Source organism: Bufo bufo, chromosome 7, assembly GCF_905171765.1.
Source record: "Bufo bufo chromosome 7, aBufBuf1.1, whole genome shotgun sequence".
NCBI classification, from domain to species: domain Eukaryota; kingdom Metazoa; phylum Chordata; class Amphibia; order Anura; family Bufonidae; genus Bufo; species Bufo bufo.
The window spans coordinates 231,278,749-231,350,837 of record NC_053395.1 but is presented as its reverse complement, the minus strand read 5'-3'; the positions used below and the strand labels follow the sequence as shown (position 1 = coordinate 231,350,837).

The window sequence follows — 72,089 nt, the reverse complement described above, 5'->3', positions numbered from 1 at the left end:
AATGACCGGCGTCACGCACAGGGAGGAAAAAGAGAAAGCCCTGCCCAAGGGAGAGGGAAAGGTGGTGACCCCTAACTCACCTTGCGGCTGGCACCTGACTGCCCTGACGTCCCTATACGGGTTCCTCACCCGTGCGGCGATCACGTGCCTAAACCCTGGCTTTCCCTAAAATGAGCCCTAGGTAGTGAACGGGCCGGTGGGATCGCTAGTCCGCACCACTGTCACTAAGAGGGAAACACCAGGAAAAGGACAGACAAAACAGACAAACACATACACCCAGGTGGGCGACCACAATAGACCACAAAGGTCCAACAGGGATCCGGAGGGTAGCGTTCTGGACCAACTACCAGAGAACGCAGCAACACAGCTCCAGAGGGTCAGAATAGATGTCCAGGCAGGAAGCTCTATATCTGGCAACCAGAGAAGTGTGAGAGGGGAATATAAGGAGGTTTGGGAGTGCTGGACAAGGATCAGCTGAGGAGAAGGAGCTACGGATCCCTGAGTGAGCCAAAAGGGTTTGCAAAGCAAACCCAGAAAGCTACCATAAGGAAACAGCCCTATCTTACCTAGAGCGTGCAGCCAACCGCTGCGACTTTCTGACCCCAGGTATAACAGAGTCAGGCGTGGTTCTTGACACCCTCGTGACAGTCTGAGTGTCATTTAACTCCAATTCCCACTTTGATATAGTTTTCCTATCATTTTATATGGTTTATTATAAAACTTATATCAAATGATAAGCTTTTTATATCACTTTATAAGTCCTTATCAAATGATAAGCTTTTAACACTTCATATCCCATTTATAACATTTTGATACGGCTTTATACCACTTTTATGTCATTCTTTGATTTGATATCACTTTGATATCATTTTGATATGCCTTTTATATATTGGCATATCCTTTTGATACAGTTTTATACCAATTTTATGTCATTTGGTGATTTGAGATCACTTTGATATCATTTTGATATGCCTTTTATATATTGGCATACCCTTTTGATACAGTTTTATACCACTTTTATGTCATTCTGTGATTTAATATCACTTTGATATCATTTTGATATGCCTTTCATATATTGGCATTTTCTTTATCACTTTATAAGGCCTTATCAAATGATAAGCTTTTATTAACACTTTTTATCCAATTTATAACATTTTGAAACTTTTTATACCACTATTATGTTATTTTGTGAATTGATATCACTTTGATATCATTTTGATATGCCTTTTATATATTGGCATACCCTTTTGATACATTTTTATTCCACTTTGATATCATTTTGTGATTTGATATAACTTTGATATCATTTTGATATGCCTTTTATATATTGGCATGCCAGGACATGTTCAAAAGACGTTTGCTACACCCAGTTCAATCTACCCCCATTGTGAGTGTCTGAGTGTAATTTAACTCCCATTCCCAATTTGATATGATTTTCCTATCATTTTATATGGTTTAATATAACATTTATATCCAATGATAAGGTTTTTATATTACTTTATAAGTCCTTATCAAATGATAAGTTTTTATTAACACTTTATATCCCATTTATAACATTTTGATATGGTTTTATACCACCTTTATGTCATTTTGTGAATTGATATCACTTTGATATCATTTTGATATGCCTTTTATATATTGGCATATCTTTTTGATACAGTTTTTTACCACTTTTATGTCATTTTGTGATTTGATATCACTTTGATATCATTTTGATATGCCTTTTATATATTGGCAGGCCAGGACATGTCCAAAAGACGTATGCTACACCCAGTTTAATCTAGCCCCATTGTGAGTGTCTGTGTAATGGCCGGCGTCACGCACAGGGAGGAAAAAGGGAAAGCCCTGCCCAAGGGAGAGGGAAAGGTGGTGACCCCTAACTCACCTTGCGGCTGGCACCTGACTGCCCTGACGTCCCTATACGGGTTCCTCACCCGTGCGGCGATCACGTGCCTAAACCCTGGCTTTCCCTAAAATGAGCCCTAGATAGTGAACGGGCCGGTGGGATCGCTAGTCCGCACCACTGTCACTAAGAGGGAAACACCAGGAAAAGGACAGACAAAACAGACAAACACATACACCCAGGTGGGCGACCACAATAGACCACAAAGGTCCAACAGGGATCCGGAGGGTAGCGTTCTGGACCAACTACCAGAGAACGCAGCAACACAGCTCCAGAGGGTCAGAATAGATGTCCAGGCAGGAAGCTCTATATCTGGCAACCAGAGAAGTGTGAGAGGGGAATATAAGGAGGTTTGGGAGTGCTGGACAAGGAACAGCTGAGGAGAAGGAGCTACGGATCCCTGAGTGAGCCAAAAGGGTTTGCAAAGCAAACCCAGAAAGCTACCATAAGGAAACAGCCCTATCTTACCTAGAGCGTGCAGCCAACCGCTGCGACTTTCTGACCCCGGGTATAACAGAGTCAGGCGTGGTTCTTGACACCCTCGTGACACTCTGAGTGTCATTTAACTCCAATTCCCACTTTGATATAATTTTCCTATCATTTTATATGGTTTATTATAAAAACTTATATCAAATGATAAGCTTTTTATATCACTTTATAAGTCCTTATCAAATGATAAGCTTTTAACACTTCATATCCCATTTATAACATTTTGATACAGCTTTATACCACTTTTATGTCATTCTTTGATTTGATATCACTTTGATATCATTTTGATATGCCTTTTATATATTGGCATGCCAGGACATGTCGAAAAGACGTATGCTACACCCAGTTCAATCTAGCCCCATTGTGAGTGTCTGAGTGTAATTTAACTCCCATTCCCACTTTGATATTTTTTTTTTATTATTTTATATGGTTTATTATAAAACTTATATCAAATGATAAGCTTTTTATATCACTTTATCAGTCCTTATCAAATGATAAGCTTTTATTAACACTTTATATCCCATTGATAACATTTTGATACGGTTTTATACCACCTTTATGTCATTTTGTTATTTGATATTACTTTGATATCATTTTGATATGCCTTTCATATATTGGCATATCCTTTTGATACAGTTTTATACCAATCTTATGTCATTTGGTGATTTGAGATCACTTTGATATCATTTTGATATGCCTTTTATATATTGGCATACCCTTTTGATACAGTTTTATACCACTTTTATGTCATTCTTTGATTTAATATCACTTTGATATCATTTTGATATGCCTTTTATATATTGGCATTTTCTATATCACTTTATAAGGCCTTATCAAATGATAAGCTTTAATTAACACTTTATATCCCATTTATAACATTTTGATACAGTTTTATACCACCTTTATGTCATTTTGTGATTTGATATTACTTTGATATCATTTTGATATACCTTTCATATATTAGCATATCCTTTTGATACAGTTTTATACCACTTTTATGTCATTTTGTGATTTGATATCACTTTGATATCATTTTGATATGCCTTTTATATATTGGCAGTCCAGGACATGTCCAAAAGATGTATGCTACACCCAGTTCAATCTACCCCCATTGTGAGTGTCTGAGTATAATTTAACTCCCATTCCCACTTTGATATGATTTTCCTATTATTTTATCTGGTTTAATATAAAATTTATATCAATTGATAAGCTTTTTATATCACTTTATAAGTCCTTATCAAATTATAAGCTTTTCTTAACACTTTTTATCCCATTTAAAACATTTTGATACGGTTTTATACCACCTTTATGTCATTTTGCGATTTAATATCACTTTGATATCATTTTGATATGCCTTTTATATATTGGCATACCCTTTTGATACAGTTTTATACCACTTTTATGTCATTTTGTGATTTGATATCACTTTGATATCATTTTGATATGCCTTTTATATATTGGCATGCCAGGACATGTCCAAAAGACGTATGCTACACCCAGTTCAATCTACCACATTGTGAGTGTCTGAGTATAATTTAACTCCCATTCCCACTTTGATATGATTTTCCTATCATTTTATATGGTTTAATATAAAATTTAAATCAATTGATAAGTTTTTTATATGAATTTATAAGTCCTTATCAAATGATAAGCTTTTCTTAACACTTTATATCCCATTTAAAACATTTTGATACGGTTTTATACCAATTTTATGTCATATTATATGTCAGTATGTGATTTGATATCACTTTGATATCATTTTGACATGCCTTTTATATGTTGGCTTTTTATATCACTTTATAAGGCCTTATCAAATGATAAGCTTTTATTAACACTTCAAATCCCATTTATAACAATTTGATACGTATTTATACCAATTTTATGTCATTTTGTGATTTGATATCACTTTGATATCATTTTGATATGCCTTTTATATATTGGCATACCCTTTTGATACAGTTTTATACCACTTTTATGTCATTTTGTGATTTGATATCACTTTGATATCATTTTGATATGCCTTTTATATATTAGCATGCCAGGACATGTCCAAAAGACGTATGCTACACCCAGTTCAATCTAGCCCCATTGTGAGTGTCTGAGTGTAATTTAACCCCCATTCCCACTTTGATATGATTTTCCTATAATTTTATGTGGTTTATTATAAAACTTATATCAAATGATAAGCTTTTTATATCACTTTATAAGTCCTTATCAAATGATAAGCTTTTAACACTTCATATCCCATTTATAACATTTTGATACGGTTTTATACCACTTTTATGTCATTCTGTGATTTGATATCACTTTGATATCATTTTGATATGCCTTTTATATATTGGCATACCCTTTTGATACAGTTTTATATCACTTTTATGTCATTCTGTGATTTAATATCACTTTGATATCATTTTGATATGCCTTTTATATATTGGCATTTTCTATATCACTTTATAAGGCCTTATCAAATGATATGCTTTTATTAACACTTTATATCCAATTTATAACATTTTGATATGTTTTAATACCACCTTTATGTCATTTTGTGAATTGATATCACTTTGATATCATTTTGATATGCCTTTTATATATTCGCATACCCTTTTGATACATTTTTATTCCACTTTTATATCATTTTGTGATTTGATATAACTTTGATATCATTTTGATATGCCTTTTATATATTAGCATGCCAGGACATGTTCAAAAGACGTTTGCTACACCCAGTTCAATCTACCCCCATTGTGAGTGTCTGAGTGTAATTTAACTCCCATTCCCACTTTGATATGATTTTACTACCAATTTATATGGTTTAATATAACATTTATATCCAATGATAAGCTTTTTATATCACTTTATAAGTCCTTATCAAATGATAAGCTTTTATTAACACTTTATATCCCATTTATAACATTTTGATACGGTTTTATACCACCTTTATGTCATTTTGTGATTTGATATCACTTTGATATCATTTTGATATGCCTTTTATATATTGGCATACCCTTTTGGTACAGTTTTATACCACTTTTATGTGATTTTTTGATTTGATATCACTTTGATATCATTTTGACATGCCTTTTATATATTGGCATGCCAGGACATGTCCAAAAGACGTATGCTACACCCATTTCAATCTACCCCCATTGTGAGTGTCTGAGTGTAATTTAACTCTCATTCCCACTTTGATATGATTTTCCTATCATTTTATATAGTTCAATATAAAATTTATATCAACTGATAAGCTTTTTATATCACTGTATAAGTCCTTATCAAATTATAAGCTTTTATTAACACTTTATATCCCATTTATAACATTTTGATACGGTTTTATACCACTTTTATGTCATTTTGTGATTTGATATCATTTTGATATGCCTTTTATATATTGGCATACCCTTTTGATACAGTTTTATACCACTTTTATGTCATTTTGTGATTTGTTATCACTTTGATATCATTTTGACATGCCTTTTATATATTGGCATTTTTTATATTACTTTATAAGGCTTTATCAAATGATAAACTTTTATTAACACTTTATATCCCATTTATAACATTTTGATACGTTTTTATACCACTTTTATGTCATTTTGTGATTTGATATCACTTTGATATCATTTTGATATGCCTTTTATATATTGGCATACCCTTTTGATACAGTTTTATACCACTTTTATGTCATTTTGTGATTTGATATCACTTTGATATAATTTTGATATGCCTTTTATATATTGGCATGCCAGGACATGTCCAAAAGACATATGCTACACCCCGTTCAATCTACCCCCATTGTGAGTGCCTGAGCGTAATTTAACTCCCACCACGACAGACAGCACACTGAATTAAAAACCTGAAATGTCACACTCCTGCTATAAATGTATATTTTCCCACAGGTCCACAAGCTTACAGTAGATTGAAACATTCATTTCCTACAAGACCACACACATGAGTATCAGGCCAGCAGCGGTGTCAACCTTAGAGGTGTTTTTCTCATGATCTGTCTATAGCATAGTTAACACAGAAACTACTGGTATCGTTTCAACAGCTGAGACAAACACTATACAGTATCTATCTATATTATTATAGCATCTCTTTTCAGGAAACAAAATGATTGAGATTGGTTGTATTACAGCCACCACCTATTGCAGATGCTAATGTTAAGAAAACCCAAGAAGTATCTGTATATATACATGTGGGTAGATCAACACAGGGTATAATCATTTGACATTGAGGCTCTGATATAAAACTGTATCAAAAGGGTATGCCAATATATAAAAGGCATATCAAAATGATATCAAAGTGATATCAAATCAAGGTAAGAGTATCGCTATATTACCCTTCTTTTTTTACTAATTTTAACATGCCTGTTTTAAATTCTTTATTGATGCAATATAACACGCAACATTTGACTAATTTCTCTGCGATTATTACGCCTGGTCGTTTCATGCATTTATCTATGTATTCATCTATCCTATCTATAGAACTTTCCATCTACCGTATTTATCTATCTATAGAACTTTCCATTCACTTTATTTATCTAACACAGTGTGAAAAATTGTTGTAATATGTAATAGCTATAAGGTTGTATTAACGGCTTATAACGCCCAACTATTTTTACATATATGTATAATTTTGTTATTTTACAACGATTATTGCACCACTACATACCACGCATTTATTTGGACCATATATTATTTTTGTTATTTATACAATAAATTACAATATTCAAATTGTTTTTAGATGTCAGCTTGCCAAGATACTTTATGGGGCGATTATATCATCCCCGGTTTATCACCATATTACCCTTCTTTTTTACTATTTTTAACATGCCTGTTTTTTCTATGTATCTATGCATTTATCTATGTATCTATCTATCCTAGCTATAGAATTTTCCATCTACTGTATCTATCTATCTATCTATCTATGTATCTATCTAATTATCTATATAACTTAATTACGATGTTTGAAATTCTTAATAGTGAGAGCTTAATGTTATCGCTTTTACATTTTAGCCAAAAGAAAAGAAAGCACAAAATTTTGTTCTGTTAAAGAGAAACGACGAACAAGAATAGAGTTGTTGAATTGTATACCGATGAAGCTCAGTAAGATGCCCGAAGCTATGGGCTTTTCAGACGCCAAGGGTCACTTCCCCGCATTTTTTAAATGCGGAACAAAATCAAAATTACATAGGGGGTGGCCCGGATGCGCGGTATTATGGCTGCGATTACATGATGCCCCGGCAAGAAAAAAGAATTCACGATGTGGCACGAAGAACATAAAAATGACAGTTAATTTTCAGGAAGAGCTAAGAGCTTACTGTATAGCGGGTGTTGAGAATCGTTTCTGGGTCTTGTGAATGTTACAGGGACACAATTATGGCCGTGACTGAAAAAAAAAAAAAAGTGACGCAGTACTTTAAACGTGAAAAGAAATACAGAACAGTCACTAAATGTATCGACCCATTTCAACTTATCACGTTGGCGTCAGTATGAGGTCTTGAGAAGGGCTTGTGAATGTTACAGGGTCACGATTATGGCCGTGACTGAAAAAAAGTGACGCAATACTTTAAACAATTCTCAACACCCGCTATACAGTAAGCTCTTAGTTCTTCCTGAAAATTAACTGTCATTTGTATGTTCTTCGTACCACACCGCAAATTCCTTTTTCTCGCCGGGCATCATGTAATCGCAGCCGTAATACCTCGCATCCGGGCCGACGCCTATGTAATTTTGATTTTCTTCCGTATTGAAAAAATGTGGGATGTGACCCTTGGCGCCTGAAAAGCCCATAGCTTCGGGCATCTTACTGAGCTTCCTCGGTATGAAATTCAACGACTCTATGAATCAAATTTTTAAAATCAGTCAGGGTACCGGACATTAACCGTCTGCCTTGGTTTATAATGTCAATTTTACATTTTTAGTTTATCAGCTCCTGTATAACAAAATAAGCGTCGTAACGACCGGCATTCTGTGCTATGAGCATGTAGCCGTAAAACTTTCCGTCGATAAAAAAGCGTACAAAATCGCGCGTACAGGATTTACCGCTAAATTGCCAGGAATTAGGGCCGTATAATGTGGTCGCGTAAATGTAATTGGGTATATGTATGCCTGTTTCTTGCATGCACTCAAAGTTGTAAAAGATGTACTTGTCAGTCACTTGTTTGGGGTTGTAAGGCTGCATGTAACCAACCAGCCCGCTGCAGATGCTGAATTTTAGACCGCTACACTTGTGCTCAGTGCCCCAGTCTATATATCTGTAACAAAAACCGCAAAAATTGCATATTGAGAGAAAACTCAACGCGTCGTACGTATTCTCGTCCCAACAAATGCAAGAACAAGAATGAGGTGCGTGTGCCTGTTGGTCGTCGTGCGTCTGCCCTAGGTCCGTCTGTTGTACGTCATAGGGCGAATCTGGCATCTCAAATGTGATACGCCTTTTAAAAGACGTTGCACCTTGTGTGTCGAATGCTGGCGATATGTCGCAAAAATCTGTAACATCATTTATTACGCGTGTTGGCTCACCACTCTGCGGAACCGGCTGTGGGGTTGTTAGAATTTCGGAAATCGGCGTTAACAGTTCCGGCTGCTTTGCGCTTGTTCGTTGTTTCTCTTTAACAGAACAAAATTTTGCGCTTTCTTTTCTTTTGGCTAAAATTTAAAAGCGATAACATTAAGCTCTAACTATTAAGAATTTCAAACATCGTAATTAAGTTATATAGATAGTTAGATAGATACATAGATAGATAGATACAGTAGATGGAAAGTTCTATAGCTAGGATAGATAGATAGATAGATACATAGATAGATATATACTGTACAGTAGTTGGAAAGTTCTATAGATAGGATAGATAGATAGATAGATAAATGCATAAACACGCCCAGGCGTAATAATCACAGAGAAATTAGTCAAATGTCGCGTGTTATATTGCATCAATAAAGAATTTTAAACAGGCATGTTAAAAATAGTAAAAAAAGAAGGATAATATGGCGATAAACCGGGGATGATATAATCGCCCCATAAAGTATCTTGGCAAGCTGACATCTAAAAACAATTTGAATATTGTAAATTATTGTATAAATAACAAAAATAATATACGGTCCAAATAAATGCTTGGTATGTAGTGGTGCGATAATCGTTGTGAAATAACAAAATTATACATGTATGTAAAAATAGTCGGGCATTATAAGCCGTTAATACAACCACATAGCTATTACATATTACAACCATTTTTCACACTGTGTTAGATAGATAAAGTGGATGCAAAGTTCTATAGATAGATAAATACAGTAGATGGAAAGTTCTATAGATAGGATAGATAGATACATAGATAAATGCATGACACGCCCAGGCGTAATAAACGCAGAGAAATTAGTCAAATCTTGCGTGTTATATTGCATCAATAAAGAATTTTAAACAGGCATGTTAAAAATAGTAAAAAGAAGGGTAATTCGGCGATAAACCGGGGATGATATAATCGCCCCATAAAGTATCTTGGTAAGCTGACATTTAAAAACAATTTGAATATTGTAAATTATTGTATAAATAACAAAATAATATACGGTCCAAATAAATGCGTGGTATATAGTGGTGCGATAATCGTTGTGGAATAACAAAATTATGTAAAAATGTATGTATACATGTATGTAAAAATAGTCGGGCGTTATAAGCCGTTAATACAACCATATAGCTATTACATATTTGTCACGAGGGTGTCAAGAACCACGCCTGACTCCGTTATACCCGGGGTCAGGAGGTCGCAGCGGTTGGCTGCGCGCTCTATGTAAGATAGGGCTGTTTCCTTATGGTAGCTTTCTGGGTTTGCTTTGCAACCCTTTTTGGCTCACTCAAGGATCCGTAGCTCCTTCTCCTCAGCTGTTCCTTGTCCAGCACTCCCAACCTCCTTATATTCCCCTCTCACACTTCTCTGGTTGCCAGATATAGAGCTTCCTGCCTGGACTTCTATACTGACCCTCTGGAGCTGTGTTGCTGCGTTCTCTGGTAGTTGGTCCAGAACGTTACCCTCCGGATCCCTGTTGGACCTTTGTGGTCTGCTGTGGTTGCCCACCTGGGTGTATGTGTTTGTCTGTATTGTCTGTCCTCTCCCTGGTGTTTCCCTCTTAGTGTCAGTGGTGCGGACTAGCGATCCCACCGGCCCGTTCACTACCTAGGGCTCATTCTAGGGAAAGCCAGGGTTTAGGCACGTGATCGCCGTACGGGTGAGGAACCCATCTAGGGATGTCAGGGCAGTCAGGTGCCAGCCGCAAGGTGAGTCAGGGGTCACCACCTTTCCCTCTCCCTTGGGCAGGGCTGTCCCTTTTCCCTCCCTGTGCGTGACGCCGGTCATTACATTATATCTGGCCCTTATTTTTTGTAGGTAAAAAAAAAAAAAATAATAATTTTGGATTGAAGGCGTCGGTCCTCCAGCAACAGCAGCAATTACAACTGACCGCAAGCCCAGCGGTTGCTACTGGTAACCAGGTTGTTGCGGAACCCAAGGTCCCTCTCCCTGACAGATTTTCTGGGGGAAGGGACAAGTTTTTGACATTCCGTGAGGCCTGCTTTGCAACCCTTTTTGGCTCACTCAGGGATCCGTAGCTCCTTCTCCTCAGCTGTTCCTTGTCCAGCACTCCCAAACCTCCTTATATTCCCCTCTCACACTTCTCTGGTTGCCAGATATAGAGCTTCCTGCCTGGACATCTATTCTGACCCTCTGGAGCTGTGTTGCTGCGTTCTCTGGTAGTTGGTCCAGAACGCTACCCTCCGGATCCCTGTTGGACCTTTGTGGTCTATTGTGGTCGCCCACCTGGGTGTATGTGTTTGTCTGTTTTGTCTGTCCTTTTCCTGGTGTTTCCCTCTTAGTGACAGTGGTGCGGACTAGCGATCCCACCGGCCCGTTCACTATCTAGGGCTCATTTTAGGGAAAGCCAGGGTTTAGGCACGTGATCGCCGCACGGGTGAGGAACCCGTATAGGGACGTCAGGGCAGTCAGGTGCCAGCCGCAAGGTGAGTTAGGGGTCACCACCTTTCCCTCTCCCTTGGGCAGGGCTTTCCCTTTTCCCTCCCTGTGCGTGACGCCGGTCATTACAATATTACAACCTTTTACGCTTGTGGACCTGTGGGAAAATGTACATTTATAGCAGGAGTGTGACATTTCAGGTTTTTAATTCAAATTCAGTGTGTTGACTCAGCTGTCCATCGTGGTGGGAGTTAAATTACACTCAGGCACTTACAATGGGGGTAGATTGAACTGGGTGTAGCATATGTCTTTTGGACATGTCCTGGCATGCAAATATATAAAAGGCATATTAAAATGATATCAAAGTGATATCAAATCACAAAATGACATAAAAGTGGTATAAAACTGTATCAAAAGGGTATGCCAATATATAAAAGGCATATCAAAATGATATAAAAGTGATATCAAATCACAAAATTACATAAAAGTGGTATAAAAACGTATCAAAATGTTAAAAATGGAATATAAAGTGTTAATAAAAGCTTATTATTTGATAAGGCCTTATAAAGTGATATAAAAAATGCCAATATATAAAAGGCATATTAAAATTATTTCAAAGTGATATCAAATCACAAAATGACATAAAAGTGGTATAAAACTGTATCAAAAGGGTATGCCAATATATAAAAAGCATATCAAAATGATATCAAATCACAAAATTACATAAAAGTGGTATAAAACCGTATCAAAATGTTATAAAGTGTTAATAAAAGCTTATCATTTGATAAGGACTTTTAAAGTAATATAAAAAGCTTATCAGTTGATATAAATTTTATATTAAACCATATAAAATGATAGGAAAATCATATCAAAGTGGGAATGGGAGTTAAATTACACTCAGACACTCACAATGGGGGTAGATTGAACTGGGTGTAGCATACGTCTTTTAAACATGTCCCGGCATGCCAATATATAAAAGGCATATCAAAATGATATCAAAGTGATATCAAATCACAAAATGACAGAAAAGTGGTATAAAACTGTATCAAAAGGGTATGCCAATATATAAAAGGCATATCAAAGTGATATCAAATCACAAAATTACATAAAAGTGGTATAAAACCCGTATCAAAATGTTATAAATGGGATATAAAGTGTTAATAAAAGCTTATCATTTGATAAGGACTTATAAAGTGATATAAAAAGCTTATCATTTGATATAAATTTTATTTTAAACCATATAAAATTATAGGAAAATCATATCAAAGTGGGAATGGGAGTTAAATTACACTCAGACACTCACAATCCCCCGTCTTGAATAAACCCAAAATGATAATAGGTGAAATTCGATAACACGCGGTCATCACTGGTGTTGAATTCCTCTGAATAAGGAGGTCACCGTATAACAATTTTACTGCAGGCCAGTGGAGTACAGGCCCCCAAAATTATGCATTCACTGTACAGAAAAGATCAAGTGATTATGTGTCGCACACCACTTTACGTCGAATAGGTTCTGGGGAGCTTGGGGGGTGCAGCGGAAGAGGCGGTAGCAGTGGAAAAGGAGGAGTCAGCCGAAGAGGAGACGGAGGATGGAGTAGGAGGAGGAGAAGAAGAGGCAGGCCTGCATGCAATCCATGGCGGTAACACCAAATCCACACGGGTGCCTTGATTTGCATGCTTGACGGCCGTCAGAAGGTTCACCCGATGGGCAGTAAAAGTTATGTACCTTCCCTGCCCATGTTTGCTAGACCACGTGTCTGTGGTCAGATGTATCTTGGCACCGACACTGTGTGCCAGAGATATATTCACTTGTCGCTGAATGTGGCTATATAGCTCTGGGATGCCCTTCTGGGTGAAATATTTCCTTCCGGGGACCTTCTATTGCAGTGTGCCAAGGGCCACAAATTTTCGAATGGCCTCCGAGTCCACCAGTTTATATGGCAGTAGTCGGTGGGCTAGCAGTTCTGACAAGCCAGCGGTCAGTCATTGGGCAAGAGGGTTATGCGGCATCATCAACTTTTTACGTTCGAACATTTGGGCCACGGAAGCCTGCCTTCTGCCAGATGAACGCGATGACGGCACCATGGAAGGTGGAGTGAAGGACAAATGGGAGGAGAAGGAGAAGAGGCAGGACGTAGAGCGCCGGGAGTGTGGCTTTGTGGGTTCTGACGGCATTGCTCCCACTGGGCTCGGTGATGGGAGGCCAGGTACCTTCTTAAGGCGGTTGTCCCTAGGTGAGTGTTGGGCTAACCGCGACTTATGCATTGACAGCACAGGCTGCAGATGGCAACACTATTGTCAGCAGCTGAAACGTTAAAAAAAGCCCACACTACGGAGCCTGGGAGCGCCAGATGTGACCGTGCATGGTGGATGGCTCGCTCCAGATACATTAGCAGTCTGCTTTTTGCCTCCTGTGCCCTGCGAGCTCTGCCTGCTTCTCCTCCCTATCTGCTGCTCCATCTCTCCCTCTGAACTCCCCTCCTCTTCCTCTCTTGTGGGCACCGACGTGATGTCCATCGACACGTCATCATCGACGTCACCTTCCCCACCTCTGACATTAGAGATCTCAGAGTAGGCAGCAACAGCGGGGACCAACCTCCTTGGGCTGATCTGGGTACTGTCGTCAGACTGCTGGGTGGCGGCTGTTGATACCTCCTCTACCTGATCAGATGTCAAGAATGGCTGCACATCGGTAAGGTCTTGGAATGGATGGGAAAATAATTCCTCTGACTCGAGCGGAGGGGATATGGTGGTGGTGGTGGTGTCTTTGGGGGTGCACACAGCAGAGAGTGAGGAGGGTACAGATACAGAAGATGAGAAGGCGCAGAAGCGGAAGGCTGAGTGAGCCACTCAAACAACTCTGGTGCGTCCTTTGACGTAATCGCACACACCTTCTGCAACTTCCCACTTAGGGTCCAGCCTGGTGCTCCTGCCCGACCCCTACCACCCCTGCGGAACGGCCTGCCTCTTCCTCTGCCTGTCATTTTCAAAATGACCCTGTGACAAAGTCCCTATAGAAGAGCAGTATTTGGGGGAAGCAGGTATATCGCAGCCCTCAATCAGTATTTGGTAGAAGCAGGTATATCGAACCCCTTAATGAGTATTTGCTGGAAGCCGGTATATTGCACCCCTTAATCAGTTTTTTTGGGGGCAACAGGTATATCTCACCAGTTGCAATTAGTTGTTCCAATAGTGTTTGTCCCTCTGTGTAGCTGCAGTATCTCAGCAGAACCGCACACAACTGCCGCACAATACAATTGCACTATAATATACTTTCTATGTTAGAAGGTATATTATAGGTATATCACCCCCTCAATAATTTTTTTTTTTGGGGGGGGGGGGCAACAGGTATATCACACCAGGTGCAATTAGTTACTTCAAATAGCATTTGTCCCTCTATCTAGCTGCCCTATTAGCTAGCGTTTGGTGTCCCTAACAGTCTGTCCCTGCTCCACACAGCAACCTCTCCCTACACGGGCAAAATACTGAATAAGATCAGGTTTATTTATAGGGTGGGGGTATGTCCATGTGCTGAAACATCTCAATTGGCTGTCCTGTCCCACCTGATGGATGTGTCATCGGTCAAATTTCTGCGCTATGCAAAAAAAATATGGCGCATGCGTATATCGCTATATGTTTGCATGTTCGGCGAATCGCGAACAAGCAAAGTTTGCCGTAAAACAACCGCCGGGCAAACTGCAAGGCCATCTCTACTAGGGGCTCTCCGTATTGTTGAGAAAAACTGATTAGTACAACAGTCTCTCTCTCTCTTATATTCTAGTTTCTTCTAAATGACCATCTGTCTCCAGTTAAAACAAAGCTCAGAAGAGCAGGTCTTCTTCATCGTAATGACTCCCATGACCAGGAAAACAAGCGCAGATTTTACAAAGATGAACTTATTGTGCAGACAATTAATTCATCCATCAACGAGCGAAGCTTCATTATGGAAATACCAGCTGCGCTCCCATAGAGAGGGACACACTGCCCCCTGCTGGCAGCAACTGGTACTGCGTGTGCGCTGGAATCTGGCCTCACATGTGGTGGATTAGGGTATGCCCACGCTGTGTATTTCCCACAGCGCAATAAAAGTAGCGGCAATCTTCAATTCACTTTGAATTTCACAGTTTGCAATGAAAAGGTAAAACTTGCAGCATTTACACAAAAGAAAAAAACTGCGCATTTGGGGCGGATTTCACTGCTCTGGACTTCGGGGTGATACGCTGCAGATTTTTCAGACCAGATGATGAGGTTTAGTTTGTGCAGATCATGCATTAAAAAATCTGCAACTAAAACATAATGCATGGGAGCCTGCCCTTGTCACAGCTGAGGGTGCGTCTAGTGGAGACAATCCTATGTGCAATTCTCGGTGACACCAACCAAACCTATAAGCAGCTTCGTAACTCCGGTTGTCAGAATACCCTGTCACATTTGGTATTGTCAGGGGGTTTTCTCTTTACCTTGGCTCAACCATCAAACTATGTGATAACAAGACCATTCAGTTTCACTACAGGCTGTAAAGCGAGATGCTGCTCCCGTAGCTGTGGTGCTGACATCAAGTGGTCAATGTGCAAATGACAAGTATTTTACGGAAAAGATATACTGTATATGAACATTGTAGAAAAGAGCGAATAAAGGCGTATTCAGACATGTCTGATAAAATCCTCTCAGACTGAGCTGCCCTGATCTTATTATGGTGGCGTCTTCAGGTAATCGCAGCACACGTCCAGGGGCTTCACCAGTCACCGTACGCACAGAAGTGGAGCAGATATTTCATAAAGAATAAAAGTATTTTTCTCTGGAACGCCGCAACCGATTTTCACATGACAGGTATCTTTTTCATCAGCCGGATCAACCCAATCAGGCAGTATGCCTGCTTTACTAGGGTTGATTCTTCTGCAAATGCTCTTTAAATACTGGGTCAGAATCCTCCGCCTGTGATGGATGAAAGGGTTAACCAATTCTGGTTCCCAATCTTTGGATGTCATCAATTAAAAGGTTCAGTCACCGAGGAAGGAGAAGTGGCTGAAAGCCAAGAAAGCACTTAACAAATCCCCCTCATTCGCTCGTGTATTTGGAGGCTGCAAAATTGATCGGCGCCGTCACTTCAGGGGCAACAAAAGACCCAAAGATTTATCAGAGGGAAGTTGTCATTGATTCTGCGGGCAGAGGGGGACTTGCTGCGGCTGTGCCGCCGAGAGCTTGGGACTGACGCATAGTGGTCTACGGGGAGATCCAGAGAACATATGGATTATATACTCTAATGACTGCTCAGGAAACAATGTATCACCTCACAGCAATAACTCCCGGCAGCTGGTAATGACAGGGTTAATTCTGAATATTTGCAGGTTAACCCTGGTAGGATGGAAAGTTCTACAACAGGAGAGTTATTAGGAACAGCATTTCATGTGCTTCTAATCTAAAGGACCCTGGTGTGAAATGTGCCAAAGCCCTCGCCAATCCCAAGATCTCTGCTTGCTGTCAATAGAGGGGAACATCTTCTATACCAGGGGTTGGCCTTAACATGTTATGATTGTATCCAATGAAGACAATGTTCTGTGGACTCCAGACTGATACATTGTTACAAACCATCAGAACGGTGGGGCAGATGTGCTCATCATCACGGTTTGGTTTCTACATGGCAGCACTTTGTTTCAGGTTTTTCTACTCAGTGTGACCCATATTTGCGCTCCACAGAAGGGTTACAGAACATGTGAAGCCCCCACAATGCATTGCTCTCTGGTGACAGAATTGTGAATACAGCTCTGGATGAGACTGAAATATAATACCTGAAGTTACTCAACAATATATGGAGACTTAAAGGGGTATTTCGGTTGGTTAAAGTTATCCCCTATCCACAGGATAGGGGATAACTAAGAGATTGGTGGGGGTCCTACCGCAGGAACCACCACCGATCACAGGAACCCTGAATCCCCTGCAACTCCCCTGAAAAGAATCGAGCGGACGGTTGCACATGCACGCGGCTGCTCCAATCATTTCGATGGACTCCATGGGCACCGGATATTTTAATCCGCGCACGGGGAGAAGCAGCTGTGGCCGTGCGGGGACCAGGAGCAGCGCAGGGACCCAGGTAAGTATATTCAATGTGAGGGGCCCGGACATATGGGGGACATTTTTTAGTCTTGGATAACCCCTTTAAGGATAAAGCATCAGTTTTGGTGTCCGGGAGACGTCTGAACTTTCCCCTGATTGAAGTCTTCGGGGGGAGATGTATCAGGAAAGCTGCTTTCTGCTCTGGTCTTGATATCCCCTGCACTGTTGGAGCATGCGCCTAATTTATGACGAGGCTCCGGCACATCCTCTGGCAGTCCGTGCGCCGAAACAGAAATCTACAGGGGAAAAAAAAGGAAAAACTGAGATAAGAGATGCCGCCCATGCTGCTGTAGTTTATAAGCTGTGACCTTGTGGTTATAAAGATCCCGCTCCATAGTACTCATTATACAGCCGCCATATGAGTTCACTCCATGTATGATGGACGTCTCGTGCAAGGAATTAGAGAAACTGCAGAAACGTTTCTACCTTTCCATCAGACGTGTAATTAGTGGATTGTGCACGGTTCCTGCGCACCGCAGGATCGGGGTCATTGTTAATTGCAGGACGATCTTCTCACAGATTCCGCCCCCTGGAGCTAATTAGAATAAAAAACAAACAAAAGCTTTTGAGATAATGAATTAAAAGTGACAGTAACCCAAGTCCCAAGTCTTCTCAGCACGGGGGGGGGGGGATCGTCCTGCAGTTCTGACTCATTACATATCTGGTCTGATTAGACACTGAGTATTGCCACAACAAGGCATAAAAGTGCTTACCTTGCTGCTCTATAAAAAAAAAAGGCTCAGAGGCTACTTTTGGGTAGTGTGCCTCTTGGTGAGAGATCAGTGATTGCTAGACATATCTCTACGATGCACTGGAAGACATTTTGCCCAGTTGACAAACTCAGAGAGAGGGCGCATCATTGGACTTATTAAAGCAGGATGGAACGTGTTGATAAATTGCTGTCATCTAGGGCGTTCTGAGTTAGCTGTAAGGAGATGTTGGGAGCTGTGGTTAGGTGAGAGCACTACAGGGATCAGGCTCAAGATGGCCCAGACAGACACCGGTAGAGAGGGTCGTTTGGTCCACTGACATGCAGGAGCAGCTTCCACGGTTTCGTTGTCCACCATCCAGACACAAGCGGCCCCTTCATTACATCCCTGTCTGGACAACTTCCAGGCACTTAGTAGAAGAAAATTTGGTGTCCTGACACCTATTACGTATCCTGCTGTTGACAGTCGGCCACCATCACCTTCGTGGTGCCATGAATGAGGAACCTGGACTGCTATGGACCAGAACACTGCCCCAATTGGTGCCATCACATATAACAGTCGGTCACCCCTAGTAACTATACGAGGACACTAACAGCTCAGTGATACATGTAGGACAGCCTGCCGCCACATGTGTCCTCTCATGGCAGTACTCAAATTGTTTTCAAATGAAAAGGTATTTTATTACATCCTTAAATTGCACATATATCAGTTGCGGCCAACGTTTTGGTCCATCTCGGAGCTTGTTCACGGCCGATGCCGTCATCCTGTACTTCCGTTCTTCTTTGCTGCATCAGCCATGAACAAGGTCCGGGATGGACCGAAACGTTGGGCAACTGATATACAGTGGATATAAAAAGTCTACACACCCCTGTTAAAATGTCAGGTTTCCACCTTTAATGTGACCTATAAACTGTACCACTCAATTGAAATACAAACTGAAATCTTTTAGGTAGAGGGAAGAAAAATATAAAAAAATAAATAATCTGGTTGCATAAGTGTGCACACCCTTAAACTAATACTTTGTTGAAGCACCTTTTGATTTTATTACAGCACTCAGTCTTTTTGGGTATGAGTCTATCAGCATGGCACATTTTGACTTGGCAAGATTTGCCCACTCTTCTTTGCAAAAACACTCCAAATCTGTCCGATTGCGAGGGCATCTCCTGGGCACAGCCCTCTTCAGATCACCCCACAGATCGCGAGGGCATCTCCTGGGCACAGCCCTCTTCAGATCACCCCACAGATTGTCAATCGGATTCAGGTCTGGGCTCTGGCTGGGCCATTCCAAAACTTTAATCTTCTTCTGGTGAAGCCATTCCTTTGTTGATTTGGATGTCTGCTTTGGGTCGTTGTCATGCTGAAAGATGAAGTCCCTCTTCATGTTCAGCTTTCTAGCAGAAGCCGGAAGGTTTTGTGCCAATATTGACTGGTATTTGGAACTGTTCATAATTTCCTCTAGCTTAACTAAGGCCCCAGTTCCAGCTGAAGAAAAACAGCCCCTTGGCATGATGCTGCCACCACCAGGCTTCACTGTGGGGATGGGGTTCTTTTGGGAATGTGCAGGGTTGTTTTTGCTCCAAATATATCTTTTGGAATTATGGCCAAAAAGTTCCACCTTGGTTTCATCAGACCATAACACTTTTTCCCACATGCTTTTGGGAGACTTCAGATGTGTTTTTGCAAAATGTAGTACGATTTGGATGTTTTTCTTGGTAAGAAAAGGCTTTCGTCTTGCCCCTCTACCCCATAGCCCAGACATATGAAGAATACGGGAGATTGTTGTCACATGGACCACACAGCCAGGACTTGCCAGATATCCCTGCAGCTCCTTTAATGTTGCTGTCGGCCTCTTGGTCGCCTCCCAGACCAGTTTTCTTCTCGTCTTCTCATCAGTTTTGGAGGGACGTCCAGTTCTTGGAAATGTCACTGTTGTGCCATATTTCCTCCACTTGATGATGACGGTCTTCACTGTGTTCCATGGTAGACCTAATGCCTTGGAAATTCTTTTGTACCCTTCTCCTGACTGATACCTTCTAACAATGAGATCCCTCTGATCAGTGGCGACTCTAGGATCAATATATAGGGGGGGCACAGAAGATACACAGTCAAAAATGGGGGGGCACTAATCATTTTCACCAGCTAATCATACTACTGAAAAATACTAAATAAGTATATATAAATAAGATAACAAAATACTCTGTACAAGCTGTAACACATAAGAAAGGATGTTACACGTCTAGATCCATCCGCTCACTTACATCTATATTCGCTTCATGGAAAACTAGGGAAACAATATAGTCTAGGTTTCTACACAAATTGCAGATGCTGAGGCAGACAGCCCGGTGAATGTCTGCTGCCCCATAACAACCAGATGCCTGTCCAGCCAAACCGAGGGACGGACTGAAATGCCCCAGTCCCCATGGCCAGTTAATCCCATTACATATAATCTAGTAGACTGTCTGAAGTACTGGTAGGGTCTTCTCTAAAGATGGTTCTGCACCCTTGTGAGTCCCTGGTAATAGTCTTTGACGTTTGACCGCTCAGGGCAGTAAATGATTTGTTGTCATTGGGGCCCTCAGATCTGTTACACACACTGGTGCTGTGGCTGACTGGCACCTGTAGCAGGCTATGCCATCCTGCAGTGTGCCACCAGGACTCCTGATACCCATACCCTGCGAGGAACAGGAGACGGCCTACCCCCTAGTCCTCTGCTGCTCCCTATTTGCAGTGCCCTCGCCTGTTACTATCGCACACACTGCACACATACTTATGTCACATGTTACTCCTGTATAATGCACGCTGATACCCCTTAGTTATATTATATAACTAAAGGATATCAGGGTACATTACACAGGGGTAATATAACTGAGGGGTATCAGGGTACATTATACAAGGGTAATATAATTGAGGAGGGCTATCATGGGACATTATACAGGGGTAATGTAAGCTATATTACCACCATATAATGCCTGAGAGGTCTCTTGAGTTATATTACCCCTGTATAATAATGTACCCTGATACCCCTTTGTTATATGACCCCGCCGGGATCATATAACTAAGGGGTATCCGGGTACATAATTATACAAGGTAATATAACTGAGGAGGACTCAGTGCTATCAGGGGACATTATACAGGGGTCCTCAGTTATATTACCCCTGTATAATGTACCCTGATACCCCTAAGTTATAGGGGTATCAGGGTTGAAGGGGGGCTGGGCGCAAGCAAAGCAGGCCATGAGGCGAGGTAGTGGGGGTACATACTTTTTTAAAACCTTTAATTCTTATTTTTCTTAGCTTGCCTAGGGGCCGGCCAGGGCAGGGCCAGGCAGAGTTCTTGGGAAAGTGCCTCGCCCTCTGGTGCAGGCGCAGCAGTGCCAGTGCAGTGCTGCCACACACAGTCCTCCTCTCCTGTCCGAAGCTGGGGCCTGGGCACAGACAGGCTCACTAGCAGTAGCAGAGCTGCAGAAGCAAGCGTTAGCGCGGGCGGGCAGGCACGCAGCTTTACGTGGTGACATCAACTCTGTGGCTGCCGCACTCCCAGCCTGCGCCCGCCCTGCCTCCGGGCGCAGCAGCGAATCAGCGGGGTGGGCACCGGGGGGGGGGGGGGGGGGCAAGAAATGACCTGGGGGGGGCAATTGCCCCCCTGTAGCGACGCCACTGCCTTTGATGCTTTGGAAGCTCTCTGTGGACCATGGCTTTTGCTGTGGGATGCGACTAAGAAAATTTCAGGAAAGACCAACTAGAGCAGCTGTACTTTATTTGGGGTCAATCAGAGGCCCTTTACATGATGGCCGGTGTATGCTGACTCCTATTTAACAGGATTGTGAATGTGATTGCTTAATTCTGAACACAGCTACAGTCCCAGTTATAAGAGGGTGTCCACACTTATGCAACCACATTATTTTATTTTATTTTTGTTTTCTTCCCTCCACCTAAAAGATTTCTGTGGAATAAAATAGCTTTTCACTTGAAAAAAATGAGTGCCGTGATTTTACAGAATCTGATTCAGCTGGATGTCCACCCCATCACTGAGCACCACACTATCACTAAAGTGGAGGGCCAACCATTCTTTATTATAATTTCCTCTCAGGGCAGCGCTTCCAGTTATCAGTAGGATAATGCTCGCTCATACACAGAAGGGTTTCTCAGGAATGTCTCCTCCAGATTACAGCACTTCCTTGGCTGCCCGGTCACCAGATTTATCACTGATCCAGTATTTATGGGACCAGCTGTGATGCCAACTTCACCAACCTACAAGTGTGCAGGAGCTATAGGCCCAACTGTGACATCTGTGGGCAAATGTGCTGCAGGATATAGAACCTGTATGCCTCCATCCTAACCGTATCTTTAGTTGTATCCAAGCTGGAGGCCGTATCTCCAGGCTGTATCTCATTATCACGCCAGTGGTCCATGCCCACCGCTGTCTTGCTATCCCAGGCAGCCTCCATACTTAGCTGGGCAGTAGGTCCACCTCCTCACCTGAGTTTGAGTTTTTCCAGAATACCCGTGTACCGAACCTTGTCTGTCTACCAATTCTGCTCCTGCCCCCCACCTTGAAATTGTTCTTTGGAATACGCAAGCACTCAGGCTGCCTGACTTTAGACTGTGTTCAGACTACGCCTATGCCCGATTCTTTGGGGTTTCGTCTCATGGGTCAGTAACCAATTACACTAGGACTACTCCAGGAGGTAGCGGCCTGGCTGATTCTGTGTGACGCAGTCCAGATCCCGTATAGGGGTTAAAGGGTGAATACCAGGGAACCGCCAGGACAACGCCCTTAGCTTTAGTCCAAATTCAAATATAACCCCTGCAGAGAAAGCAGTGGGTCTAGTGGATGCTGCTGATGCCAATTACAAGCAGGGACTCACAGCAGTGAGATGATGTGGACTGCAAATCCCATGAGCACTTGCTCCTCCCTGCAGCCAATAGCAGGGAACCAGGGAGAGATGCTAAGAAAGGAAAGGGAACCGTAGCCATCTTAGAAACAGCAGCATGGCCAGGAGAGAGACAGACTTTCTCCACAGGCAGAAGTTGAACCCAGCCCAGACAACTCCTGTATGAGAAGGAAAGCTCCACTGCTGCATTAACCCTACAGCACAACCCAGACAGCCCCTGTGTGCAAGGAGTTTGTCCAGCTGCTGCATTACCCCTACAGCACAGTCCAGACTGCTCCTGTATGAGAAGGAAAGCTCCACTGCTGCATTAACCCTACAGCAAAGCCCAGACAGCCCCTGTGTGCAAGGAGTGATTCCAGCTGCTGCATTACCCTTACAGCACAACCCAGACAGCCCCTGTGTGAAAGGAGTGATTCCAGCTGCTGCAGAGGTACTACAGCACAGCCCAGACTACTCCTGTATGAGAAGGAAAGCTCCACTGCTGCATTAACCCTACAGCACAGCCCAGACAGTCCCTGTGTGCAAGGAGTGAGTCCAGCTGCTACATTACCCCTACAGCACAACCCAGACAGCCCCTGTGTGCAAGGAGTGATTCCAGCTGCTGCATTACCCCTACAGCACAGCCCAGACAGCCCCTGTGTGCAAGGAGTGATTCCAACTGCTGCATTGCCCCTACAGCACAGCCCAGACAGCTCGTATGCAAGGAGTGATTCCAGCTGCTGCATTACCCTTACAGCACAACCCAGACAGCCCCTGTGTGAAAGGAGTGATTCCAGCTGCTGCAGAGGTACTACAGCACAGCCCAGACTACTCCTGTATGAGAAGGAAAGCTCCACTGCTGCATTAACCCTACAGCACAGCCCAGACAGTCCCTGTGTGCAAGGAGTGAGTCCAGCTGCTACATTACCCCTACAGCACAACCCAGACAGCCCCTGTGTGCAAGGAGTGATTCCAGCTGCTGCATTACCCCTACAGCACAGCCCAGACAGCTCGTATGCAAGGAGTGATTCCAGCTGCTGCATTACCCCTACAGCACAGCCCAGACAGCCCCTGTGTGCAAGGAGTGAGTCCAGCTACTGCATTACCCCTACAGCACAGCCCAGACAACTCCTGTATGAGAAGGGAAAGCTCAACTGCTGCATTACCCCTACAGCACAGCCCCTGTGTGCAAGGAGTGATTCCAGCTGCTGCACTACCCCTACAGCACAGCCCAGACAGCCCCTGTGTGCAAGGAGTGAGTCCAGCTGCTGCATTAACACTACAGCACAACCCAGACAGCCCCTGTGCAAGTAGTGATTCCAGCTGCTGTATTACCCCTACAGCACAGCCCAGACAACTCCTGTATGAGAAGGGAAAGCTCCACTGCTGCATTAACACTACAGTACAACCCAGACAGCCTCTGTGTGCAAGGAGTGAGTCCAGCTGCTACATTACCCCTACAGCACAGCCCAGACAGCCCCTGTGTGCAAGGAGTGATTCCAGCTGCTGCATTACCCCTACAGCACAGCACAGACAGCCCCTGTGTGCAAGGAGTTTGTCCAGATGCAGCATTACCCCTACAGCACAACCCAGACTGCCCCTGTATGAGAAGCAAAGCTCAACTGCTGCATTAACACTACAGCACAGCCCAGACAGCCCCCGTGTGCAAGGAGTGAGTCCAGCTGCTGCATTAACACTACAGAACAACCCAGACAGCCCCTGTGTGCAAGTAGTGATTCCAGCTGCTGTATTACCCCTACAGCAGAGCCCAGACTGCTCCTGTATGAGAAGGGAAAGCTCCACTGCTGCATTAACCCTACAGCACAGCACAAACAGCCCCTGTGTGCAAGGAGTGATTTCAGCTGCTGCATTACCCCTACAGCACAGCCCAGACAACTCCTGTATGAGAAGGGAAAGCTCCACTGCTGCATTACCCCTACAGCACAGCCCAGACAGCCCCTGTGTGCAAGGAGTGATTTAACTTATGTTGCCTTCCCTTTGAGGCCAACCATTTGTTCGGCTCAGAGCTAGATAAAATTATGGAAGGCCTGTCGGATAAGAAGGGGAAGAGTCTTCCCCAGCAGTCTTTTTGAGGGCGGGGCAGACAGAACCGTTGTGGTAGGTCTGGCCAGCAGTCAAGAGCTCGAAGGGACTGGGGAGCGCAGCTAAGGGGTTCGAGGCGCTCTCGCGAAGAAGCCAAGGATAAAAGATCCACCTTCTGACTATGGGCCTCCTCGAGGCTCTTGGATGACTCCCATTACTCCTGCCGTCCTGCCAGAAAACTTCCCCATACCTCTACCTCATCTTCCCGTCGGGGGTCGACTCTCCCACTTAAAGGAGAATTGGATCCGAGAGGTTTCGGATCCCTGGGTCCTGAACATCATCTCCGAGGGGTATTTAATCAATCTTTTAATAAACAGCAAACTAAGCTGCAAAAAACAGTGTCAGGCAGCTGCTGCCAAGGACAATAAGATAATGGGTTGCATCAAAAGGGGCATAGATGCCCGTGATGAGAACATATTCCTACTACTTTACAAATCATTAGTCAGACCACACATGGAGTACTGTGTACAGTTCTGGGCTCCAGTGAACAAGGCAGACATAGCAGAGCTGGAGAGGGTCCAGAGGAGGGCAACTAAAGTAATAACTGGAATGGGGCAACTACAGTACCCTGAAAGATTATCAAAATTAGGGTTATTCACGTTAGAAAAAAGACGATTGAGGGGAGATCTAATTACTATGTATAAATATATCAGGGGTCAGTACAGAGATCTATCCCATCATCTATTTATCCCCAGGACTGTGACTGTGACGAGGGGACATCCTCTGCGTTTGGAGTAAAGAAGGTTTGTACACAAATATAGAAAAGGATTCTTTACGGTAAGAGCAGTGAGACTATGGAACTCTCTGCCTGAGGAGGTGGTGATGGTGAGTACAATAAAGGAATTCAAGAGGGGCCTCGATGTATTTCTGGAGTGTAATAATATTACAGGATATAGCTACTAGAGAGGGGTCGTTGATCCAGGGAGTTATTCTGATTGCCTGATTGGAGTCGGGAAGGAATTTTTTATTCCCCTAAAGTGAGGAAAATTGGCTTCTACCTCACAGGGTTTTTATTTGCCTTCCTCTGGATCAACTTGCAGGATGACAGGCCGAACTGGATGGACAAATGTCTTTTTTCGGCCTTATGTACTATGTTACTATGTTACTATGTTATCTCTCTTCCTCCAGACAGGTTAATCAAGACCAATCTCTTACAGGCGTCCAAGCAGTCGGTTCTGAAGGCTTACATTCAGGACTACATCCTCAAGGGAGCTCTGGAGGAGGTTCCGGCAGGGGAACGGGGCTTAGGGATCTACTCACCAGTTTTTCTGGTTCCCAAGACGTCAGGAAATCTCTGGATGATTATCGATCTGAGGTATTTCAATTGATATATAAGGAAGGTGAAGTTTCGTATGGAGACCCATCAGGTCAGTGGTTCACGTTCTCAATCCTGGAGACGTGATGGCAACCCTGGACCTCAAAAAAGCATATCTGAACATCCCGATTCATCCTGCTTCCAGGAGATATCTCAGAATCGCGGTCCAGGATTCGGGTGTCATCAAACACCTTCAGTTTGTTGCCCTTCCTTTTGGCATTTCTTCTGCCCCTCACACTTTTACCAAAGTGGTGGTGTCTGTGGTAGCGGCTTTAAGACTTCAAGGACTGACCATCATTCCTTATCTAGACGATTGGCTTTTAAAAGCCTCATCTCTAGCAGTCCTAACCCACCATCTTCATGTAGCAATCTCCTTTCTGTTCCGCCTGGGTTGGATTATCAACTGGCAGAAGTCGAACGTGAGCCCGTCGACTTCAGTAAGATATCTAGGCTTCATAATCGACTCCGTCGGGATGTCTCTCCAGTTGACTCCAGAAAGAAGATCCCAAATATAGAACATGGCAGAGTTCCTATCTCTTCCTCGCGAGTCCCAATTTGGACCCACATGAAGATGTTGGGGCTCATGTCAGCGTCTGCGGAAGCAGTCCCCTGGGCTCTATGGCACCTCCGCCCACTAGTCAGAGGTCCTCTCCAAATGCAATGGCAGCCCCGCCGGGCTAAACTTCCTGTGCTCCCTGTCTTGGCGAACTCTGTATTCCCTCAGATGGTGGTTCCATCTTTCAGACGGGAAGTCTATGACCTAGCCATCCTGGATAATGTGGACAACAGATGCGTCCCCGGTAGGCTGGGGCGCTCCCCTAGACAACTCTCCAGTCTACGGAACCTGGTCTCCTCAGGAGCGGCTTCTCTCATCCAATCTCCGTGAGATTCAAGCTATCTGGCTAGCCCTCCTTCACTTCGCCCCTCAGATCCGGGGCAAAGCTGTAAAAGTTCAGTCAGACAGTATAACTACAGTACTTTACATCAACAAGCAGGGAGGCACAAGATCACTTCCCCTCCTATCAGAGATCGGGGTGATTCTGGATTGGGCATAGTCAAACCTTTCCCACTTATCTGTGATCCACATTCGAGGCTCCCTCAATATGATAGCGGATCGGCTGAGCCGCGGTCTTCCAACAGTGGAGTAGTCTTTACATCCGGAGATATACAAGCAGATAGTCCTCAAGTGGGGGTTCAACGCCAAGGTAGAGAGGTTTTGCTCCCTTTACAGGGAGGACAACCCCCTGGCGATAGATGTTCTACCAATATCCTGGAGGTTCAGGTTGGCTTACATCTTCCCTCCGTTTTCCATGATTCCGAGGGTATTGATGAAAATCCATCAGGATCAGACCTCGGTGATAGCCATCATATAGTTTTGGCCGAAGAGATCCTGGTTTACCCAGCTCATCCAAATGAGTTGAGGGCAATATTGGAGGCTCCCCCCTCAGCAGACCCTGGTGTCGTGGGACATTCACCTCTGCTCAGATCTGCACAGGTTCAACCTGACAGCCTGGAGGTTAATCAGTCTCTTCCCAGAATAGAAGGGTTTTCAGAGTTGGTCCTGAGAACGCTGAATGATTCAAGAGCGGACTCTTCAAAGAGAGCTTACTCACGGATTTTGAGGATATTCTCATCATGGTGTACCTCAAAGGAGGTTGCATCTGCAGATCCGCCCCTGTCCGCCATCCTTTAGTTCCTGCAAGACAGCCTTGACAAGTGCCTTGCTGCATCTACTCTGAGGGTTCAAGTTTCAGCCATCTCAGCTTGCCTTAACAGGTCTTTTTCTCAGGACACGCTCATCAAACCGTTCCTTAAAGGAGCTGGTAGATTGAGGCCTACAGTACTGAGACCCATTCCTCAATAGGATTTATCAGTAGTTCACAAGGGGTTAGCATCTCCCCCCTTTGAGCCTTCGGAGCAGCCGGATTTCAATTTTTTCACTTGGAAACTTGTTTTTCTCCTTGCGGTGACTTCGGCCAAGAGGGTCTCTGAGCTTCAAGCTCTCTCAGCACACGAACCCTATATCATCTTTTTGCAAGACCGGGTCCTTCTAAGATTTCTCTCGTACTTTAGGCCTAAAGTTCCTTCGTTCCAGAATATCAACCAGGTGATATCCCTCCCGGTTCTTTCTACACCTTCTACCTCCTCCGAGGAACCTGTTAGACATCTTCTGGACGTCTTGAGATGCCTCCGGATCTATGTGGATAGATCAAGGGAGTTCAGGAAAGATGAAAATCTTCTAATCCTGTTTGCCGGTAAATTTAAAGGCTGTAAAGCATCTAAACCATCCATCAGTCATTGGATTAAGGAGGCTATTAGAGAATCCTTTGTTTCCCAATCTCTAGACCCTCCGGGGTTTGTGAAGGCCCATTCTACTAGGGCCGTAGCTACTTCTTTTGCCGACAGGAGTCTTCTTCCTCTCGACATGATTTGCAAGTCTGCCTCCTGGAGCTCTGAATCAACATTCATCTCCCATTATAGATTGTATGCTAGATTAGCTGAATACTCGGCCTTTGGGCAGCCTATACTTGATTCTGCCAAACATGATGGCCCTCCCTAGGGGTTCTTCTTGCTATCTCTCCATCTGTGCTGCTGGTAGGACGAAAGGGAATCGTTAATTTCTAACGATAATTTGTTTTCCCTTAGTCCTAACAGCAGCACACAAATATCCCACCCTAGTAAGGCTGGTTCTCTTCTTGCTATAACACAGAGGGCTGGGGGTGATTCACTCCTTTATAGGGGATACTTAATTGTTTTATTACTTGTGCTCATTAAAAATTCCACCGGTCCTACCAGTCCACAGGGGGTGGTTAACCCCATCTGAGCTGCTGTTAGGACTAAGGGAAAATAAATTATCGTTTGAAATTAACGACTTTTGTGCTGCATTAATGATCTAATAACGCCAGATCATCGCTAACAAGCGTTACTATGAATGCTTATTAGCAATGATCTTTTCAATTCTTGCCCCATTTAAAGAGCCCTTAGTAGATAGTCCACCATCCTGACTGGGGTTTTCCTCTTTGTGTTCTTCAGCATTGTGCACCCAAATAAGGCCTCTTGCAGCCAAATTAATTTTCATTCCGTTTCCTTTGCGGACCGTATACGGAGCCATTCATTTCAATGGGTCCGCAAAAAAACGGAAGGAACTCAGTGTGCATTCCATTGCCGCATTTCTGTTCTGGAAAAAATAGAACATGTCGTATTATTGTCCGCATTACGGACAAGTATAGTACTGTTCTATTAGGGGCCAGCTGTTCCGTAAAATACGGAACGCACACGGGCATCATCCGTATTTTTTGCAGACCGCAAAATACATATGGTTGTGTGCAAGAGGCCTAAATCTGTTGATCAGTTAACTCTTCCTGGTGTAAGTGTTTTTGATTAGCCCAGACGCACTACTTCTGCTGCCTCTTCTTTACTATGGCTACATCAGGGCAGTTTATCGTTGGGTCAATACACCATCCAGTTTCGAACTCTTGGGGTAAGAACTGGGCTGAAATAATAAATCTCTGGTGGCCGCTTTTTGGGGAGGATTGGCTGTTCGGATTAAAGATAAATTGGCGGGTCATGATCTACCAACCTCATTAGTTTCTCTTGCATTCAAATTGATCTGCATTTCCAAGAACATGCTAAGGAGGTAGCACATGAGGGAAGACCTCTGCACCTTGGACCTACTTTCCAGAGACCATTAAACCCCTCCACCTTCTACTCCCTCAACTACTAGTCCAGAACTCACGCAAGAAGACCGGCTTAGGTTGTCTGCTGAGGAACGTCAGCAAAGGTATCCCAATGACCTTCGCCCATATTGTAGAGCAGGCATGCTCAACCTGCGGCCCTCCAGCTGCTGCAAAACTACAACTCCCAGCATGCCCGAACAGCCTACAGCTATCAGCCTACAGAAGGGAATTGTAGTTTTAAGAACAGCTGGAGGGCCACAGGTTGAGCATGCCTGTTGTAGAGAAAAAGGACACTATCTCCATGCTTGTCCCAACAAGCCGGGAAACTCCTGAGCCTAGGATCCATGGTAAGACTCAATCTCTCCAAAATTGCCTATTTCTGTGGATTTGTGCTATGAGGGTAATTGGTTCACCGTGCAGGCCCTTATAGACTAGTAATTTCATGCACCAGCCCTTGGTGGATCGATACTGCATTCCAGTACAGCGCTTAAAGAAGCCCTTGACAGTGACTTCTGTGGATGGAAGGTCTCTCTACAAGAACATACCATCACTGAACCCTTGGAGCTTCATGTGGGAACTCTGCTTTCTGAGAAAGTTGCCTTGCATGTCCTGCCCATCTCTACTGGTCCGCTCCTTCTGGGTCTTCCTAGGCCAGCACGGTCTGGAACTCAAGACAAATTCCACACTGGGGTGCTGCTTGTCACATCCACTCCTTGCCTACAATTTTTCCTGTTGAGACTCCACCGATTCCTTCTAGCCTGCATGAATTACCAGCGGTCTCCTCGTTGTGCCTATGACTGCCCTATCAACCTTATTCCAGGTGCCACCCCTCCTAGAGGTCATGTTTATCCTCTTTCAGTACCCGAGACCCAAACCATGACTGAATATATTAAAGAGAACCTACAGAGAGGGTTCATCTATGAATCCTCATTTATTATTCCTATAAATAAAAAAAAAACACTATAATACACTAACATTTAAAAAAAAAAAAATTTATTTATAGGAATAATAAATGTTACGTTTTAGTTTGAAACTATCACACGTGTCAGCCAAGAGACAACTATTGGTCTTAATGACCATTTGAAAAATAAAATATTTAAATTGTGTCTCAACACGGTGTGAAGGGTCACCCAAATAGCGATACATCTATGAATCCTCATCACCGGCATCTCTGAGACCGGGGCTTGAACAAGATTACTATTAAGAACAGGTGTCCATTGCCATTGATTACTGTACTTTTTGAAAGACTTTGTGGGTCAAAGATCTTTACTAAACTTGACTTGTGAGGAGCCTATAACTTGATTCAGATCCATCAAGGAGATGAGTAGAAAACCGCCTCCAATACTTGGGATATCCATCTGCTCATGCCTTTCAAAATTGGCAATACTCCAGCAGTGTTCCAAGAATTTGTAAACAATGTGTTCTGGGACCTTCTCTATATCTGTGTCCTTGTCTACCTAGACGATATCTTGAAACTAATCCCACCTTCTCATCGCTGTCATGTTCACGTTGTACTTCAGCGATTGAGAGAAAACCGTCTATATGCGAAATTTGAGAAATGTGTCTTTGAAAAAAAAACTCCCTCGCGTTCTTGGGCTTTATTATTTCTGACCAGGGGATACAGATGGATCCAGAAGTTATCGGCAATGCTGAATTGACTTAGACCCTCTGACCTATTCAATGGTTTTTAGGGTTTGCGAACTACTATAGGAAATTCATTCCACATTTTTCTTCGTTAACAGAACCAATCTCTTCCTTGACTAGGAAAGGTATAACTGCTTAGTGAGTGGTCACCAGAGGCTTAGTCCACTTTTAAAACACTAAATCGAGCCTTTTCTACGGCTCCAGCTTCACATTGGCCGGATGTGAGTAAACCGTTCTTCCCGGAGTTGGACGCTTCCTCCATTAGAGCTGGAGTTATCCTTGTACAGAAAAACATCACAGACAAAATGGTCAATTTGGGGTATTTCTCAAAGGTCGTCTCTAATGCTGAAGGCAACTACTCCATTCATCCCATCATTATTTATACAGATCACAAAAACTTAACACATCTGCAATCATCTCAGAGACTTAATCCTCGTCAGGCACATTGGTCCCTGTTTTTGCTAATTTTACTTTTTAGTTGCATTTTGAGAAGAACATAAAGTGGATGCCTTACCTAGTTGCTTTGACTCCTCTGATCAGGAGGAACTTCCTCAACATATTATAGACCCGACTTACAGCTTTGTTGCTCGAGTCAGGTCGGTAGCAAGGGGGCGGAAGACGGGACACGTGCCCCTTATGCAGAGGCTTGGGAGACTACCTGGGCAGTTCAATAATTGACATGGTGAAGCACGGAGACGTTCCCTCCCTGCTTCATCGTTCTGCAGAGCTCCGGTAATCGGCCTTCTACACCGCCAGCAGCATGATGTCTGTGCGTTAACGTGTCTGCTGCGACTGGGAACGCTGGATGTGCCAATCATCAGGGAAACAGGTGAGTATTCAGGGGGGCATAAGTGAGGGGCCACAAGATGGACATAACAAGGAGGACATGACTACTGTGATGGGCATAATGTAGGCATCAGTACTCTGTGGTATCACTAAGGAGATAGCAATGCCCTCGATTACCCTGTTATACATTGGGATGGCTCGGTCTTCCTGGCCAGCACAGGTAAATCCCCTGCTGGGGATTTACCAGGTACAGTTACCATCACACAATGGGGAAGAGGGAAACAAAAAAGATAGAGGGTTATATTTCCAATTTTTGGGAAAGACCTTCTCCCAAGGTTTGAGAAATATGTGGATTGGAGCCACGGGGGGGGGGGGGGATATGTGCTACAAAAAAATCTTTGGAGTAGGATGGATAGTCTAGGACTTTTTTATACTGGTGTAGCAAATATTGGAGGGAGAGACTGGAGCTGGTGTAGACTGCTCAGTTACATGGAACAGTCGTCTATGGGGGGTCTCAAGTAGCAAGTGAATGGACCTTTCAGGGAATTAATCCCTCTGTGGATAGCTCTCCGGAGAAGGAAAAGAGGTGGAATAGGAATTCGGGATAAAGAAAAATAACGAGCACCAATACCGTTGGATAGGTGAGGGTGATATACAGGGTGGGCCATTTATATAGATACACCTTAATAAAATGGGAATGGTTGGTGATATTAACTTCCTGTTTGTGGCACATTAGTATATGTGAGGGGGGAAACTTTTCAAGATGGGTGGTGACCATGGCGGCCATTTTAAAGTCGGCCATTTTGAATCCAACTTTTGTTTTTTCAATAGGAAGAGGGTCATGTGACACATCAAACTTATTGGGAATTTCACAAGAAAAACAATGGTGTGCTTGGTTTTAACATAACTTTATTCTTTCATGAGTTATTTACAAGTTTCTGACCACTTATAAAATGTGTTCAATGTGCTGCCCATTGTGTTGGATTGTCAATGCAACCCTCTTCTCCCACTCTTCACACACTGATAGCAACACCGTAGGAGAAATGCTAGCACAGGCTTCCAGCATCCGTAGTTTCAGGTGCTGCACATCTTGTATCTTCACAGCATAGACAATTGCCTTCAGATGACCCCAAAGATAAAAGTCTAAAGGGGTCACTGGATATGCAAAATTGCTCCATGATGATGTGTTTCCCTCTTTATACACTGAAGCTGGCATGTTACCTGAGTTTTTCCAGCAAGATGGTGCACCACCACATTATGGGTGTCAGGTCCGAGCATTCCTAGATGAACAGTTTCCTGGAATGTGGATTGGTCGTCGTGGGCCAGTTCAATGGCCCCCAAGGTCTCCAGATCTGACCCCCGTAGACTTTTATCTTTGGGGTCATCTGAAGGCAATTGTCTATGCTGTGAAGATATGAGATGTGCAGCACCTGAAACTACAGACACTGGAAGCCTGTGCTAGCATTTCTCCTGCGGTGTTGCTATCAGTGTGTGAAGAGTGGGAGAAGAGGGTTGCATTGACAATCCAACACAATGGGCAGCACATTCAACACATTTTATAAGTGGTCAGAAACTTGTAAATAACTCATGAAAGAATAAAGTTACGTTAAAACCAAGCACACCATTGTTTTTCTTGTGAAATTCCCAATAAGTTTGATGTGTCACATGACCCTCTTCCTATTGAAAAAACAAAAGTTGGATTCAAAATGGCCGCCATGGTCACCACCCATCTTGAATAGTTTCCCCCCTCACATATACTAATGTGCCACAAACAGGAAGTTAATATCACCAACCATTCCCATTTTATTAAGGTGTATCCATATAAATGGCCCACCCTGTACAATATATAGATGTAAAAAACTTAAATACGTCCTATATTTATCTACTTATAAGTAAATAGGTTAGGCTACTTTCACACTCGCATTTTGGCTTTCCGTTTGTGAGATCCGTTCAGGGCTCAGCGGTCTAAAACGGATCAGTTTGCATTCTAATGCATTCTGAATGGAAAAGGATCCGCTCAGAATGCATCAGTTTGCCTCCGTTCTCTCTCCATACCGCTCTGGAGGCTGCTTGCAGCGTTTTGGTGTCCATCTGATGAAACTGAGCCAAACAGATCCGTCCTGGCACACAATGTAAGTCAATAGGGACGGATCAGTTTTCGCTGGCACAATAGAAAACGGATCCGTCCTCCATTGACTTTCAATGGTGTTCAAGACGGATCCGTTTTGGCAATGTTACAGATAATACAAATGGATCCGTTCAGAGCGGATGCAGACGGTTGTATTATCTGAACGGATCCGTCCATGACGCACAAAACGCGAGTGTGAAAGTAGCCTAAGTGATTAGAGTATATTGATTCCACCAGAAGAAAACTTGGATATAGAACTAAAATTAAAATATTCCTTTGTTAAAATATTTGAAGAAATGTTAGAAGTATAGTTATATTGATAGTTTAGTTGTCAGCTCACTTCACCGGGGAGGGGTCCGAAGGATAAACTGAAGACACCAACAGGTCTCGCCTCCCCCTCTGAGATCGCTTGTAGAATGTAAGAGATCGATGTCAGCTTCAGGAGACAGTCTTCATCAATGAACTTAAATAATTATCTCAGCGCGTTTCGGGGGTTACAGGCAAATCCCCCTTCTTCGGGAGCAATATAACAATAATATAAAAGTACACAAGACAGACATGATAATAACATGCAGCTTTACCCCTTTAAATAGTGGTTGATTCCCGCCAATAATAGAGTATAGGTTCGGATATGAGTTCCAGCTTGGAACGCATGGAGCTTCCGATAAGGCATCTTTAGTAAAATCTATGTATATTCTTTAAATAATAATAAATGTCTTTGGTGGCAGTGGGGAGCGCTTGACAACACGATAATATATATATACTGTGGAACGCATCTCCATTGAAGTGAATGGATCCATATCCGACCTGCAAAAAATGCAGATCAGATGCAGACCCAAATCACGATTGTGTGCATGAGCCCTTAAAAAGATATTCCTCCCGGAAAAACTCATGTTCCCTTAATTAAGTGGAAGAAAATTCTACTCTGGGGTCATGGTTCCAGGTTGGCAGGGCATCCCAGGGTGTGGAAGACATTGCAGTTCATTTCTAGATACTATTGGTGGCTTTCCTGCCGCCTGCCCAGAACAAGTCCTGTAGGCAGAGGCCTGCTGGCCTACTCCTTCACTTACCTGTAGCAGATCCCCCATGGTAACACATTGGAATGGATTTTGTTGCCGATCTTCCCTCCTCATGTGGATGCTCCCTGATCTGGGCAGTGGTTGATCACTTCTCTAAGATGGCACATGTTGTCCCTGGACCCGGATTACCCTCTGCTGTACAACTGGCTCACTTATTTATTAAGCACGTTTTCTGTCTGCACGACCTTCCTAAACACATTGATTCTGATAGAGGAGTACAATCCACTTATAAATTCTGGAGGTCCCTCTCTAAGTTCTTACACGTAAAATTGGATTTCTCCTCTGCGTATCATCCACAGACTAATGGGCAGGTAGGAATAATTTACCAGGTTCTGGAGAACTGGGCATCTCTGCTCCCATGGGCTGAATTCTGCCATACCAGTCACTCCAGTGAATCTACTGACTTTGTGGTTTATGGTGAACGTCCTCGGGTGCCTGAACCTTATCCGCTGTCCACTGAGGTGCCAGCTGCAAATGCCACAGCCGGGGACTTTTTCCAGATGTGGCAGGAGACCAAGGTTTCTTGGTCCTAGATGTCCATGAGGAACAAGGCGGATAAGAAAACAAAGAGATGCCCCACAAGTCACACCCGGTGACATGGTCTGGTTGTCGTAAAAAAAACAAAAAACAACAACTTGCTCCTCAATTTTGGGACCTTTCAAGATTGTATCTCAAGTCAACCTTGTCTGTTATAAGCTCCGTCTGCCGCCTTCTCAATTCCTTTCATGTGTCTTCTCAGACCTCTGGTATAAAACCTCTACTCCAAGTCTTCTGTTGCGGCTCGTGTCCCTGTTGGTGCTGAAGATGAACTTGAAGTCAGCAATATTTTGGATATGAAGGTCAAGTGCAAGACATTTTATTTTGTGGATCGGAAGGGTTTTGGTCCTGAGGAGAGGTCTTGGGAGCCTGCAGAGAACATCGAGATTCCTGGCACAAACAGACCCTAAGAAGAGGGGGCACTGTCCCACACCGGTTGTCCATGCCCGCCGCTGTCTTATTCAGGCGCAGACATCGCTCTGGTCTCCCTGTGTGAACTGGGACAAGGGCTGAGTGTTAATCCTTTCCTTCTGTCCTTGTCCAGGTACTGGTTAAGTTGCTGATCAGCCTCCCTATTTAGCAGGGCAGTAGATCCCCCTCCTCACCTGAGCTTTGTGGTTCCATTCTCTAGTAACCAGCAAAGGTGATCTGTTGTCTGAATACCCATGTACTGAACCTTGCCTGTCTACCGATTCTGCTCCTTGCAGCCGGCCCTGACCTTGTACTGGTGACCTGGACCACATGCATACTCTCTCTGCCCCCACCTTGGAATTGTTCTCTGGAATACACAAGTACTCAGCCTGCCTGACTTTGGACTGTGTTCAGACTACGCTTCTGCCTTAGTCCTTCATGGTTCCCTGCAACGAAGCAGAGATCCCTGTATAGGGGTTAAAGGGTCAATAGCAGGGAACCGCCAGGACAAAGCCCTTAGGTTTAGCCCAAAGTCAAACTGGTTAGTTAGCAAAGTTGGTCCACACCCACTGCCCGTTACGCTCATCTATTATCCGAGCTAGAGGGCGTATCTCACCCGGTACCCGGGCTAGAGGGCGTATCTCACCCGGTACCCGGGCTAGAGGGCGTATCTCACCCGGTACCCGGGCTAGAGGGCGTATCTCACCCGGTACCCGGGCTAGAGGGCGTATCTCACCCGGTACCCGGGCTAGAGGGCGTATCTCACCCGGTACCCGGGCTAGAGGGCGTATCTCACCCGGTACCCGGGCTAGAAGGCGTATCTTGAGAAGGCGAGATTTTTTTTCCAGCAAGTGTATTCTCTACAGAAGGTGTAGTGCCCAGACTCCTCCAGCAGGGGGCAGACAATATACAAGAGATCATATCCTGGCTGGGGCAGACTGTGGCAGAGAACACTATCCACTAGCACAGTAAATATGATGGCACATTGCAGCCCTGTGGAAGCCTGAAAAGAGATTTGAGTAGGGTCCAGGGCCCGCAGGGTGATTGCTTGCTGGCTATTGCATATACATGCAGTGGAGGTTTTACATGGAGGACTCCGATATGACAATAGCATATCAATGGTCACACAAGATGGCCGAAAAAGGGGGTCCTGCTCACACAGCTGAAGGGCTTGTGCAATGTGTCAGTGAAGTCCAGCCGTCTGGACAAAAGGAGCTTGTGCTGCTCACCAAGGACTGTCTTCTACAATACACTGTAACAAACCCTCAGCTGTATGAGTCTGGTTTTAAACATTCACTGACAGCAATCAGAAAGCTAAGTAATTTATGTACGAAGTCTACAAGAACATCCACCCTGAGGATCAGGAGACGAGACGCCGGCCGCTATTTACACCCTCGGCTGGAACTTCCTTTATTGTTTTGCCGTCCCCTTGAGGACATCGAGTGAGAAGCATCAGAGAGAAGGAGATAATGAGACGCTGTAGATTTTATTGCACTTTGGTTCGTGTTCAGTTGAAAAAATAATAATAAAAGGAATAAGGAGGAATACTGAGAGGAGTCTCCAGGACGGGGGAAGGCCCTCTGCCCGCAGCTTCCGCGGTTTCTCGCTTTCCATCAGTCAATAAAACAGAAGAGGAAGAAAACTGCAGCAGAACTCTGTCCTGAAGTAATGAGAGGCAGTGACTGTAGGGGGCGGCGGCGGCGGTCCCCCCCCCAGACCGAGGTCACGAAATTCATCTCCGTCATAAAGATCTAGTGCAAAACACACAACGCTGTCACACGAGCCGGCGAACGAAGCGTCAGCTCTGGGGCTCAGTCATCGCTGTCACTGCCCGATTCACTCAGCTGCAGGTCATTCCCTGGAAAACAAAGCAAGAAATGAGGCGGCAGATCACAGGACAGCGCACAAGTCACCACAGGAGCCGGCGGCGGGTGGCCTTTCCTGCTGCTCCCCACAAGATTTTTCCAGCTTTGGAACAAACACCCGGCAGGAACAGAGAAAGATCTCGGCCTTTATTAAAGGGGTTCTCCGGGATGTTTATGTTGGTGGCCTGTCCTTAGGATAGGTGAGGTCTGACACCGATATAATATGGACAACTGATCCTAATGACAGGGCATCAATATAAAAGTCATGGTGTTAAAGTGACACGTGGATGCAGCACTTTCAACCCCACCCCTAAAAAAAAAACTAAAAAAAAAACGCTGCAGAACATTGTGTGGATCCGGCCTAGTGAAGATAGGAATTAGTCTACCACAAATGACCTGAAATCCTGCAGCGGCACAGAGACGACCGCTATCTGCAGGTCACTCAGGGTTGGTGGGATGAGCCTGGGTCTGCGGCGGCAGATTAACCTCTGGGTGCGGTTACTGCTGAGCTGGAGATAAGAGGATGATGGGCGCTAATGACAGACACCATCATCCTCAACTCAGGGCTGCGCAGGAACAGCGAGCAGCACAAAGCTACCCTATAGACAACCAGAGGGCGGTATATAAATATGCAGACCTATAGTACGAGCGCCACAGCGCAGTGGATATGGTGGAGGGGGGTCCTGCAATAACCGCTGCAGACACTGAGCCCCACCCCACCTGTATACACAATATACAAACAGGAAGTACATCAGATCCATGACCACTGGAGGAGCTCGTACCACTGACCCGCATAGTCGATTTACTTATGACCCCATCCCTCGGTAACACGTACTCAGGGTGCTCATCAGCTGCTTCCCGCCATCTTGAGGCTTCCCGCTCTCCGTGCTGGATGAGGACTGCTGCACCCGGGAGTTGGAGTGTGAAGACTTGTTCCCCTCGCCCTCGGAGTCGCTGGAGCTGTCGCTGCTGGAGGACGATGAACTCTTGGACTCTGATGAACTGCCCGAGCTGCTCATCCGGTCAATGACGCTAGCCTCCGCCATCAGCTCTGCGGAAAGACGGAAAATAACACGTGAGAAGCCGCAGCAGAACTGCTCTGCTGTTCTCCACGCAGCAGGGTCAAGTCAGGGAAGAAATCCACACAAAGCCAAGTATTTTGTCAGAAATGTTGCAATCTTTAAGTTACATTGTTGCATTTCATAATTAATATCCAGAACCGGTAAAGTGCGGACTATAGAGGACAATGCGAGCGCTACCGGGCCCACAGCACGAGGCAGCCTGCGCTGAACAGCTTCTAGTAAGTGTCTGCCCACTGCCACCACCAGGCGGGGGGCGCTAACTGCGCACAGGTCCTACCGGGTCCCTTAAAGGGGTGGTCAGACACTGGTGACATCCATAGCTCCAACCATGGTCTAAACATCAGAGAAAAACAAAGCAACTCACCTCTTCAGATCGTCCCCAGCTCCCTGTTCCCTCCGGACCAGAAGTGATGCCCTTCAGTGACCGATGCAGGAACAGCGTGTGACTGAGGATCAGCGATGAGGCCACTGAGCTGCCGGCAGCAGTAACATGCATGTAGATAGCATGTCACACTACCGGTCTTACACAATCCCTTTATAGGGCGTCTGCCACCACATATGTCCACATAAAACTGGACGATCTCTGAGATGTGCGCGCTCAGCTGAATGCCATGGTTGTTGTCCCATGGTCCTCAGTGCCCGCGGAGCCAAGAAAACTGTTTAATAATATGCAAAAGAACCCCTAGGAGCAACAAGGGCAGAGCCGTTAACCCTCGTTGCTCCCAGAAGCTCCGCTCGCTGCCCTTCATGACGTGGCCTATCAGAGGCCATGACAGATTTATATGGACAAATGGGTGAGAAATTTCTTTTCAGGGGGTATTTCAATGTCAGGCTTTTATGTCATATCCACAGGATTGACAACGGGGCCCCATCTGCAGCGTAACGTCTAAGAAGTGAATTAGACGGTGTATAAATCTGTATGTAGTGAGCTCCCTCTAGTGGTGACTGTATAATCTGTATGTAGTGAGCTCCCTCTAGTGGTGGCTGTATAATCTGTATGTAGTGAGCTCCCTCTAGTGGTGGCTGTATACTCTGTATGTAGCGAGCTCCCTCTAGTGGTGGCTGTATACTCTGTATGTAGCGAGCTCCCTCTAATGGTGACTGTATAATCTGTATGTAGTGAGCTCCCCTAGTGGTGGCTGTATAATCTGTATGTAGGGAGCTCCCTCTAGTGGTGGCTATATAATCTGTATGTAGTGAGCTCCCCCTAGTGGCAGCTGTATAATCCGTATGTAGTGAGCTCCCCTAGTGGTGGCTGTATAATCTGTATGTAGGGAGCTCCCTCTAGTGGTGGCTGTATAATCCGTATGCAGTCATCTCCTGAGCTCCCTCTAGTGGTGGCTGTATAATCTGTATGTAGAGAGCTCCCTCTAGTGGTGGCTGTATAATCTGTATGTAGAGAGCTCCCCCTAGTGGTGGCTGTATAATCTGTATGTAGCGAGCTCCCTCTAGTGGTGGCTGTATAATCTGTATGTAGCGAGCTCCCTCTAGTGGTGACTGTATAATCTGTATGTAGTGAGCTCCCCTAGTGGTGGCTGTATAATCTGTATGTAGGGAGCTCCCTCTAGTGGTGGCTGTATAATCCGTATGCAGTCATCTCCTGAGCTCCCTCTAGTGGTGGCTGTATAATCTGTATGTAGTGAGCTCCCTCTAGTGGTGGCTGTATAATCTGTATGTAGTGAGCTCCCCTAGTGGTGGCTGTATAATCTGTATGCAGTCATCTCCTGAGCTCCCTCTAGTGGTGGCTGTATAATCTGTATGTAGTGAGCTCCCTCTAGTGGTGGCTGTATAATCCGTATGCAGTCATCTCCTGAGCTCCCTCTAGTGGTGGCTGTATAATCTGTATGTAGCGAGCTCCCTCTAGTGATGGCTGTATAATCTGTATGTAGTGAGCTCCCTCTAGTGGTGGCTGTATAATCTGGATGCAGTGAGCTCCCTCTAGTGGTGGCTGTATAATCTGTATGTAGTGAGCTCCCTCTAGTGGTGGCTGTATAATCTGTATGTAGTGAGCTCCATCTAGTGGTGGCTGTATAATCTGTATGTAGTGAGCTCCCTCTAGTGGTGGCTGTATAACCTGTATGTAGTGAGCTCCCTCTAGTGGTGGCTGTATAACCTGTATGTAGTGAGCGTCCTCTAGTGGTGGCTGTATAATCTGTATGCAGTGAGCTCCCTCTAGTGGTGGCTGTATAATCTGTATGTAGTGAGCTCCCCCTAGTGGTGGCTGTATAATCTGTATGTAGTGAGCTCCCTCTAGTGGTGGCTGTATAATCTGTATGTAGTGAGCTCCCTCTAGTGGTGACTGTATAATCTGTCTTTAGTGAGCTCCCCCTAGTGGTGGCTGTATAATCTGTATGTAGTGAGCTCCCTCTAGTGGTGGCTGAGGTACAGAGATATTTCATGTAACTATGGCTGTGTGAAGAGAATCGGGGTCGGAACAGTTTTTTACGGTATTATACAATTATCAGCTGAGACTGTCAGACACTAACCTAATTCATACATTTGTTGGGTCTCTCTGCAGAGAATAAACCAACGATTTGAATTATTAGACCACAAACTTGACTATAAAAGATCCCCCAGATCAGAAGAAATAAAGAAGTTCCTGCGTTGAATGTGGAATGTTATAAGAAGAGGCACAGATGTGCTGAAGCTGGGGTCACACTACCTCGCTCTATGTCATCCATTGGAGACGTGGGGGAGGAGGTTTTGCCGCCGGTCGGAGTCTTGCTGGCATTTCTCATCTGTTGCTGCTGCTGCTCGATGCGGGACTGGACCTTGCTGCTTCCTTCAGCTCTGTAATGAAATACAAATTATAAATGACAGCTGCAAGTGCGTCTACGGGAGCCACAAGGAAAAACTAGCGCAAAGCTTTTCTGGAGATCAGTGGGATCCAGCTCGGACCCCGAGAAGAACGTCCGACACGTCAAGTTCTTCACAACCTGCAAACGCGACAAAATCTGGTATCTGATAATAAGGAAGGATAATTCTGTTCTATAAAGTCCCAATAGTCCAGAAAATAATAATAATAATGCAGTTTCTATCTGACGAGTCCATGAAATCATCTGAGCCTGTACCTGGTCCTCTTCACACTGATGTTACTGCTCAGCTTCTCCAGCCGGCACTCGCCCGTGTCATGGTTCACAATCAGGATGCATTCTCGCATGTACGGCCGCTTGGACCCTTTAAATACGGTGACCGGAGCAGTGGATCCCTGAGGACACGAAGCAAAGCATTAATTTTACTCACCTGTATAGCGCTGACATATTCCACAGCGCTGTACAGACATTCTCATCGCTCACTGTCTCCAGAGGAGCTCACAATCTAAATTCCCCATCAGGATGTCTTTGGAGTGTGGGAGGAAATCTGAGAACCCAGAGGAAACCCACGACAACACGGGGAGAACATACAAACTCCATGCAGATGTTGTCCTTGGACGGATTCAAACCTAGAACCCTAGGGCTGCAAGAAACCAGTGCTACCCACTGAGCCCCCACTGACCACTGAGCCGTGACCAAGAAAGGCCATCAGCACAGGATAAGAACTGCTATAATACTGCTCCTATGTACAAGAATATAACTACTATAATACTGCCTCCTATGTACAAGAATATAACTGCTATAATACTGCTCCTATGTACAAGAATATAACTACTATAATACTGCCTCCTATGTACAAGAATATAACTACTATAATACTGTTCCTATGTACAAGAATATAACTACTATAATACTGCTCCTATGTACAAGAATATAACTACTATAATACTGTTCCTATGTACAAGAATATAACTACTATAATACTGCCTCCTATGTACAAGAATATAACTACTATAATACTGCCTATGTACAAGAATATAACTACTATAATACTGCCTCCTATGTACAAGAATATAACTGCTATAATACTGCTCCTATGTACAAGAATATAACTACTATAATACTGCTCCTATGTACAAGAATATAACTACTATAATACTGCCTCCTATGTACAAGAATATAACTGCTATAATACTGCTCCTATGTACAAGAATATAACTACTATAATACTGCCTCCTATGTACAAGAATATAACTACTATAATACTGTTCCTATGTACAAGAATATAACTACTATAATACTGCTCCTATGTACAAGAATATAACTACTATAATACTGTTCCTATGTACAAGAATATAACTACTATAATACTGCCTCCTATGTACAAGAACTACTATAATACTGCCTATGTACAAGAATATAACTACTATAATACTGCCTCCTATGTACAAGAATATAACTACTATAATACTGCTCCTATGTACTAGAATATAACTACTATAATACTGCTCCTATGTACAAGAATATAACTACTATAATACTGCTCCTATGTACTAGAATATAACTACTATAATACTGCCTCCTATGTACAAGAATATAACTACTATAATACTGCTCCTATGTACAAGAATATAACTACTATAATACTGCTCCTATGTACAAGAATATAACTACTATAATACTGCCTCCTATGTACAAGAATATAACTGCTATAATACTGCCTCCTATGTACAAGAATATAACTACTATAATACTGCTCCTATGTACAAGAATATAACTACTATAATACTGCTCCTATGTACAAGGATATAACTACTATAATACTACTCCTATGTACAAGAATATAACTACTATAATACTGCTCCTATGTACAAGAATATAACTACTATAATACTGCTCCTATGTACAAGAATATAACTACTATAATACTGCTCCTATATACAGGAATATAACTGCTATAATACTGCCTCCTATGTACAGGAATATAACTACTATAATACTGCTCCTGTGTAAAAGAATATAACTACTATAATACTGCTCCTATGTACAAGAATGTAACTACTATAATACTGTTCCTATGTACAAGAATATAACTACTATAATACTGCTCCTATGTACAAGAATATAACTACTATAATACTGTTCCTATGTACAAGAATATAACTACTATAATACTGCCTCCTATGTACAAGAATATAACTACTATAATACTGCCTATGTACAAGAATATAACTACTATAATACTGCCTCCTATGTACAAGAATATAACTGCTATAATACTGCCTCCTATGTACAAGAATATAACTACTATAATACTGCTCCTATGTAAAAGAATATAACTGCTATAATACTGCTCCTATGTACAAGAATATAACTACTATAATACTGCCTCCTATGTACAAGAATATAACTACTATAATACTGTTCCTATGTACAAGAATATAACTACTATAATACTGCTCCTATGTACAAGAATATAACTACTATAATACTGTTCCTATGTACAAGAATATAACTACTATAATACTGCTCCTCTGTACAAGAATATAACTACTATAATACTGCTCCTATGTACAAGAATATAACTACTATAATACTGCCTATGTACAAGAATATAACTACTATAATACTGCCTCCTATGTACAAGAATATAACTACTATAATACTGCTCCTATGTACTAGAATATAACTACTATAATACTGCTCCTATGTACTAGAATATAACTACTATAATACTGCCTCCTATGTACAGGAATATATCTACTATAATACTGCTCCTATGTACAAGAATATAACTGCTATAATACTGCTCCTATGTACAAGAATATAACTACTATAATACTGCTCCTATGTACAAGAATATAACTACTATAATACTGCCTCCTATGTACAAGAATATAACTACTATAATACTGCCTATGTACAAGAATATAACTACTATAATACTGCCTCCTATGTACAAGAATATAACTACTATAATACTGCTCCTATGTACTAGAATATAACTACTATAATACTGCTCCTATGTACTAGAATATAACTACTATAATACTGCCTCCTATGTACAGGAATATATCTACTATAATACTGCTCCTATGTACAAGAATATAACTGCTATAATACTGCTCCTATGTACAAGAATATAACTACTATAATACTGCTCCTATGTACAAGAATATAACTACTAGAATACTGCTCCTATGTACAAGAATATAACTGCTATAATACTGCTCCTATGTACAAGAATATAACTACTATAATACTGCTCCTATGTACCAGACTATAACTACTATAATACTGCTCCTATATACAGGAATATAACTGCTATAATACTGCTCCTATGTACAAGAATATAACTACTATAATACTGCTCCTGTGTACAAGAATATAACTACTATAATACTGCTCCTATGTACAAGAATATAACTACTATAATACTGCCTCCTATGTACAGGAATATAACTACTATAATACTGCTCCTATGTACAAGAATATAACTACTATAATACTGCTCCTATATACAGGAATATAACTGCTATAATACTGCTCCTATGTACAAGAATATAACTACTATAATACTGCTCCTGTGTACAAGAATATAACTACTATAATACTGCTCCTATGTACAAGAATATAACTACTATAATACTGCCTCCTATGTACAGGAATATAACTACTATAATACTGCTCCTATGTACAGGAATATAACTACTATAATACTGCTCCTGTGTACAAGAATATAACTACTATAATACTGCTCCTATGTACTAGAATATAACTACTATAATACTGCTCCTATGTACAAGAATATAACTACTATAATACTGCCTCCTATGTACAAGAATATAACTGCTATAATACTGCCTCCTATGTACAAGAATATAACTACTATAATACTGCTCCTATGTACAAGAATATAACTACTATAATACTGCTCCTATGTACAAGGATATAACTACTATAATACTACTCCTATGTACAAGAATATAACTACTATAATACTGCTCCTATGTACAAGAATATAACTACTATAATACTGCTCCTATGTACAAGAATATAACTACTATAATGCTCCTATGTACCAGACTATAACTACTATAATACTGCTCCTATATACAGGAATATAACTGCTATAATACTGCCTCCTATGTACAGGAATATAACTACTATAATACTGCTCCTGTGTAAAAGAATATAACTACTATAATACTGCTCCTATGTACAAGAATGTAACTACTATAATACTGCCTCCTATGTACAAGAATATAACTACTATAATACTGCCTCCTATGTACAAGAATATAACTACTATAATACTGCTCCTATGTACAAGAATATAACTACTATAATACTGCTCCTATGTACAAGAATATAACTACTATAATACTGCTCCTACGTACAGGAATATAACTACTATAATACTGCTCCTATGTACAAGAATATAACCTACTATAATACTGCTCCTATGTACAAGAATATAACTACTATAATACTGCCTCCTATGTACAAGAATATAACTACTATAATACTCCTCCTATGTACAAGAATATAACTACTATAATACTGCTCCTATGTACAAGAATATAACTACTATAATACTGCCTCCTATGTACAAGAATATAACTACTATAATACTGCTCCTATGTACAAGAATGTAACTACTATAATACTGCCTCCTATGTACAAGAATATAACTACTATAATACTGCTCCTATGTACAAGAATGTAACTACTATAATACTGCCTCCTATGTACAAGAATATAACTACTATAATACTGCTCCTATGTACAAGAATATAACTACTATAATACTGCTCCTATGTACAAGAATATAACTACTATAATACTGCCTCTTATGTATAAGAATATAACCACTGAAAGTATTCGAAATACATCAAATAAGTATCGTGCATCTTTGAGAGAGAGATTAAGTGTAACTTGAAGGTACGAGTTCCTCCCATCTTGAATTACATATGTCAGATGTATAGCAGAATACCATTCCATTATGTACTGACTGTACGTTTACTTAAATTGCACTTTGTAAAATCATTTGCTGTAACTTTTGTACAAGTTGGATTAACATACAATGCATAATTTTGTATCTCTTTTATACTGGATGTCAATACCCTTGTATGTTTGTCTTTCATACTGAATAATAAAAAGAGATTTGACAAGAATATAACTACTATAATACTGTATCCTATGTACAAGAATATAACTACTATAATACTGCTCCTATGTACAAGAATAACTGCTATAATACTGCTCCTATGTACAAGAATATAACTGCTATAATACTGCTCCTATGTACAAGACTATAACTGCTATAATACTGCTCCTATGTACAAGAATATAACTGCTATAATACTGCTCCTATGTACAAGAATATAACTACTATAATACTGCTCCTATGTACAAGAATATAACTGCTATAATACTGCTCCTATGTACAAGAATATAACTACTATAATACTGCTCCTATGTACAAGAATATAACTACTATAATACTGCTCCTATGTACCAGACTATAACTACTATAATACTGCTCCTATATGCAAGGATATAACTACTATAATACTGCTCCTATGTACAAGAATATATCTACTATAATACTGTATCCTATGTACAAGAATATAACTACTATAATACTGCTCCTATGTACAAGACTATAACTGCTATAATACTGCTCCTATGTACCAGACTATAACTACTATAATACTGCTCCTATATGCAAGGATATAACTACTATAATACTGCTCCTATGTACAAGAATATAACTACTATAATACTGCTCCTATGTACAAGAATATAACTACTATAATACTGCCTCCTATGTACAAGAATATAACTACTATAATACTGCTCCTATGTATGTAATTAGTAAGACTTACCTCTAGATTCGGGAGGGTGATTGTCACCTGCTCTCCTTTCCCCACCTCCAGGTCTCCTTCACAGGACGTGTCTATGGACGCCGGCTTAAAATCATCTAGTAAAAAGAGAAGAAATCTTTACTTTGCTGCTGAGGATGATGGGAAAGTGGTTCAGTAATTAGTCTGCAGGCATGGCCATAATACACGGGGAGAGGCCACGATTTAGCCTTCACCCCTCCACTGGTGCTAGAGACCACAATCTGCAGAGATCAGGTTCTGTTCACACTGACGTCAGCAGTAACGTGCTCGGGATCTCGGGGAGGCACTGACTGCCAAAAAATCTGCATCAAAGATGAAAGATCAGAAAGCAGACATCTCACTGCTTCCTGACACAACATAGCTTATAAAAACAAGTAAAAATTTAAGAAAACTTTTCCTTAACATAAAATCACAAAGACTTTGAATATCGCACCATCTACAGAACAGAATATCAAAAGGTCCAGGAAAAAAACAAACATGTGCGCGGGGACGAGGCCGGCCGCCAGTACTGGAAGCTCCTGATCTCCAGGCCGATTCTGTGCTGGAAATGCCTGCTTGGCTCAGGAACCACCGTCTGCACACAGCGCACCGTCACATAGAAGCCAAATGTGAACACGATCCAGAAAAGCTGCGTCTTGTTTGAGCCAAAGCTCATGTAAAATGGACGGAGGCAAAATGACAAATCGTCCTGTGCGCCACCCAGCTCGCCAGCAGCGCACAGTTCTGCCCTCTGATGGTACGGCCTCCAGGCCGGGCACAGGATGGGGTACAGTTGGGCATGGCAGGGGTTCTGTATGGTATCCTGCGGCACATTTGCCCACAGATGTTACAGCTGGGCCGGTAGATCCTGCACACTCATAGGTTGTGAAGTTGGCATCACAGCAGGTCCCATAACTGCTGGATCGGTGATAAATCTGGTGACCGGGCAGCCAAGTGCTGTAATCTGGAGGGGACGTTCTGTGTGTGAGCGAGCATTCTCCTGCCACGAGAGGACACATGTGGCGGCAGGATGTCCTCGTGTCACTACTAGGGGTGACCGACGGCTTCCCCGATCATCACCAGCAGTTGGGGCAGTGCGTCCCCCCACGTAGTGGGCGCCGGGCACCTAGTGACCTTCTGCTAAGTGCCTGGAAGTGGTCCGGACAGAGACAGGGGTGTAATGAAGGGGCCGCATGTGTCTGAATGGTGGGCAACGAATGAATAAAGCATGCTGGGAGTTGTAGTCTCACAACAGCTGCCAGAGGTTACTGCCCCCCCCCCCCCCCCAAAGTGTCTAGCCCTGTGCTTGGCCGCCCCTCAGCTGGGGATCCATTACTAAAAGCACCCCGACCCTTCAGGACAACACAACTGTGGGCAATGTATCAGTGCAGGTAACAACTATCAGAAGAGACTGGTTACATTGTAACAACCCCTCAGCTGTGAGCAGTCAGGCCTCTGCAGGAAGCTATTTTGGGGGCTGTCAGGGGATGAGAGAGCGCACAGCTGTTTCCTGCGGCAGGGTCGCGGTTTTGTTGTGGTTTTCCGTCGTCACAGGCGCAGCGTCCAGATGTTTGCTGGCAGTGAATGGAAGGCTACGCTCTTTACACCCTGGCCAATTCCAGTTATGGGGCCATTACAGCGAGTTGAAGGGCCGGCGTCCAGTCAACACCAAGTTCAGCAACTATTTAACAGACTTTATATTCTTCATCACAGACCTCTGCTTGCTGTCAGTGAATGGTAATATAACTTTAATCCAGAAGCTCACAGACCTCCGCTTGCTGTCAGTGAATGGCAACATAACTTTCATCCAGAAGCTGAAGACCCCTCCTCACCGTCTACCCCCCATAAAGGGGTCAGTGTAGGGCTATGCTCCCTCCCCCCAGGTGACACTAAGCCCCTCCCCCACCGTGACAACTGAAGTTACAGCCCCTCCTCACATCGGATCGTGTGGAATCCGGACCGCGGCTGCTTCTCGAAGCTCTCCCCGAGTTTCAGCACCCGCTCCTTGGTGTCAAACATGGAACAGGCGCCACCATTCATCCTGCGGCCGCACCGTGCTACCGGCTCCGACCATCTGCTCTCAGCCAGCCGGCTGCACTGCTCACCAGCCGCCGGGGGCGGGGCCTCCGACCACAGGGAATTGTCATTGGGCTCCCAGGAGAGCAGGACACTTTGATTCGCTGTGATAAACTGACGTCAAGAGTTAGCCACGCCCCTCCACTGTTGACCCTGTTTGGCTGCGCTCTCTGGAGAGAGTAGAGTATATTCGCAACGCGATGAATGTGTCCTCTGCACAGCCGCCATCTTCCTGACGACCACCCCTCCACAGACTAGCGCTCGGTCCTTCGCCAAAATGGTTACAGCCCGAACAGAAAGGGATAAACAAGAGAGCCTCTATGGTCTCAGAGCCGGGGCCTCGATACTGACCCCAGCGCTGACGAAGCTATTTCATTTCCCAGAATGCATGGCGACTGAGGCCTGGCAGAAGGAGGAAGCCTGGCTGGAGTTGTTTCTGGTTGCTAGGCGACGTCCAGTCATTCCCAGTGCCGGTGTCCGGTCTGAGCTGGGAGGATAGACTGCGCTACTCTGTGAGTCCTGAAGGGTCGGGGGCGCTACAGTAATGGGTCCAGAGCTGAGGGGCAGCCGGGCACAGAAACAGACACTTTGGGGGGTGCGGCGGCCATATTTTTTATTTTATTTTTTTGGGGGGTGCAGACTTGGTTTAGGTCAGCAACCCCCAGCATGCTTCATTCATGCCTACTGGATTTGAGTGAATGTGCATGCTGGGAGTTGTAGTTTCACACATCCCTGGTTTAAGTTGTCCATGGTTGCAGTTCCTCGCCATTTTCAAGATCTCTGCTTGCTGTGAGTGAATGGCAACTCTTTGCTTGCATCCCCTTACTTCTCACTGCTGAGCGTTTGTTACACAGTATCAGTCTCTAGACAATCCGCAGCACAAATCCCTCCCCTGTCTTGATAGTTTGTTACAAGTGCACACTGTTTGTTTCACAGACTGGATGCATTGTAACAAACCCTCAGCTGTAGTAAAGGCCGATGTGATTGTCATGACTTCCCGTTATTTTCCCGCGTGTTCCCTCACAGGAGCAGGATGAGCGCCATGGACGGCGTGGACCTCAGGATCCTGGAGCTGGCGTCTAAGCTGACGGAGAGCAGCGACGGTTCAGAGCCGGTTCTGCTGCTGACCCTGAGAGGTGAGTGCGCACGGCCATTACTGGGGCCTGGACTTACCTCAGCAGCTTTGTAATCGGTCTGTGTGCCTCAGATATCCTGGGGAGCGCCGCGGCCGGGAGCGAAGATCTGCAGAGACTGAAGGAGGATTCTTACAACTATGGCCTGATCCAGTACTGTGTTCTGGTCCTGAAGCGGGACTTCAGCCGGGTGGAAGGCGTGTGGACGACTGCTGCTGGTCTGACTGAGGTCCTAAGGTAACGTAGAACGTCTGACACACAGCTCCAAACCTCCTGCTCTAAAGTCATACAGAAAGAACATCTATTAGGCGCTGTATAGACAATACTGCATTGTGGCATTGATCCGGATAGGTCATCACCCGGCACCCCCACCGTCAGGTGTTTTCAGCGGGTGTCAGAGACAGAAGGCGCCATACACTGTGCAGTGGCCGTGCCAGGTACTGCAGCCCAGCTCTATCCACTGTATACCCCTTTACAGGAGTTGTCCATGTTTTCAAAAATACCTAATGAAATCAGAAAATGCTAAAGCCGCCAGCGTGTGACCAAAGCGTCCGATCCGGAGCCTCTGTGCTGGATCGGCGGGGACAGAATGGGCGAGTTAGCTCCTTTAACTATTGCAGGGCTGAACACACGCTGTATGGAAACTAACACATCTCAAAGCTAGGACGCCTTCAGGCGCTTAAAGGGATATTCCCATTTGGACATCTGTGGCGTTTCTGCAATATGTGCCATACAGAGGTGCGGCCGCGGATCTCTGTGGTGTGTCAGGCAGTAACGCACCTTCCGTTTTACTGTCTCCTAGTAAGTGCTGTGTTGGTTTCAATCCCAAGAACGATGCCGAGGACTTTTACTCAAAGTTGCTTCCATCTGCCGCCCTGAACATGTTAGTGCTGGGAAGACGGATCCAAGCGAGATATGTGCGCTCAGTCAAGGTAGGTATTACATAGACTGCACCGTATGGACGCGTTATATATACAGTGTCCCTATAGACTGCACCGTATGGATGCGTTATATATATACAGTGTCCCTATAGACTGCACCGTATGGATGCGTTATATATATACAGTGTCCCTATAGACTGCACCGTATGGACGCGTTATATATACAGTGTCCCTATAGACTGCACCGTATGGATGCGTTATATATACAGTGTCCCTATAGACTGCACCGTATGGACGCGTTATATATACAGTGTCCCTATAGACTGCACCGTATGGACGCGTTATATATACAGTGTCCCTATAGACTGCACCGTATGGACGCGTTATATATACAGTGTCCCTATAGACTGCACCGTATGGACGCGTTATATATACAGTGTCCCTATAGACTGCACCGTATGGACGCGTTATATATACAGTGTCCCTATAGACTGCACCGTATGGACGCGTTATATATACAGTGTCCCTATAGACTGCACCGTATGGACGCGTTATATATACAGTGTCCCTATAGACTGCACCGTATGGACGCGTTATATATACAGTGTCCCTATAGACTGCACCGTATGGACGCGTTATATATACAGTGTCCCTATAGACTGCACCGTATGGACGCGTTATATATACAGTGTCCCTATAGACTGCACCGTATGGACGCGTTATATATACAGTGTCCCTATAGACTGCACCGTATGGACGCGTTATATATACAGTGTCCCTATAGACTGCACCGTATGGACGCGTTATATATACAGTGTCCCTATAGACTGCACCGTATGGACGCGTTATATATACAGTGTCCCTATAGACTGCACCGTATGGACGCGTTATATATACAGTGTCCCTATAGACTGCACCGTATGGACGCGTTATATATACAGTGTCCCTATAGACTGCACCGTATGGACGCGTTATATATACAGTGTCCCTATAGACTGCACCGTATGGACGCGTTATATATACAGTGTCCCTATAGACTGCACCGTATGGACGCGTTATATATACAGTGTCCCTATAGACTGCACCGTATGGACGCGTTATATATACAGTGTCCCTATAGACTGCACCGTATGGACGCGTTATATATACAGTGTCCCTATAGACTGCACCGTATGGACGCGTTATATATACACAGTGTCCCTATAGACTGCACCGTATGGACGCGTTATATATACACAGTGTCTTTATAGACTGCACCGTATGGACGCGTTATATATACACAGTGTCCCTATAGACTGCACCGTATGGACGCGTTATATATATACAGTGTCCCTACAGACTGCACCGTATGGACGCGTTATATATACAGTGTCCCTATAGACTGCACCGTATGGACGCGTTATATATACACAGTGTCCCTATAGACTGCACCGTATGGACGCGTTATATATACACAGTGTCCCTATAGACTGCACCGTATGGACGCGTTATATATACACAGTGTCCCTATAGACTGCACCGTATGGACGCGTTATATATACACAGTGTCCCTATAGACTGCACCGTATGGACGCGTTATATATACACAGTGTCCCTATAGACTGCACCGTATGGACGCGTTATATATACAGTGTCCCTATAGACTGCACCGTATGGACGCGTTATATATACAGTGTCCCTATAGACTGCACCGTATGGACGCGTTATATATACACAGTGTCCCTATAGACCAGTGATGGCAAACCTTTTAGAGACCGAGTGCCCAAACTGTAACCCAAAACCCACTTATTTATCGCAAAGTGCCAACACAGCAATTTAACCTGAATACCAATATAGAATATCGTCCATGTACTTTATTATTTAGCTATAATAGCCTACATACATACAATGCACTGCTTGTACTGTTCATAGTGCGCCCTGTACTGATGAATGGCAGCATAGGTCTAAGGCATATTGGTACACCATAGACTTTTTTTCAGGGTGCAGGTGCCCACAGAGAGGGCTCTAAGTGCCACCTCTGGCACCTGTGCCATAGGTTCGCCAGCACTGCTATAGACTGCGCCGTATGGATGTGGACAGGGCAGCCCATTATAATGCCTCAGTCTGTACGTGTCTGGCCGCCTCAGTCGGCATCACCAGTGAGGATTTGTCTCTTTTTCCTGGAAGGACGCGGAGCGCGCAGAGCTGCTGCGGTGTTTCCGGCTGGTGATGGAGTCTCTCTGCTGGTTGTTCAGCGGTCACCTACAGCTGGCGGAGCTCGGTAAGTGACTCTCTGAGGGGGACGTATGAAAGGTTCACTCTGGAATGTATAGGGGAACAGTCAGGAGGTTGGTGCTGGGGTTTCTGGTGAAGAACTGGTGTCAATGCAAATCACCATCCACATCTATGTCCACACATACACACGCCACTAACCAGCCAGGCAAGATGTGGATGCTGATCGTATCCCACCCCAGGTCCCTATGACAACACTGGTGGGACAAGTCATCAGAATCTCTCTTGCAAGGGCCGATGATCGGGGAACATTAGCACATTCGAGCACTTATCCCCGACCACTGGCCTGTGCTGATCATGTGGACAATAGAGTCATTGGGGGCAGCACATCCCCCACGTGATCGTGAATGATCATTCAGATGACGATGATTACTTTCTATATGGTCAGTCCTCTCTGGTTACTTGCAGAGCGATTAGATGTAAGTAATGGAGTCTTGTGCTGTAAGGGAGGTTCCGTCCACGCTACTGACGTGTTAATAATTGTGTTCCCTGTAATATAACCATTCAGGAGCATCATTTCATATAACTTTGCACTGTGCACAATGAATTGACAGCTGAGTGTTACTAGTTGGGGGGTCCCTGCACAGTCTGACCAGTGAGACTGTGTAGGGCAAGGTCCCGTAACCTTCGGCACTCCAGCTGCTGTGACACCGCAACTCCCAGCATGCACGCTTGCTCATCTGTTCTTGTTACTCCTAAAAAAAGTGAAAGGAGGATTCTGGGAACAGCTGGAGCGCCCGAGGTTGCTGATCCTTGGTGTAGGGACATGCCCCTGAGACAAGGCGAACGGCAGCACCCAGTTGTCGATTTAGCCATACATTTCTAGGAGCAATATCAGAGGAATGGCAAACACCGAGTTCATAGATGCTTCAGAATGTTTTTTTTTCACGGTAAATACAAGTATTTACTAAAATGCTTATGTCCAAATAGATGACCAGTCCACAGGGTTTTCCAGATCTGATTGGCGGGGGTCCGACACCCCACTGATCAGCTTGTCCATTGTGATTCACATCTATGGGGGCAGCACTGCTCACCACGCGGTGGACAGAGCCGTGAAGTTCTGATGTCAGTTTCTGGCACTGGAAATACTGCTGAATTACTGGTGGGCGGTATGGGGTGTGACAGACCCAACGGATTTTGATGGCCTGTTCTACAGATAGACCATCAGTAGTAAAATACTGGACAGCCCCTTTAAGAACATCATGCGGTGATCTGTGTAGGTGCTGATAGCCCCCGCACCTTTCTGATTCGGCCCCGGTTTGCAGCATTTTCCCGTGTTCTGACACCCAGATCTCTGCCCGTACGAGGCCTCTGTGCCTTCATCACCTCCGATAACACAAGATGTAATGTGTGACCGTCTCGGGTTTATCTGCAGTTCTCAGACAGGACCATTTCCTGCAGTTACTGATGACTGATGATGTGGAGAGCAGCACGGCCGTCATGTCTGTACTGCAGGCCATCCTACGCGCCAACAGGTAGTGTGATTAATGCTGTGTGACTGTAAGACTGACAGAGGAAAGCGCTGATATCGTTTGAATAAAACATGAAACTCTGCATAAAAGACTGACACAGTGCAGCGGGGATATGCCCGATGGAGCTCCCAGCTGCATGTGCACATCTATGCCCAGCACAGCAGCCGAGGATTCATCTTCAGGGTTATCAGTGTCACCACGGATCATTGATTTCTAGAATTATATCTCAAGTTTCTAGGGGAGGGAATCCTGCAGACCCTTGTGGTAGGGCTTACTCTGGCCTCAAACGTTAGACATCACACCAGCTTCTGAGCTGACTTCATCCCGGTCAAGTAGCAGAGGACAGACCTAGGGGGACCTCTGAATCCTGCACCATTATCTGCCAGAACGTGGGGCACCCTGGGCACAGTCCACACTCCACCATCCATCCACCATCCATTTTATACAATAAGTGACAAAATGGCTAGTTTGAGTCCATTGTAAATGATGGATTGTTTCCCTCAGAGACATTTCTGAGCCCCATAGAGGTTCTGAGTATTGATGCCACAAATCTCATTCACATTCATACAGTAAAATGTAAGCGCAGCAGTTCTTCCAGTGCAGTATGGCTTCACCATCCATGTGCAGGCAGCAGTCTTTGTATGCGGGCAGCAGTCCGTGTGTGGGTGCGGGCAGCAGTCCGTGTGTGGGTGCGGGCAGCAGTCCGTGTGTGGGTGCGGGCAGCAGTCCGTGTGTGGGTGCGGGCAGCAGTCCGTGTGTGGGTGCGGGCAGCAGTCCGTGTGTGGGTGCGGGCAGCAGTCCGTGTGTGGGTGCGGGCAGCAGTCCGTGTGTGGGTGCGGGCAGCAGTCTGTGTGTGGGTGTGGGTGCGGGCAGCAGTCCGTGTGTGGGTGCGGGCAGCAGTCCGTGTGTGGGTGCGGGCAGCAGTCCGTGTGTGGGTGCGGGCAGCAGTCCGTGTGTGGGTGTGGGTGCGGGCAGCAGTCCGTGTGTGGGTGCGGGCAGCAGTCCGTGTGTGGGTGTGGGTGCGGGCAGCAGTCCGTGTGTGGGTGTGGGTGCGGGCAGCAGTCCGTGTGTGGGTGTGGGTGCGGGCAGCAGTCCGTGTGTGGGTGTGGGTGCGGGCAGCAGTCCGTGTGTGGGTGTGGGTGCGGGCAGCAGTCCGTGTGTGGGTGTGGGTGCGGGCAGCAGTCCGTGTGTGTGTGTGGGTGCGGGCAGCAGTCCGTGTGTGTGTGGGTGCGGGCAGCGGTGCGTGTGGGCGGAGTGCGGTCCGTGTGTGTGCAGAGTGCGGTCTGTGTGTACAGGCAGCAGTCCTTGTGTGCATTCAGAAATTAATGTGTGCACAGGTAGCTGATCATGCGTGCAGTCAGCAGTCCGTGTGTGGGTGCGGAGTGCGGTCCGTGTGTACAGGCAGCAGTCCGTGTGTGCGTTCAGAAATCCATGTGTGCGTTCAGAAATCCATGTGTGCAGTCACTGATCCATGTGCACAGGTAGCTGATCATGCGTGCAGTCAGCAGTCTGCTTTCTTGTTGCTTGCAGCACCGTCTTGCATCAGATTCCAGAGGAGACACTGCATTCGATCCTGGACGAACTGGTTTACAAACTGTCCGCCTCATCCAATCCCGTCACTGGCAATTCTGCAACTCGGTCGCTGCTTCTGATGGTGGAGTCCTATCCTCATTTAGTGCGGATGGTGGTCACTCGATATAAAGGTATCTCAGAGGTGCAAGTTGGAGAATACATCAGTCTTTAGGCCTCCTGCACACGACCGTTGTGTGCACCCGTGGCCGTTGTGCCGTTTTCCGTTTTTTTTTCGCGGACCCATTGACTTTCAATGGGTCCGTTGAAAAAACGTAAAATGCACCGTTTTGCAGCCGCATCCGTGATCCGTGTTTCCTGGCCGTGAAAAAAATATGACCTGTCCTATTTTTTTCACGGCCAACGGTTCACGGACCCATTCAAGTCAATGGGTCCGTGAAAGAACACGGATGCACACAAGATTGGCATCCGTGGCCGTAGGTTAGTTTTTATACAGACGGATCCGAAGATCCGTCTGCATAAAAGCTTTTTCATAGCTGAGTTTTCACTTCGTGAAAACTCAGAACCGACAGTATATTCTAACACAGAGGCGTCCCCATGGTGATGGGGATGCTTTAGGTTAGAATATACTAACAGAACTGTGTACATGACTGCTGCCTGGAAGGTGCTGCCAGGCAGCAGGGGGCACCCCCCCCCCCCATGTAGTTAACACATTGGTGGCCAGTGTGGCCGGCCCCCCCCTCCCTCCCCTGTAGTTAACTCATTGGTGGCCAGTGCGGCCGCCCCCCCCCCCCCTCCCCTGTAGTTAACTCGTTGGTGGCCAGTGGGCCTTCTCCCCTCCCTCCCCCTCCTAATTAAAATCTCCCCCCTATCATTGGTGGCAGCGGAGTGTACCGATCGGAGTCCCAGTTTAATCGCTGGGGCTCCGATCGGTAACCATGGCAACCAGGACGCTACTGCAGTCCTGGTTGCCATGGTTACTTAGCAATTTGTAGAACCATTATACTTTACCTGCGAGCTGCGATGGTCTGCGTCCGGTCGGGAGCTCCTCCTACTGGTAAGTGACAGGTCCGGCCGGGAGCTCCTCCTACTGGTAAGTGACAGGTCATGTCACTTACCAGTAGGAAGAGCTCCCGGCCGGACCTGTCACTTACCAGTAGGAGGAGCTCCCGACCGGACGCAGACCATCGCAGCTCGCAGGTAAAGTATAATGGTTCTACAAATTGCTAAGTAACCATGGCAACCAGGACTGCAGTAGCGTCCTGGTTGCCATGGTTACCGATCGGAGCCCCAGCGATTAAACTGGGACTCCGATCGGTACACTCCGCTGCCACCAATGATAGGGGGGAGATTTTAATTAGGAGGGGGAGGGAGGTGAGAAGGCCCACTGGCCACCAACGAGTTAACTACAGGGGAGGGAGGGGGGGGCCCACTGGCCACCAACGAGTTAACTACAGGGGAGGGAGGGGGGGGGGGGGGGGCCACACTGGCCACCAATGTGTTAACTACAGGGGGGGGCTGCCCCCTGCTGCCTGGCAGCACCTGCCAGGCAGCAGGGGGCAGTCATGTACACAGTTCTTTTAGTATATTCTAACCTGAAGCGTCCCCATCACCATGGGAACGCCTCTGTGTTAGAATATACTGTCGGATTTGAGTTTCACAATGTAACTCAAATCCGACGGTATATTCTAACATAGAGGCGTTCCCATGGTGATGGGGACGCTTCAAGTTAAAATATACCATTGGATTGGAGAAAACTCCGATCCGATGGTATATTAACTCCTGACTTTACATTGAAAGTCAATGGGGGACGGATCCGTTTGAAATTGCACCATACTGTGTCAACGTCAAACGGATCCGTCCCCATTGACTTGCATTGTAATTCAGGACGGATCCGTTTGCCTCCGCACGGCCAGGCGGACACCAAAACGACTTTTTTTTCATGTCCGTGGATCCTCCAAAAATGAAGGAAGACCCACGGACGAAAAAACGGTCACGGATCACGGAAAAACGGGACCCTTTTTTGCGGACTGCAAAAAAATACGTTCGTGTGCAGGAGGCCTTAGGCCTCATGCACACAACCGTTGTTTTGGTCCGCATCCGATCCGCAGTTTTTGCGACTTGGATGCGGACCCATTCCCTTCAATGGGGCCGCAAAAGATGCGGACATCACTCCGTGTGCTGTCCGCATCCGTTGCTCCGTTCCGAGGTCCGCAAAAAAAATATAACCGGTCCTATTCTTGTCTGTTTTGCAGACAAGAATAGGCAGTTATATCAATGGCTGTCCGTGCCGCTCCGCAAATTGCGGAACGCACACGGACGCCATCCGTGTTTTGCGGATCCGCAATTTGCGCACAGCAGAACACACAGCGGTCGTGTGCATGAGGCCTTGCAGGACTCCTTTCCATAGGGTGATCTGTCTAATACCAGCTTGACTCAGGAGCCCCTCTCTGGGCAGGGTCAGTCTGATGGTGCCCCATGCTGCCCCTCGTACCCTTTACAGTGTATAAAGGTGCATCCACATGGGACAGGAAATAGGCTTGCCATAGATTCCATGTCGAAATCATCCCTAGAAAGAATCTGCACCACGGGTCCATGAATGTGTGGATATTTTCACTGCAGATTTTCCCCCTGCAAATCCAGATAACTTCACGTTACATGAGCTGACGTGGCTGTATTAGTTGTGTGATGAGCAGAGGACGTGTATCGTGGGGGCGCTGAGTGAGCGTGTGTCCTCCAGCAGCCCGCCCGTCCGGTGGAAGTAAACATTGCTCTAATATGTCATTTACTGCCGCTTTATGACTTCCACTGAGTTGATCTCCTAATTACATAAGAGAGTCTCTTCCTTCACATTGAATATGTTTTATTCATACGCAGGGCTCAGATCTCTGTTGAGCAAACAATGGACCGGGAAAGGTTTTGGCCGCGAGCTCAGCCGCCTCTTGGATGTTCTGTATTCCGGCTCCTACCAGCAGGAGGAGCTGCAGGTAAAGTGCAAACACAGACTAATCTGCAACCCATGGCTCTGATGGGACACTAGAACGGGAGGTTCACACGGAGATTTGAGGTTTTGAGGCAGATTTTCCATTAAGTTTTTAAGCCAAAGTCAGAAGAGGATCCAGCAAGAAGGAGACGTGCACGTCCTTCCTTTATATTATCAATTCCTTTTGAATCTACTTCTGTTTTTGGCTGAAAAACCTGCAGGAAAATCTCCTCCAAAACACTGTGTGTGAACCTTCCCTAACTCTCGCTGTAACTGGACAGGCGGGGCACTGTGACGGTTACTACTGGACTAGAATATGTGTGCCGACAGGGAACGGCTCTTTCCACCAGAATTTTGCATTACTTTATCCGGTACATTCTTCCTTGCAAAATGAGTTAAATCCAACACCTGTCATGAAGCTGTGTGTAGGTCAAGGTTCAGATTAGATAATTCACTAATGTATCTAATGGAATGTGGCGTCGGCTGCTACCAGTGGGCGTGATGAGAGCTTCAGGGCAGAGTTGCCCTCTCCAGCGCCCTCCAGTTTATAAATGGGTCTTCAGTCAGAATACCTCTGCTATTCCTTTAAATAAAAGGTCCTTTGAACCAGAGGTCCTATAATGAGATCCATCAGGCGATTGGACATACACAGAGCAGTAATATTAGTGTACCCGCTGTTACTCCTGGTGAAATCTTAGGCCAGGTTTGGGTTGACGATTATAACAGAGCCCTCGTCCTAATTGGCAGGCAGCACCTGCCGTACCGGCACATTTTGCAACTGAATCTTTAGTCCCTGCCTGTTATGAGAATTGTAACACATGAACTTCCTGTGCGCAGAGACTGCACCGCGCCGCGTGCATCGTCCAGGCGGTGTGGAGGGGCTTTCAGATACGGAAGAGGATGAGGAAGTTACCTGGTGCCGTGACATCTTTACAGAGGAGCTTCAGGTGCGAGCCCTGCGGCGCGGACATCGATATTCTGAGTATCCATTATGTTTGCAGCACTAGTGTTTCAGCGTAAATCAGCTCACGTGTGTTATATACAGTTTTTGGCATACCTAGGTTTTTCTACGTGCGGACGCGCACCACACAATGTCTGCCACCTGACCGCTAATCTACATTCTTGTTTCTGTTACTTCCCAGACAGTTGGCTGATAATTTTATAACATTTTGGTCTTTTTTTTTTTTATGCAATAAGGGAGGGATGAAGTCTGTTTTTCTTGATTCTGCTTTGCTGTAATTTACACCAAATTTATCAAACGTCACACATTGTTTCATAAATTTTCCGCATCTCTGAACAAAATACTTACTCTAGTTCTTATATGCGACTGCATGCTGGAATATGATTGTGCCATTTTCTGCACATTTTTAAAAAGTCCCAGTTGATAACTCTGGCGTTCCACCTAAATAGCATAGTTAACCATGCTCACATTCACACCCACTTCTCTAAGGTGCACATTTTGTGGAAAAATGGCATGTGACAGCATGTACAACTTTTTTTTACTTCAAAATTGTGGCACAAATGGCATGATAAACGACCCCCTTAGGATGCCAGAAGCTCAGTACTTTCTGGTGGCTTAGACAAATCTATTAGTTATGTGCAAACAGCGAGCTGACACAAAGATGGGGTGTAGTCGGGGACATTATATACAGAGTATCACACCCACCGGGCAGATTCATCTCCGAGCGCCCTCTACAGCCCCCCGGGAGCAGCGAGCTGACACATAGATGGGTGTAGTCGGGGACATTATATACACAGTATCACACCCACCGGGCAGGTTCATCTCAGAGCGCCCTCTACAGCACCCCGGGAGCAGCGAGCTGACACATAGATGGGTGTAGTCGGGGACATTATATACAGAGTATCACACTCACCGGGCAGGTTTATCTCCGAGCGCCCTCTACAGCCCCCCGGGAGCAGTGAGCTGACACATAGATGGGGTGTAGTCGGGGACATTATATACAGAGTATCACACCCACCGGACAGATTCATCTCAGAGCGCCCTCTACAGCCCCCCGGGAGCAGCGAGCTGACACATAGATGGGGTGTAGTCGGGGACATTATATACAGAGTATCACACCCACCGGGCAGGTTCATCTCAGAGCGCCCTCTACAGCCCCCCGGGAGCAGTGAGCTGACACATAGATGGGGTGTAGTCGAGGACATTATATACAGAGTATCACACTCACCGGGCAGGTTCATCTCAGAGCGCCCTCTACAGCGCCCTGGGAGCAGCGAGCTGACACATAGATGGGGTGTAGTCGGGGACATTATATACAGAGTATCACACCCACCGGGCAGGTTCATCTCAGAGCGCCCTCTACAGCGCCCCGGGAGCAGCGAGCTGACACATAGATGGGGTGTAGTCGGGGACATTATATACAGAGTATCACACCCACCGGGCAGATTCATCTCAGAGCGCCCTCTACAGCGCCCCGGGAGCAGCGAGCTGACACATAGATGGGGTGTAGTCGGGGACATTATATACAGAGTATCACACCCACCGGACAGATTCATCTCAGAGCGCCCTCTACAGCGCCCCGGGAGCAGCGAGCTGACACATAGATGGGGTGTAGTCGGGGACATTATATACAGAGTATCATACCCACCGGGCAGGTTTATCTCCGAGCGCCCTCTACAGCGCCCTGGGAGCAGCGAGCTGACACATAGATGGGGTGTAGTCGGGGATATTATATACAGAGTATCACACCCACCGGACAGATTCATCTCAGAGCGCCCTCTACAGCGCCCCGGGAGCAGCGAGCTGACACATAGATGGGGTGTAGTCGGGGACATTATATACAGAGTATCACACCCACCGGACAGATTCATCTCAGAGCGCCCTCTACAGCACCCCGGGAGCAGCGAGCTGACACATAGATGGGGTGTAGTCGGGGACATTATATACAGAGTATCACACCCACCGGACAGATTCATCTCAGAGCGCCCTCTACAGCCCCCCGGGAGCAGCGAGCTGACGCATAGATGGGGTGTAGTCTGGGACATTATATACAGAGTATCACACCCACCGGGCAGGTTCATCTCCGAGCGCCCTCTACAGCCCCCCGGGAGCAGCGAGCTGACACATAGATGGGGTGTAGTCGGGGACATTATATACAGAGTATCACACCCACCGGGCAGGTTCATCTCAGAGCGCCCTCTACAGCGCCCCGGGAGCAGCGAGCTGACACATAGATGGGGTGTAGTCGGGGACATTATATACAGAGTATCATACCCACCGGGCAGGTTCATCTCAGAGCGCCCTCTACAGCCCCCCGGGAGCAGCGAGCTGACACATAGATGGGGTGTAGTCGGGGACATTATATACAGAGTATCACACCCACCGGACAGATTCATCTCAGAGCGCCCTCTACAGCACCCCGGGAGCAGCGAGCTGACACATAGATGGGGTGTAGTCGGGGACATTATATACAGAGTATCACACCCACCGGACAGATTCATCTCAGAGCGCCCTCTACAGCCCCCCGGGAGCAACGAGCTGACACATAGATGGGGTGTAGTCGGGGACATTATATACAGAGTATCATACCCACCGGGCAGATTCATCTCAGAGCGCCCTCTACAGCACCCCGGGAGCAGCGAGCTGACACATAGATGGGGTGTAGTCGGGGACATTATATACAGAGTATCATACCCACCGGGCAGGTTTATCTCCGAGCGCCCTCTACAGCACCCTGGGAGCAGCGAGCTGACACATAGATGGGGTGTAGTCGGGGATATTACAGAGTATCACACCCACCGGGCAGGTTCATCTCAGAGCGCCCTCTACAGCGCCCCGGGAGCAGCGAGCTGACACATAGATGGGGTGTAGTCGGGGATATTACAGAGTATCACACCCACCGGGCAGGTTCATCTCAGAGCGCCCTCTACAGCCCCCTGGGAGCAGCGAGCTGACACATAGATGGGGTGTAGTCGGGGACATTATATACAGAGTATCACACCCACCGGACAGATTCATCTCCGAGCGCCCTCTACAGCGCCCTGGGAGCAGCGAGCTGACACATACAGTCATGTGAAAAAATTAGGACACCCTTTGAAAGCATGTGGTTTTTTGTAACATTTTTAATAAATGGTTATTTCATCTCCGTTTCAACAATACAGAGAGATTAAAGTAATCCAACTAAACAAAGAAAACTGAAGAAAAGTCTTTTCAAGATCTTCTGTAAATGTCATTCTACAAAAATGCCTATTCTAACTGAGGAAAAAGATAGGACACCCTCACATGTATTCCCTCTTAAATTGGCTCAGATCTCACACAGGTATATCACACCAGGTGCACATAATTAGTAGATCGTTACTCTGCATGTTGAATGAGGCTTGCCCTATTTAAACCTCAGACATTTAGTTTGGTGTGCTCCTGACTGTTGAAGTGAGAGTGAGCACCATGGTGAGAGCAAAAGAGCTGTCAGAGGACTTCAGAAAAAAGATTGTAGCAGCCTATGAGTCTGGGAAGGGATTTAAAAAGATCTCAAAAGATTTTGAAATCAGCCATTCCACTGTCCGGAAGATAGTCTACAAGTGGAGGGCTTTCAAAACAACTGCCAACATGCCCAGGACTGGTCGCCCCAGCAAGTTCACCCCAAGAGCAGACCGCAAGATGCTAAAAGAGGTATCCAAAAACCCTAAAGTGTCATCTCGAGAACTACAGCAGGCTCTGGCTACTGTTGATGTAGAAGTACATGCCTCTACAATCAGAAAGAGACTGTACAAGTTTAACTTGCATGGGAGGTGTGCAAGGAGGAAACCTTTGCTTTCCAAGAGAAACATCGAGGCCAGACTGACATTTGCCAGCAATAAAGTTGACAAAGACCAGGACTTCTGGAATAATGTTCTTTGGACAGATGAGTCCAAAATTGAATTATTTGGACACAACAGCAGAGGACATGTTTGGCGTAAACCAAACACAGCATTCCAAGAAAAGAACCTCATACCAACTGTGAAGCATGGAGGTGGAAGTGTCATGGTTTGGGGCTGCTTTGCTGCAGCAGGACCTGGTCAGCTCACCATCATAGAATCCACGATGAATTCTACTGTGTATCAGAAGGTGCTTGAAGAACATGTGAGACCATCAGTTAGAAAATTAAAGCTGAAGCGGAACTGGACCATGCAACATGACAATGACCCAAAACATACTAGTAAATCAACCAAAGATTGGCTGAAAAAGAAGAAATGGAGAGTCCTGGAATGGCCAAGTCAAAGTCCAGATTTGAATCCCATTGAGATGCTGTGGGGTGACTTGAAAAGGGCTGTACGTGCAAGAAACCCCTCAAACATCTCACAGCTGAAAAAGTTCTGCATTGAGGAGTGGGGTAAAATTTCCTCAGACCGATGTCGAAGACTGGTAGATGGCTACAAGAACCGTCTCACTGCAGTTATTTCAGCCAAAGGAGGTAACACTCGCTATTAGGGGCAAGGGTGTCCTATCTTTTTCCTCAGTTAGAATAGGCATTTTTGTAGAATGACATTTACAGAAGATCTTGAAAAGACTTTTCTTCAGTTTTCTTTGTTTAGTTGGATTACTTTAATCTCTCTGTATTGTTGAAACGGAGATGAAATAACCATTTATTAAAAATGTTACAAAAAACCACATGCTTTCAAAGGGTGTCCTAATTTTTTCACAAGACTGTAGATAGGGTGTAGTCGGGGATATTACAGAGTATCACACCCACCGGGCAGGTTCATCTCAGAGCGCCCTCTACAGCCCCCCGGGAGCAGCGAGCTGACACATAGATGGGGTGTAGTCGGGGATATTACAGAGTATCACACCCACCGGGCAGATTCATCTCAGAGCGCCCTCTGTCCTGACATTACACGTTTATCCATTATGGTTCCATAGTTCCTAACTTTACAGAAGACAATTCCAAGTTGTCCAAAGTTAAAATGTTTCTTCTGAATTTCTAGAGCTAAACGTGACCAAGAGATGAAGCACCAGAAAAAGCAGAGAGAAGAAGAGGAGCTGAGGGAGCAGCTGAAACTGCAGAGACTCCGAGCAATGAGGGCGTTCAGAGAGAAGCAGCTGACACTGCTGGAAATCGTCCATGCAGGTAACAGAACAGCTTAGGAAAGAGTGGGCCGCCCAAACCACTCACAGGGTCCACACTAGGACAATGGCCTGTGTTATAATCGCTGCACAGGAAACCAAAAATAAGCTACAACAGTGATGAGGACTTTGTGTAGTGTGGGTGGTGACAGCGGGTGGTCTCCAACATACAATGTAGGTGAACTGATCATAACTGTGTAACTGTCACCTAGAGGCAGTGAGGGGATATCGGTGATCGTCACTCGCCTCCACCGTCTTCATTATGTATGTTCTGCAGGACAAGTGGAGAAACACATCCAGGAGACACAGGAGACGTCTGCATTAATGATTCAGAAACACTGGAGGGGGCACCGAGACAGAAGACGATTCCTGCTGCAGAAGCAAACACTGAAGCAGTACAAGGCCGCTGTCACCATCCAGAGGGCGGTAAGTCTGTTACAGGGGTCATCAGTAAATATATTTATTGTAAAGATGATTCATAACTGACAGTGCTCACCATTTCCAAGCATCCAGTTCTGAGTTCTGACATTTACTTACATAGTATGGCTCCACCTGGGGTTTATTTACTTGCATAGTATGGCTCCACCTGGTGATCAGTTACTTACATAGTATGGCTCCACCTGGTGATCAGTTACTTACATAGTATGGCTCCCTCTGGTGATCAGTTACTTACATAGTATGGCTCCACCTGGTGTTCAGTTACTTACATAGTATGGCTTCACCTGGTGATCAGTTACTTACATAGTATGGCTCCCTCTGGTGTTCAGTTACTTACATAGTATGGCTCCACCTGGTGTTCAGTTACTTACATAGTATGGCTCCACCTGGTGTTCAGTTACTTACATAGTATGGCTTCACCTGGTGATCAGTTACTTACATAGTATGGCTCCCCCTGGTGATCAGTTACTTACATAGTATGGCTCCCCCTGGTGATCAGTTACTTACATAGTATGGCTCCCCCTGGTGATCAGTTACTTACATAGTATGGCTCCCCCTGGTGATCAGTTACTTACATAGTATGGCTCCCCCTGGTGATCAGTTACTTACATAGTATGGCTCCCCCTGGTGATCAGTTACTTACATAGTATGGCTCCACCTGGTGTTCAGTTACATAGTATGGCTCCACCTGGTGTTCAGTTACTTACATAGTATGGCTCCCCCTGGTGATCAGTTACTTACATAGTATGGCTCCACCTGGTGTTCAGTTACTTACATAGTATGGCTCCCCCTGGTGATCAGTTACTTACATAGTATGGCTCCCCCTGGTGATCAGTTACTTACATAGTATGGCTCCCCCTGGTGATCAGTTACTTACATAGTATGGCTCCCCCTGGTGATCAGTTACTTACATAGTATGGCTCCCCCTGGTGATCAGTTACTTACATAGTATGGCTCCACCTGGTGTTCAGTTACATAGTATGGCTCCACCTGGTGTTCAGTTACTTACATAGTATGGCTCCCCCTGGTGATCAGTTACTTACATAGTATGGCTCCACCTGGTGTTCAGTTACTTACATAGTATGGCTCCCCCTGGTGATCAGTTACTTACATAGTATGGCTCCCCCTGGTGATCAGTTACTTACATAGTATGGCTCCCCCTGGTGATCAGTTACTTACATAGTATGGCTCCACCTGGTGTTCAGTTACTTACATAGTATGGCTCCCCCTGGTGATCAGTTACTTACATAGTATGGCTCCCCCTGGTGATCAGTTACTTACATAGTATGGCTCCCCCTGGTGATCAGTTACTTACATAGTATGGCTCCCCCTGGTGATCAGTTACTTACATAGTATGGCTCCCCCTGGTGATCAGTTACTTACATAGTATGGCTCCCCCTGGTGATCAGTTACTTACATAGTATGGCTCCCCCTGGTGATCAGTTACTTACATAGTATGGCTCCCCCTGGTGATCAGTTACTTACATAGTATGGCTCCCCCTGGTGATCAGTTACTTACATAGTATGGCTCCCCCTGGTGATCAGTTACTTACATAGTATGGCTCCACCTGGTGATCAGTTACTTACATAGTATGGCTCCCCCTGGTGATCAGTTACTTACATAGTATGGCTCCACCTGGTGATCAGTTACTTACATAGTATGGCTCCACCTGGTGTTCACTTACTTGCATAGTATGGCACCACATGGTGTTCAGTTACATACATAGTATGGCTCCACCTGGTGGTCAGTTACTTACATAGTATGGCTCCACCTGGTGTTCAGTTACTTACGTAGACAACGATACATTTCTCCCTATATTTACAGCTGCCAGAAGGAGAGGGAACTTACTGGGGGCCATATTTACAGGTACCAGAGGGGGTGGGAGACTGACTGCTGGTGATCTAGAGCAGGACGAATGAAAGACATTGAGTGCATGTTAGGGGTTTGGGGAGTTTTGGCAGAAGCAGAGAAATGGGTCATCTGACTGCGCTCAGCCGCACACAATCAGCGGTGCTGCACAGGGACACAGAGAAGGAAAATAAGATAAACGGTTGATATTTTAGGCAGCACAGTGCACCACCGTGTAACATGGCGGGAGTTTTTATATGAACGGGAGTCTTGGGATAACGCCTGACACTGTGAAAGAAGAGAAGGCATCCAGAGATCAACCCTCTGCGGTCAGGAAGAGACGTTTCTGTTTTTCTTAATTCCACAGGCAATAAGATTTTTAAAGAAACAAAGAAAAATACGCGAATCGTTATCTCCTTGGAAAAAACGCCAAGATCTGACAGACGAGGAGCATTGGAGGCTTCAGCAGAGAGTGGACGCTCACCTCCAGCTACGCCCGGTCAGAATATTCTAGATCTCATGGCTGTGGGGGGGGATAGACCATTCATACTTATTATAGGACTGTTCCCAGTCCCTGTATTTCCTGAGTGTAATGTGATGAGTCAGTTATAATTAGCAGGAGCTGCATGCGGTCCGTTATTTGCAATCTGCTGTCGGGACAATAATGGGTGTTATTCCTGTCAGGCCCAGCAGATGTCGCTAGAGCAGAGCCAGGAGCTGCATGGGAAGGTTCAGGACAGACTGGGCCACTTCCTCCTGAGCAGGAAGCAGCAGCAACGCGCTGAGCAACGCAGGGAGGCGCTGCTCTCCCAGATCAGCACAGACATCAGCATGCTCATGGGTATGCGTTTACATCACCGCTGTCTAGTCTTCCCCCAGCAGGTCACATGATTAATACACTCCTATGGATATTACTTTGTTTTGTAGGGGCGCCGAGTCTCAGAGATGCAGCGGAGAAGGACGTCGACTTCTTCACCAGCAGATCCATCCCAGTCGCCCTCAAAGCCAAGCAGTGTCACAGCACGATGCTGAAACGCAGCCGCTGGCCCTGGTGGAAGCAGCTGAGCGACGAATTTGTAGAGGAAGATGATGCCTTCCGGGGTGACATTCCAGACCTGGAACATGGCATCATCTTCATTGCGGGAAGCAAACAGCCGTAATTTACCCAGAAGACCCCTGGACCCACCGTGGACTCACTCATCTCCACATCTCATAACTGGTACTTAAATGGTTAAATGCGTCTTGTCTTCAATGCGTTTTCACCCGCTGCTCCACTAATGCCCGTGAACTGTGACCCCGCGCTGAAGTCACCGCTGTCATGTGACGCACATAGGCTGCTATGTAGATACTGGATGTACACGCGTGTACGCTGTAATTACCTGTTTTCTAATATTTATTTTTTTCACTGCTAATAAACCGTCTATTCTTTTACATTCTCCACGTTCCTGTACCACTGGCTGGAGTTCATTTCATCCTCCTCATGGCAGAGGCTGTGGCCCCCAGTGGTCGCTGTCAGGCCGGGTCCACAGTGGACTTTCCGTGCAGAATCCACACCTTAAAGGGTTTTTCTGGGTTTTTAATATTGATGGCGTATCCCCAGAATAAGTTGTCAATATCTGATGGGCAGGGTGTCAACGCCCCACTGATCAGCTGTTCTACAGCAGCTCCGGCGCCAGAACCGTGTCCGTTCACTGCCCACCGGACAGAGCTGTGTCATTCCGGCGCAAGAGCTACTCCGAAACAGCCGATTGGCAGCAAGCTAACGCACGCCGAACAGCTGAGGATAGGCCGTCAGTATTAAGATCCAGGGAACCCTCTTTGTCTGTAGTAATTTACAGTACAATACAGGTGGATGGCGGGTTTATAATAAAAAGAGTCCACAAGCTTGGATAGCGAATGCAGAAAAGCCGCAGATTTTCACCGGGGACTCCTCTCATGCGCAGGGAGTAACACGTGCGGATTTCGCCACAAATTTGTGGCAGAAATGATCTGAGCTGTCCGGCCCCGACCTGCGGATGGTAACATTGTAGCAGCTTGTGACTCTTGTCTCTGACACTTTATACATTTAGTGTCAGGCTCCGCCCCCTTATGTAATTCTCCATAATTTATCATGTCTGCCGTTCTGACCGCTGCAGGATTGTTCCAGGCGCCAGCCTGAGTGTGTTTTCACATATTTCTTTGTCACTTCTGATTTTAAATATATTTATGGGGGGGGGGCGTGGCCTGACCGGCAATGTAGGAAGCCGCACTTAGCTGAGCTCCTGACTGCTCCCGCCTCCATCCTGCGGCTAGACATCTGGTTTCTGCTCCGGATAGCTGCTACAGCTTCAGCGGTGCCTCCTCGCTCCTTGGACCCCTCCATGATCATGACAAGGTCCGGTAAGAAGAATCTGGAGGCGGCGGGGCCTACCCCGGCAAAACAAAATGGCCGCGGCGGAGATCGCGGCACGGCTCGTGCAGTATGCCCGAGTCTCCTCTCCTGCGGGCAATGCTGAGGATGCGGGTCCCCCTTCTGTCGCAGCGGCCACTGATGAGATTCTGACCGCGGACTTTGATGAAAAGGCCCATGGTGTCCAAGATGGCGGAAACCATGAGGGCCAGAAAGAACCAGCCCCAGAAGCCCATCCCGCGGCTACAGTTAAGGCCCATGCGGCCCAAGCAGGGTCTTCGATCCTTCCCTTGCCACAGATCCTGGACCCTACTAGCAAAGATATATATGCTGCAGTACAACAATGCACTTTGCTTACTTTGAATACTTCAGTGGGATCACTGCAGGAGAATGTCATTTATAAGACAAGATATGCGGAAAATAACAGAAAGAGTTACAGAAATTGAGGATCGGGTGGGTCACCTGGAGGATCAAGTTCCACCGGTAAAACGCGACTTAGCCAAGGTCATGCATAATATTACACTTCTGATAAATAAAGCGGACGACCTGGAGAATAGGTCCCGTCACAATAATCTTCGCTTAATAGGAATTCCAGAAAGAGCTGAGGGACAGTATCCTGTCCGATTTTTTTGA

The 72,089-nt window shown here is 45.2% G+C and overlaps 2 protein-coding genes across 2 annotated transcripts; one reads left to right on the top strand and one right to left on the bottom strand.

Annotated features, from left to right (window-relative positions):
* Positions 1-38,190: 38,190 nt before the first annotated feature.
* On the bottom strand, positions 38,191-50,505 carry EAF2 (ELL associated factor 2). The gene is made up of 6 exons (XM_040440280.1): positions 50,311-50,505; positions 48,377-48,471; positions 42,744-42,880; positions 42,335-42,462; positions 39,426-39,641; positions 38,191-38,583 (listed from the first exon to the last, which is right to left on the bottom strand). Exons 1-6 carry the CDS (start codon positions 50,411-50,413, stop codon positions 38,537-38,539), a joined length of 726 nt encoding a protein of 241 aa, XP_040296214.1. The 5' UTR covers positions 50,414-50,505; the 3' UTR covers positions 38,191-38,536.
* A 99-nt stretch (positions 50,506-50,604) lies between these two features.
* Positions 50,605-70,839, top strand: IQCB1 (IQ motif containing B1). The gene is made up of 14 exons (XM_040440279.1): positions 50,605-50,961; positions 51,476-51,585; positions 51,657-51,819; positions 52,385-52,514; positions 54,630-54,723; positions 56,110-56,209; positions 57,737-57,909; positions 60,614-60,723; positions 61,557-61,666; positions 66,642-66,784; positions 67,058-67,206; positions 69,435-69,566; positions 69,752-69,908; positions 69,995-70,839. The coding sequence occupies exons 2-14, from the start codon at positions 51,483-51,485 to the stop codon at positions 70,225-70,227; spliced, it is 1,797 nt and encodes a 598-aa protein (XP_040296213.1). The 5' UTR covers positions 50,605-50,961; positions 51,476-51,482; the 3' UTR covers positions 70,228-70,839.
* Positions 70,840-72,089: the final 1,250 nt, after the last annotated feature.

Coding starts and splice junctions, on each gene's coding strand:
- EAF2 (XM_040440280.1), bottom strand. CDS start 50,413: ATGAATGGTGGCGCCTGTTCCATGTTTGACACCAAGGAGCGGGTGCTG. Junction 48,472..50,310: donor CGGATTCCACACGATCCGAT/GTGAGGAGGGGC, acceptor TCTTTTTACTAG/ATGATTTTAAGCCGGCGTCC. Junction 38,584..39,425: donor GCAGCTGATGAGCACCCTGA/GTACGTGTTACC, acceptor TTTGTTTTCCAG/GGAATGACCTGCAGCTGAGT.
- IQCB1 (XM_040440279.1), top strand. CDS start 51,483: ATGAGCGCCATGGACGGCGTGGACCTCAGGATCCTGGAGCTGGCGTCT. Junction 57,910..60,613: donor GGTGGTCACTCGATATAAAG/GTATCTCAGAGG, acceptor ATTCATACGCAG/GGCTCAGATCTCTGTTGAGC. Junction 69,567..69,751: donor CTCACCTCCAGCTACGCCCG/GTCAGAATATTC, acceptor TATTCCTGTCAG/GCCCAGCAGATGTCGCTAGA.